At 44.8% G+C, this 60,948-nt stretch overlaps 1 protein-coding gene across 1 annotated transcript; it reads left to right on the top strand.

Moving 5' to 3' along the window:
• The first annotated feature begins 911 nt into the window (after window positions 1–911).
• PDYN (prodynorphin) lies at window positions 912–54,353 on the top strand. The gene is made up of 3 exons (XM_088467135.1): window positions 912–1,011; window positions 25,069–25,217; window positions 51,665–54,353. Exons 2-3 carry the CDS (start codon window positions 25,089–25,091, stop codon window positions 52,367–52,369), a joined length of 834 nt encoding a protein of 277 aa, XP_088323261.1. The 5' UTR covers window positions 912–1,011; window positions 25,069–25,088; the 3' UTR covers window positions 52,370–54,353.
• The last annotated feature ends 6,595 nt before the right edge of the window (window positions 54,354–60,948 follow it).

The raw sequence follows: 60,948 nt of genomic DNA on the forward strand, positions 1-60,948 counted from the left end.
ACTAGTCCCAGGATGAACTGCCCAGCAGTGACAGGAATGGTATGCTGGGAATTATAGTTCCACAACAGCTGAAAAGCCAGGCTGTCTACCTCTGTTCTCGTGACCTACCCATTTTTTCAGTTGTTTTCAGCATTACTTGTCACCGCTCATGCTGGAAAGCTAGTCTATATATCATGCTTTTAGCGAAGCCTTTCCATCTTATGTTATTTGTCGCTCAGCTGAAAATGATACTTGACTTCCCCAGACCCGAGGTGGGTGGATGAGGGTCCCCAGGAAGCCACACACTGCATCTGTAGTTATCATTATAGTATTACTATGAGAGGGAGGAGGAAAGCATTGTGCACTGAACGCTATAGATAAATGCAATGTTGTGCTGTGTTCCTGCATGTATGTTAAATCACTGTGGTAACACATACAAATGTTAAACTGATGCTGGACCATTCTGTTGAATGACAGATGAGTGTAGAGAAAGAATGAGATGGAGCGATATATATGGATAAAACCGAAAAAAACAGAATAAATAGGTAATACTATAAGAATAGCCTTGCGTCTGCATCTAGTCAATAGACATTTACATGCACACATATAGAGTCATAGATTAACTGAGAGCATCTACAGTCTGTGAACATATAAACCCTTAAACCTGATTCTCTTCTGAATTATAATAACATATTTAATTAAAAACAAGTGCTCTATCTCTATATATTCCACTATTTAGAGTGTCGGCTCTTTTGCCACTGACTATGTAGTGTTATGTTGCTTGAACATTTAAATATTGTTCTTTTCCCTAGAAAGGTGAGATTGGCAGATGAATTTGAAGATTACCACCAGCAGAGCCCCTCCCTATGCACCTCCCCTCACATAAGTAGTTGTGAAGTGTCTCATCGCTCATATCAGAGGCAGGAGAACCTGAACGTGATTGTGTGGACTTAACATCACTCTGTGTCCTGCCTGAACCCACAAGAACAGAGGAGCCCCAACTAATATTAGACTGCTTCATCCTATAAAGAGGTAACCAGAAGGAAATTGCACCACTGAATCCTTACCAAAGAGAACAGTAAGACTTTATATCACACAGAATATACAACATGCACACTGCACATATAGACAGTTACAGATAGAAACACGCCAAATGTACAACATTATAATACACAGCACCACAACAAAAACACATGTCAAAATCTGTAACCACACAGTACCTTATAGTTGTATCCCTCAACCTGCAATCATATAGTGTGTGGCAACCCAACATCCCACAATTTCTAGCAACACTATACCCCAATATATAAGTCCACCGTGCCATCTGCACACAAAAAGCTTACCAAGCCCTGTAATTACAGCACATACACACAAAGCTCCCAAAACAATAACACACTCACTGCATTTACAGCATGATATAAACAAATCTTCTAACTTGTATAAGGAGCAGACCCTTCCATATATATACACTAAGAGACCACAGCACACTCAAAACATAATAAAAATAATTGTTTTCCAAAATCTGCAATAAGATATTACCCTAAAAAGAGAGTACACAACACAACTGTCCGGGAGTGGGATCTGCCAGCTTAACACTGTCCTTATTTAAGGATTAGTTGCTGGCACATACTACTGTTTAGTTCTTGTAATCACACATCACATTATATATAACATAGTACAGAGGGTAAGTGGTCACAAAGTAATGTAATGTGGTTATGTTTTCTGCAACTTGTCTCATTGAAATGTTGGTGTCAGATACTAGATGGGGATTGTAGTCATTTAAATGATATGGTTAAAGTACAGCGATGTATGGTAGGGTACACTGTTATTGTAGGAAGTGTATGGATCAACAAACATCATTTTGTACCTTTTAGAACCTACTTGTTCCTCTTATTAGAACTTGAAGTGCCTCTAATTTGTATACTAATAACTTACATACTTTTCATTTGACAACCTTTGTAGATATCTGCAATACATAGTTCTGATCTCCTGATCCATGAACAGGTGCACACTGATATATTCTGCAAAACATCAGACCAGGGAAAGTCCCAGATCTGCCTTCACTCTACCCTGTAAGCTCTGCACATATGTAGGAAATATTATTCCCGCAGATGTTTTATTTACACATAACTGTTCCCACTCATTCCTCCTTACTGGCTCCACTTGCTATGTATTAAGTAACTGCGATCTCTTTTGTACAGTCTAGGCACAGCAGACTTATATGGGCTGTAAAACAGCACCAGTAGTTTAGATATCCCCTGTCATTGTCACTGGCCCCATCATTTCTCATCCACAATAGTTGCGATAAAACCACATCCTCAGCATTTTCATCAACATCACATCTGCAAAACAGAAAAAAACCTGAACCCATCAGTGAGTAAGAGATATACAGACTGTCAATCTGGTGCTGTTTTTTAGTCCAACTGTAAAACGAGGAGCCCATTAATGTACTCCTCACCCCACCCCTGGGTCAGCTGTAATGACGTGAGTGACACTGTGTCTGAGAGGACAGGGAGATGTGAGTTATTAACTTCATTTAAAGCAATTTTTCACCCCATTACAATTCCCAGGAGGGAAATATTTAATGACCTGAATCTTCATTCAGTCACATAATAAATGAATAATGAGGTATGAGGGAAAAAAGGACAGAAATATGAAAATTGAGTTAATGTCAGACAAACGGGGGGTGCGATACACAGACACGCAAAATTGAATTTGATATACCCCATGAAGACTACAGCTTCTTTTACAGCTCTGTCATAGTAGTGCACTGTATTATATAGAAATATCCAGGAAAACCATCTTCTAAAAAGATTAGCTCCAGTGTCTGATTAGATTTTAAGCTCTGTGGGCCAGGATATCATACCTGAAAATTGACTGCACATCTTAATGTGCAATCTAAGCACTGATTGATAATATAATAATTGTTACACTAGGAACTACAACCACCATCACAATTACAAAAACACTGGGAGGTGTAGTCTGCCGCAACCTACCTCTACATCAGAAACTGCTGTAGTATCACAGCATTAGCCTGATCCCCAACCTGAACAGCTTTTATTGGAGAACAAAGTCTTGCAGCCAGAGGAGAGTGTCCAGGGTCACATCACTGTAATAAATCTGACCTTCTGCACAGGACTCTTCTGTTTTCCAATTCATTGATTTCCATAAAAATGCAGTAAAGACAAATAGAATACAACAGTGTATAAGTCATATACAATTTATTTACCAGTGAGAAGAATATACATTTACATAGCCTTTGCAGTTTATAAATCATGGATACATATAATAGTATTATATACTCTAACAATGCACCAGCAATTTAAAATGATAATTTGTTACAGAACGGTAGATATTCAGGTTATTTATAAACAATTGACTATTATATTATTACGTCAGATATGCCACATATGAATTATAAGAGAAAGAATACAATATTATAGACAGAACACATGTTCTAACTAGATCTAGATCACAGAAGGATGGGTGTATTGTTACAGACTGATCAGATGATCTAGATAACAATTACAGGACGATGAATAGATGGTTACAGATAGCACAGAGAATAGACGCATGCACTGTTACGGATGAGGATAGACAATTGTTGTAGGCAGGTCAGATGTTCTATATGTAATAGCATAATTAGATATTGTTATAAGCCTGTCAGTTGTTCTAAATATGTATTAAAGGACGATAACTACAGATGAGGGGGTTGATTCAGAGGCGCACGCAAGTTGGATGCATATGTGGCCGTATTGCATGCTCTGAACTAAATGCAGATCTCCGCTTACATTCAGAGCTGTATGCATCTATGTGGTCACACTGCTCCTATTCATCTGCTTCTGAAAGTAGCCATCATCACTGTCAACACACATTTGTAGCAGTCCTATCCTTGGTGCATGAGATCAGCCTGAAATCAGACAGAACGCTGCGTACGTTCATCTCTGCATCAGGGGTGTATCTAGGGATCCAAGCGCCCCTGGCAATGTAATGGACTGGCGCCCCCCCCATGCAGTGCCCCCAATAGTAACCCTCCAGTAGCAATCCCCCTATGCTGCATTGCCCCCATTAGTAGCCCCCCTATACAGTGCCCTCAGTAGTAGTCCCCCCTATACAGTGCCACCAGTAGCGGGCACCCCCCCCATAAAGTGCCCCAGTCGCGGCTAACCCCTATTTCAGTGCCCCCAGTAGCAGAGCCAGATTAACAATGGGGCGGATGGAGCTACAGCTCCAGGCCTCCACATAAAAATAGGCCCATTGTCATGACAACATGATGTTGACTGGCCATCTGCTCTCCACACGGTCAGCCATAAATCATAAGTAGTAAAATTGTATTTCTATTTACCTCACAAAATGAAGGATTTTTTTTCCTTTACATATTTAGGGAGACACTGGCGCTGAGAGTATAGGGGATACATGCCCACATGGCACTGGACACACCCACAAAGCACTGGTCACGCCTCCTCTGCTTCTCATAATAGGCCCTTGGTCATTTTCAGCTCCAGGCCCATGTGGCCATCAATCCTGCCCTGCCCAGTAGTGGCCACCCCCCTAAATTGTCCCCAGTAGTGGCCACCCATATACAGAGTCCCCAGTAGCAGGCACCCCCCCCATAAAGTGCCCCCAGTAGCTGCCACCCCTTATTTTAGTGCCCCCAGGAGTGGCCACCCCTATAGAGTGCCCCCAGTAGTGGCTTTCCCTATAGAGTGCCCCCAGTAGTGGCCACCCCTATACAGAGCCCCCTGTAGTGGGCATCCCCCCATAAATTGCCCCCAGTAGCGGCCACCCCCTATTACAGTGCCCCCCCCTACACACACACACACACAAAGAAAAAAAAAAAAAACTTACCTGATCCTCGCTCCTGACGCTGTCCGCTCAGTCCCGCCCGCTCTTCTCCTGCATGGGAGAGACCTCATACGTCATGACGTCTCTCCCATCACATGCTACAGAGGGAGCCGGAAGACGGAGCTCATTAGTGAGCTCCAGCCGGCTCCCTCCGCGGACGACGCAGCAGCTAATGAGAGTCAGGCAGACTCTCATTAGCTGGCTGCTATTACAAACACACAGCCGCCGCTGGCAGCTGCGTGTTTGTAAACTGTGTAGGGCAGACCGCTATCACTGCGGTCTGCCCTACACTTGTGGGGCCGAGGGACTTGTCCACCCCTTGGCTACTGGTGGTAACTTTGGTCGGCGCCCCTGACGAGTGCCATCCTGGCCAATGGCTAGATACGCCCCTGCTCTGCATAGCTCACAATTCTGCTTGTACACTCATGACAGGTGTGGTATAAAAGATTGACTGTATAAAGGTCCACAGCCAATGCATAAACACCAAATGGCCCGGCATGCAATAGGTTGAAAGGGATAAAAGGTCAACAGTGTAAAAGGTTGACAGATTCAAATGGTCGACACATTTTTTTTTTTTTATAACCCTAATCCTCACCCTAACCCTCCCCCTAGTAGCTAACCCTAACCTTCCCCCTGGTGCCTAACCCTAACCCTCCCCCTAGTGCCTAAACTTAACCTTCCCCCTTGTGCCTAACCCTAACCGACCCCTCCAGCAGTCTAACTCTAACCTAAACATGTTGAAAAAGCATAAAAAAATGTGTAGACAATTTCTGTGTCGACCATTTGAACCTGTCACCTGTCGACCTTTTAACCCACTGTAATCTGCAGCCACTCAGCCACAAGTAGAAATGTGGCTGTGATGCGTATGACTGAATCCCTGGTAATTGTTCAAAGATCCATTAGCAATATAGACTTGCATGCATCACTGCATCAGCCCCTCTATGTTCTAGACATGGCTTAAAGATGAATGTATACAGACAAGCAGGGGTGCCGAGCAGGGGGGCAGTGGGTACTAATAACTGAGCACGGGCTTGTTGGAGGGGCCCGGGTCTGCCGCCGTCCCCCCTCCCTCTTACCTGTCAGCAGCCTGTGTCTCTCCAGCCCAGCACACGCTACATACAGTACAAGATATTTGCTAGAGGAGAGAGAACACAGTACTGCAATCAGGTTAGCTGCAAATTAAAAGGCGATATTACAGATGTGTTCACATAACAGAAATGTTCTATATATGTCTACAGCATCTTGTTACAGACAGGGAAGGTGTGCTAGATATATATGAAAAATGACAGTTGGAAGTTGACTGGTTGGTACTTTAGCTCTCTCCACTTTAACTCTCTCCAAAGTTTGATACACCTCCTTGAATACTACTAATACATTGGGGTAGATTTAATAAAGCTTCTAAAAATTAAAAGTAGTGGTGTTGCCCATAGCAACTGATCAGATTTTCTCTATCATTTTCTAGGATGCAATAGAGAAATTATAGACATAATCTGATTGGTTGCTATGGGCAACACCACTACTTTTTATATTTAGAAGCTTTACTAACATTTATTTATCTAATTCGTGAGCATGGGCGTATCTATAATGAGTGCAAGGTGTGCGCACCATTTAAAATATACTTACCTCTCCATCGACCCTGGCTGCAGAACTACAGAAATCACCGGGAAAATGGCCACCGCGCCCATTTACCGGTGATTTGCGCATGTGCAGTAGAGATGTCCTGGGAACACAGCACGGGCACTATGTTCCCGAAGACCTGCGCAGTAGACTCTGGAACAATGCCAGAGTCTACTGCACCACCGGAGAGGAGGGGGTCCGATCGGAGCCTCCTCCTCTCTTAAAACGCCTCTCTTCGTGAGAATGGGTACATTCACCAAAATATAGACACTAGTGTAATAAGGACTGCGGGAAGTGCAGTTTTAACTCTTTAATAGTAGACCTGTACTGTTTTTCGTGACCAAAACTTAAATTTTTGTTGCATTTGTTTGACATATATCTCGTTGGATCATACTTACCAAGCTTTCTTCTCTCCTCTCTGGAAGAAGCAGGTGGAAACTGTTTGGGGCAAGGTGAATTGCATCATTGTGGCTCCGTCCACAATAGTGCACCGCTGCAAATCATGACATCACAGATATGGAGTAGTGCCATGATTACGCATTTCACTGATAATTGCATCATCACACCCTACGTGCACCATATCAGGCTCAAGTTGCCCGACAACAATGCCCTTAAGTTATGTGATCAAAGAAAATTCTTCTAAGTGTCGAAACATATGCTTCCCTTATTATGAAAACTTTGTTTCATTTAACTTTAGTTCTTCTAAGCTCCTAAAAATGTTGCATAATAAATTTTGAAAGCCATTAGTAGATCATTTCTAAAATAATGATGATGATGATGATGATAATAATAATAACTTGCATTTTAAGTTTTAGTGATTCCATAAAAATACTTGGTTCCAAGGCATTTAATTGATAATTTCCAGTTGCGTTTTCTGTTTTGACCATTATTTACTAACTTTGGGGAAGGCTTGTAGCATCCTATATCAATCAGTTAATAAGATTTGATCAATCTAATCTTGTGCAAGGTTGACAGCTCAGTTCTGTGCCTTATACCGCATGTTGCAGCTCTAGCAAAATTGTATTATATACTACTGCTACTGTGATCATGATTTGAGCTGCTGCCCGGGACGGTGCATGTATGTGGAGGAGTGTACACACATCTGGAACCCCCCTCCTGCATTTGCCTATGCTATTTGTAAATCACAGTAAGTTAATATACTATATTTATGTTTACAAGAAATATACTTTTTTTACATTATATCATTTTATTTTTGCTTTCAACCAATAAAGTTCAACTCATGTGCAGATAATTCACAGCATCTCATCACTGAGACAAGTGTTGGCACTATGGTTCCATGTGCACCTAGGTGGACTCTGTCATGTTCCCACTGATATCGTGTCTCCACTACTTTAGCAGTAGAAAATAAAGTGATAAAACATCCAAGCTTACAATAGTAACATAGATTTCTGCATTGTATGATCCCCAATGACACCGTTGACAATGATTCACTCTTCAGCATTGAATGTATCCATGGAGATTTATTATAATACATATTTCTAAAACAAATCACACGGATTCCACGAGATATTGGCATGACAACCTGACCTTCTTCTCCAAGTCTGTTTTCCCTACAACTCACATCAAAAAGTTCTGGATATCTACTGTGAAATGGTGCACATTACAAGCAATACCTGAATGACAGTAATAAGGATTTCCCTACTGTTCCTCTCACACAGCAGAAGTAGTATTGTGAGTAGCCTGTGTCACACAGGAAGTGCTGAAGGGAAACAGAGCCCCCCCCCACCCCAGAACTGGTCAGAAGGAGGCAACAAGTGACCACTGTAGACAGCACCAGCTGCCAAGACACCATGATCCCCTTGCTTACAATGACAGCCGTATTATTATATTATAATAGACGGGATGCGCTTATAATCCCGACCGCAGGGATTCCGGCGCACAGAATGCCGACACCGGAATCCCGACACCTGTCAGAATCCCGGCGCGGCATCCCAACCCCCAGAATCCAAAAGGTAAGTAGCAGTGTTAGAGAGAGGGTTAAGGGAGGGTTAGCGTTAGGGGTTAGGGTTAGCCACTAGGGGGAGTGTTAGGTTTAGGGTACGGGGAGGGGGAGGTTAGGTTCAAGCACCAGGGAGGGAAGGTTAGGGAGAGGGTTAGGATACCTACCGCCAGGTGTCGGTATCCTAACCCTGTCAGGATGCCTGCATTGGGACTCTAACCGCCGGGATCCCGAGCACTGGCATCCCGTACCCATCCCCCGTATACATCAAATGAGGACTCGCTGTGTATGTCTGTTACACTGGGAATGGTGGTTTTAGATTGGGAGACATTTTAGCACATCACAGTGAGGTACTTTCATGCATGCAATGTCCTTTTATGTAATGGCCACACCTCTTTGGCAGTCTGTAGAGTACAAGCTGTGCAATGTACATATCTCTGTCATATAGTGTGTGTTAGCATTATATAGTGGCTGTACAGTGTGCCTCCCCTGGCGTCCTATGTGTCTCACTGAACACGTATAGTGGATGCTGTTCCAGGAGGTGGCCTGGGATGACCTGCTCCCAGCTGTGTGAATGTGAAGGGGGAGTTGGATTTAAGAGGCTGGTAGGACAGGACACACTGTCCTCACCATATGCCTCCCTTTGGTCTATAGACAGACAGCATAACCATTCCTATTTTTCAATAATCCAGATGTGAAAAGATGAATAATGGTGTTTGTTGCAGTGATAGCAGAAATTGAATTCACTTGTAAATCTGTAAACAAGAAATAAAGGAATGGAGTTTCAATACACTAATGCAATACAAACATGACAAGACAACATAACCGAACTGTGAGCTGATCTACTGATGGCAGATCTAGGTCAAAGTACTTACCATGGATGCTGTGCTCAGGGTTGAAATTTATATGCATCTGTTTGCTGGGACCATGTGAGAAACTAAGATGGATACCCTCACAATCCTCTACACAGAGTGCATTAGGAACTAACTAAGGAAGCCTGTAAAGTCCAAGCTGCTATCAGACTGACCACTTGTTTGAGCTTACACATAACAAATGCATAGAACAAACATTATGCCAAAGCTATGACGCTCCCTGTCTGGTATCAACTGGTACCACAATTAAATCTTAAAGGGTAACAACAGGTTCAGTTCAGATACTGGTCTAAGAAACAACTTAGTCTATTCCTGCTTGTAGACTTCTTGACCTCGACATTACAGACCTTACTTTCTTTGCTTGGGAATGTTTTAGTGACCAGACCTAAGTTAGGTTTGTCAACTTGCCACTTGGCTGAAAGGTAGAGATATACTGTCTGTTCCACTTGTCCCAAAAGGTGTCTGCAAGACTTTGTACTTGTCTCCATTGCCATTTGAATAAGTCTTTGGTGTTAAACTCTTCAGAAGGAGCATGGATAGTACTTTTTTTTGAGTAAGAAGAGTAGCAGGAGTAAGCAGAAGTGGATCTTCTTGGTTATTAGAAACCAAATTTAAGGGTGTGAAATTGACAATAGCTGAGATTTTGGTATAGAATGTAGACACTTTTGGATAGATTTTGATCTGAGTCTGCAGGGGGTTATGTAATAGGGTGCGATCTGCTGCCTCTGCGGGTTCTCCTGCCAGTCTTCCCGTATTTTTAAAGCTGCAATCATTTTAAAGGCAAAACCAGCTTGGTTTTGGCTTTAAAATAATTTTAAAAAGTGCAGGGAGATTTAGATTTGAGATTTAGATTTGTCCTAGTTCAAATCTATATTGCAGGGTACAAATAAAGCTGTCCTACATTTTTGGGCTGCATGCAGAAGCAGCCTGCATTTGCCCTGCAAACAAAACATATGTATTTGCTCCCCTTGCATTGCAACAGATAGTCCCATAAAAGCCCAAGCCTACGTTGAGCTTGTAGAGAATCAGTTTCCAAGGGGCCTATTCATCAACACTACAATAACGTTTTTAAGGACATTTTCCTTAAATAACGTTATTTTGGTATTCATGAACAGACTTAGCACAGGAGATATCACAGATATCTCCTTACTAAGTTCCCCTGCGTTAATTTCCACACTCCCCATACATTAGTATGGGGATGTGGAAATTGTGGTATTCATCAAATTCCGAAAATTATGAATTTTCGGAATTTGATGCAGTTACTATTCGCCACTGTGAGGTGGCGAATAGCAGAATCGACTTACCTGTATCCACGTGTGCAGGTCCCCCGACGAGTCCCTCCGGCGCTCTGCTCCGTCCTCAGGCTCCGGAGGCTGGTCGGACATGTGTGCTCCCCAGCAGAGCACAAGAAAGTTTAGAAAAAGAAAAAAAAATATATATATTTTTTCTAATCTGTCATGTGGTCTGCTGGGAAACCACATGACAGACCAGCAGGACGGAGCCGGAGGCTGCTGCGCGGACAGGTAAGTCGGGGGGGGGGAAGAGGTGAGCGGAGGGGGGTGGGGGGGTACACAAACTTAACGCATCTGTAGGCAGTGCTGCGCATGCGCTGGTTTTACAGATGTAACAGCGCATGCGCAGCACTGTTTCCAGATGCGATAAGGTAGTGTAGGCAGGGAAAAGTATCTATTTCCTGAAAAGCTGTCATCGCAAAAATGACAGCTTTTCGGAATAGATACTTATGGAGAGGTGGAATGATGAATTCCACCTATAATTAGGTAGAACTCCATGCGAGTTCTAAACCTAATTATCTCCATCAAATTTTTAGGTTTAATGAATAGGCCCCCAAATCCCTAATCACTAGTATGATCTTGGGAAGGAAAAGATTCCATTACTCCTTTGTTGTTGGAAGCTACTTTTGAAGCCTGAGATTTGAACAGGCATTCCTGTGGTCTCTTGAGGTAGCTGATCACGGTCTCATCTGTTGGCAAAGATTTTAAGCAGTCATCCACGTAGAAATCTTTTCTGTGAGTTGTCTAATATCTGTACTCATACTACGAAATGTTTGTTGTTAAGTTGTCTGGTCCTGTCAGGAGAACGTTATTTAGGGAGATAGCTTTGAATTTGGCATTCGACTCAAACATGATTCTAATCTGACTTAGTTTATTTGGGTGCTATACTCCAAATATTATCAGATACCAGCATTCCTCTGTATCTCTGAGGATGAGATCTAGCTTGGCGTGACCATTCTCAAATGTTTTGCCCATGAAAGAAAAGAAGTAATCTCTCATCCCTGGTTTCTTGTGAAAGTTGCATGTAAGCTAAGAGAAACACTTACAGTAAGTACTTGTTTTCTATTGTTAAGTAAGCAATGTCTGTGAGCAGGGCCGTAGCTAGGGTAGTGTGGCTGGTGCCATCGCACAGGGCGCCACAGGTAAGGGGGCGCTGTTTGGGCCTGTCAAATTTCTGTTTATTATCATTCTTGCTTGTAGCTTCCTCTTATTTCATCCCCAGCATCTCCTGGCCTCTCCTATCTCTTCCCTGGCCCTTCCCCATGAAGCCATGGCCCTTATTTGGGTGCATTATGGCCCTTTGAAAAATGAGGGGGGCGCCAATGCTCTTTCTGGCCCAGGGCACCAAAAAGTCTAGTTACGGCTCTGTGAGTTGTACAGGGCAGAGGTGCAACCCAGCTGTTTGCCTCATCTTTGACTAGTCTGTTCTCCATTAGTCACAAGAATAGTTTGTCCTCATGCTTCTTTATTCTTTGGAAGACTGCACAGCCCTAATCATCTTGGTAGCTTCCACAGACGTGGTTGTTACTAGGGGAGTCTATGACAGGACATTGCTGCAGTTCCTTTATGAGGAAGTGATTTTGACATAGCTGGAAAAAAGAATGTCACATTTCTAAAGTACAGGTAGCATGCTGTTAATAGAAACTGGCTTGTGTACATCTCCTAAACATATGTCTCCTATTATGACCCATCCTGGTCTAGTCGTTGAGCATAAGGTGCATTGTGCGGACCATTAATTGGACTTCTGACTTTGTAGACTAACATATCTTTTCCTATGAGCAGAATTATCTAGGCTTGTTCCAGGTCTGATATCAGAGGTGCTATACGGTTGAAATGTTTATGATAGATAGATGCTTTTGGTGTAGGAATTTTAGACCTATTATCTTATCTGGGATCTGGTTGCATTCAGTGATAGTTGGTAGGGGAAGTCATGTCTATACGTCTATGGACTTAATAGCTCTTCTCCCTGTTGTCTCAAAACTCCATGCACAAGTCTTAAAGACGTCAGGAGTGCTGGAGCCTTTGAGACTAAAGATCTCACAAAAGGTTGATATGGCTAGACTTGTTACTTTGATCATCTAGGATTGCATAAAGTTTGAAAGCTTTGTCTGGCTGGCCTTTAGGGTAGACTTATGCTAAACAGATTTTGGAACAAGATCTGCTGCTTATGGCTTCTCTGGAGACTTTAGTACATTGTGAAATGATCTCTGGTGTGACTGCAGTAATGTCCCTTTTCTCTCCACTGTGCTGCCGCCATGCCCAGTGCCACAGTGACTGTGTAGTAAAGTCCATGGGGGAGGCCCAGGGTATAGAATGGGCTGTGACATTCTGTGCAGTTATCACTAACCTCATAATCCTTGGCGAAGTGAAATGTTGAAGAGCAGCACTTGAATATTCAGAGCAAATGACAGGGATTCTTACTGTAATCTTCAATCTGTCACTTGAACAATGCATTGTTCCAAAATGCTTTAAATCAAAAATAATTTTTCCAGTCCCTAAAAATAACAAGGCTTGTGATAGATTATCGTCCATTTTTACGGATGTCTTTATAATGAAGTGTCTTGAGCGACTGGTGATAGGTCATATTAAATCGAATGCAGGCTACTTTTGACCCACGCCAGCTTCCATATAGAGCAAATAGATCTACAGTAGATGCTGCTCTGACTTTATTACATCAGGTCCTGACTCACCTAGACACAAAAGATTCTAATGTAAGGGTCCTTTTTATAGACTATAGTTCAGCATTTAATATTGTTATCCCAGATACTATTGTGTCCAAATGATTACACTTTGGCATAAATAGTTTTATATGTAAATGGATTTTAGACGATTTTCGAGAGCCTCCCAGCAGTTCTGGGGGAGTAGGCAAGTATATGTTGAGGTGGTTGAGTCTTTCAGATTTTTAGGGTTATTTATTATGAATGATCTGTCATGGACACTACATATTAATATAGCGATTATTTTTCCTGAGAAAAATGCAGGCATCGGGTATGAGTAAGGTCAGTACATTTAATTGTTAAAGCTGTGTTGTGGAGAGTGTCTTGACCTATGGCATTGTCGTTTGGTATGGAAATTGCACAGCCACTGAGTGGAGATTCTTGGAAATGGTGGTCAAGACAGCAGGGCGTGTAATTGGTCTACAGTTGCCAAGTGTCCACGCAATCTATGAAAAGAGAATTTTAAGGGGGATACTGAATGATGCATTCCATCCAAGCTATGGTTATTCAGTTTATTACCTCTGAATTGATGGTATAGGTCTATATTATGTTGCACCACTCCATTAAAAAAGTTTTTTTACCAACAGTTAGCAATAGGCTAAATAGTAAATAGTGCACTGTGATGAAGGTTTTAGGTAATGTTTTTTTTCCTTGTTTTTATGATTGTGGATTGTTTTGTTGAAATGGCATATATTGTGAGTTTGTTAATGATAATAGTATTATTAATTGATATTTGTAGCAGATGCCATTTTGTCTCTGAAGGCTCTGCTGTCACATATCGGGGTCTTAGCCTTACTTACCTTGGTCATCAGTGTTGTCTTCCTGTGATCCATACATCCCCTGGATGTCTATAACATGCCTGATCACTGCATTATCAGATGTAAGCAGTCTAGCTGCAAGGCACTATCTGCCCTTGACTTTGCCACCTACTTTACATCTTGAATTGACTCCATACGTCAGGACATCATATCCCACCAGACCCTCGGCACCCCACCCCCTTCTTTGTCAGCCCCTCCCCATCCATCTCACCAACTCTGACTTTTTTCCCTGTATCCGGAGATGAAGTTATGGCCCTCATCCGTTCTTCACCCCACTCCACCCTCTTGATCCTATTCCCCCTGCCTTCTCCACTAGCTCTCTCCTTCTGAATGCTCCCATCTTGCCCACCTCCTCACTCTCTTCCTTTCTTCATGCACTGCCTGACATTCAAGCATGCCCTTGTTTCCCCATTTTTAATAAACCTACTCTTGATCCTAACACTCTCTCCAACTACCGACCCATCTCTCTCCTCCCCTTTGCCTCCAAACTACTTAAGCGTATAGTTTACAACCGCCTTTCTTTCCTTCCACTCCCTGCTTGACCCATTTCAGTCTGGCTTCCGTACTCTCCACTCCACTGGAACTGCCCTGATGAAAGTCACCAATAACCTCCTTGCTGCCATTCCAAGGGCCATTACTCTCTGCTCACTCTTCTTGACCTCTCTGCTGCTTTTGACACTGTGGACCACTCTCTCCTCCTCCAAATCCTTTACTACCTTGATCTACATGATACTGCCGTCTCCTGGCTGTCCTCCTACCTCTCTGTCTCCTTTTATAGCTCTACTTCCCCTGCACTTCCACTAATAGTAGGTGTCCCCCAATGTCCTGTTCTTGGACATCCCCTATTCTCCCTCTATAAGTCCTCTTTAAGTAAGCTCAACAGCTTTTTTGACCTACAATATCATCTCTATGCTGATGATATTCAGATCTACCTATCCTCCCCTGACTTGTCTCCCTGTCTCCCCATTCGTATCTCTAATTGTCTCTCTGCTATGTCTTCCTGGATGTCCCAGCGATTTCTTAAACTTAGTATGTCTAAGACTAAACTGATCATCTTCCCATCCTCCCACATAACTTCACTTCCCACAATTTAATTATCTATGATGGCACAACCATCTCCTCTAGCCCCCAAGTGCGCTGTCTTGGAGTTATCCTTGACTCCTCCCTCACCGTCAAACCTCACATTCAGTACCTTTCGCAGTCCTATCGTTTGTACCTCAAAAATATTTCCAGGATCAGACCCTTTCTCACCCAGGATGCTAAGACCCTCATCCACTCACTGGTCATCTCCAGATTGGACTAATGTAATCTATTTGGCCTCCCTGACTCCCGCCTCTCTCCACTCCAATCTGTCCTAAATGCTGCTGCCAGGCCAAACATTCTACATCTGCCTCCTCTCTCCAAACGTTCTACATCTGCCTCCTCTCTCCTTCAAGCCCTACACAAGCTCCCCATCCCTTTCAGAACACAATTGAATCTTCTCAGACTCATCTACAAAGCCTTCTCCCTTTCCACTCCCAGTTACATCTCTGACCTTATCTCCCTTCACACTCCCGTCCACTAATGTATGCCACCTCTCCTACCAATTGATTATTTCTTCCTAAGACTGCCTCCAAGATTTTGCACGTGCTGCTACCTACCTCTGGAATTCTCTACCCCTCCCCTCACTTAGGACCTGATTCAGACTCCGTCGCTAAGAAGCGTTTGCTCGTAGCTGGCCGATGTTCACATTCTGCGCATGCGTATGCATTGTAGTGCATGTGCATGAACCAGTGTGAACGCTCAGGAAGCATTCGCTTGCTGCGCATAGACAGCCCAGCAGAGTGAGTGACAAGAGAAGCCGTTTGTGGGTGGTGACTGAGGCAGGCCACTAGAAACAGGGGAGTGGGCATGCGAATGCAGGCGTGCCTGAGCGTCTTAACGCCGTTTCAGAGGTGTGCATAATTAAGAGACAGTGTCATTGTACATGTCACCTGGCTGGATTTTACACTGAAGTGATCGCAGTGCTTGCGGCAGGGTATAGTCATCCTCAAGCGCTGCGATCTCGTCCGATGGTCCTCGATGTACCGATGGTTACATACACTTCCAGGAGATGACATGCGCAAGTGAGCATCTTAAGACAGGCTGGTGGGCGTCTGCATACGCAAAGTGATCGCACGCCAAGACATAGTGGGTGTGCTTATACCTTACTGTGCAATCTCCTGCCTTGCTGGGTGTGTTCCAGATTTGATACGCTGGGTGCGAGCGAACGCATCTAGCGAGTGGGTCTGATTGAGCCCCTAAGTTCTCTGGGTCTCTGAGAACCTTTATTAGGTAATCTAGCAAAATTATCAATTATTTTGAATATTGTACATTCTATTATTTCTGGTAAACAGATCATTTTAAGGCCAGGCTCTGGGTGGTTTATAATGACAACTCTTAGGGGCCTATTCATCATCACTTAATTTATACAAAAGCAGGTGAAAAATAAAATTTTCACCTAATTTTGTATAATTTAAGTGTCAGGGTTATTAATCATTCATGTAACGCAGGAGATATCACAGATATCTCCTGGTCACAATTGTGCATCGATAATTTCCACATCCCCATGCTATAGTATGGGGATGTAGAAATTATGAAATTCATCAAGTTCCGAAAAAGCATTTTTTTTTCGGAACTTGACAGTGATGCTGAACGCCATCCTGAGATGGCGTACAGCACCTGCCACAGCAGAGGGATCTGAAAAGATCCCTCCATACTGTGTCCTCTTACCAGTCTGATGCTCCCTCCCGGCTCCCAGATCAGTCCTTCTGTGAGGGGGCGGTCAGCGGTGGCGGGGGTCCTACAGCGGGTCGCTGGTGTGATGGGGGGCGGGCCAAGTCTCTGGCAGCAGCTTAGCTGAGTAGGTCCCCCGCACAGCAGCAGCAAGGGGGAGCCACACAGTCTCCATCGGCTTGAACACGGGCAGTGAAAACTGAAGAGGGACAAGAGAAAAGTCTCTCTCTTCCGAAAAACTGCTTCGTAGAAACAGCAGTTTTTTGAAGTGATAGTTTAGGGCAGCAGTTATGATGAATACCGCCTAAACTGTGTTTGAACTCGCAGCAAGTTCAAACCATAATTATCACAAGTGATAATTATGTTTTGATGAATAGGTCCATCCTCTTACCGTGCTCAGCAGACTCATTTCCAAGCTAATTATTAAGAAGTCTATCTCTTCACTATATGAAAGAGATAGATAGGGGCCTATTCATCATTGAAGGCCATATGGCCTCCGATGATGAAGTATTGAACTTGCTGTGAGGCTTACTTAAGTATCCAACTCGCAGCAGGGGATAGATTACAGCGGAGCAATTCATCATTGCTCCGGTGAGGAGACAATTGCTCCGAAAAGCAGCTGTCCCTTCGGTTAGTATTGCAGCTACAGATGTAGCTGCGTTACTTACCTCCTCCCTGTCGGGCTAGCTACGCATGCATGACTCGAGGTCACGCAAGCGCACATTTGCCGGGGAGGGAGTGAGGAGGCGGTGGAGGGATCCGCTCGGATCCCTCTTCGCATCTCGGGAACTCCTTCCCATAGGAAGGAGCCGGGCTACGAGAGCAAGCGCTGTCTGAAGATGGCGCTAGTTCTTGGCAGCAAACTCTGGAAACTTTCAGTTTTCGGAGTTTGCTGAATACCAAGGGGGTCTTATCGGACCCCTGATGATGAATGGCCCGGTAACTTAAATATGTGGAAACTAGCATTTCCGCATGTTTAACGGGCCATTTATCTTTTGATGAATAGGCCCCTAAGCCTCAGATTGAATTTTGGAAGAAGTATTGCCAAGCTCTGAAGCTCTCAGGATGACCATTGAACTTTGAAAGTCCCTGTTTTACTAGTTCTCTTGGTTGGCTCCAGGATATGCTGTTGGTGTATTACCATAGTGGGTTAGTGGTGTACGTTCATACCCGGTCCCGGTTCATACCCGGCCCGGTAACTAAAATATGCGGAAACTAGCGTGTTACCGGACAATTTAGTTTTGATGAATAGGCCCCTCAAACACTTGGCGTGCAGGAGGGTTGTCTCTTGTGGGTTCATCCTGTGTAGAGTTCTCCTGCTTATAAATTTGGAGTTTGTCGCATGACTGTGTAGGGACTGCTGTATTGCCGTATGCAGGTGTCCTTATCTGTTACCATCCTGTCATGCTTCTTTTACACATGCACAAACCTTAAAATAGCCATGCCTAATAAATGCCATGAGCACATGCAGGTACTGTGGCATTATTTATGCTCAATCTTGGTACTTTGAACAAATTGATTTGAACTGCTTTTAAAAGATTACCCCTATCTCTTTATAATAAGTAATAAAGCATCATTTCTAATTCTACATATTGCACATTGTCATTAAATGAATATAATTTTGGTGATATACGAGAGATAATGATTTAGATATACTGAAAGGCCCACGGTGTCATTTCTGCCCTCCACAATTGTATGTAATAACAGCATCTCTGTATTATTACAAACTGAAGTACGAGTCCTGTGGAAGTTAAGTAATTGACGTTGGCTCAGAACTAGGTCATTTATTCATCAAGGACCACTACTCTCTAATGCTTAAAATATATACTGATATTATTAACCTGTATTTCTGTAAATGCTTATTGCACTCATTGTTCCAGGAAAGTTAGCAAGTTGTTATCATGAGAGATTACTGATCTCTGTGTGACTTTTGAGTTTACTCACATATAGTTTAGAATTCCTTTATGTATCACTGTTTCAAATAGAGTGATGTCACACATAGCGGAAACTGAACCTACCTGCTGAGTGCTCTCCAACAAACAGACCCGGGGTGAATTAAAACTGGAAATAATGAAAGGGCAAAAGCTGTTTATTCTTCTATTGTAGAGTTGCCCGCCTATATTTATTTCTGCAGCTGAATCTACATTCTTTTTTGCCTACTCCCTTTCTCCACAAATTCCAAAATGTCATTACATTTTCTAGGACAAGATGTACTAATGAGAGTGTAGCATGTGCATTTTCTGACGTGTCCACACAGTCTTTTTTTTTAATTATTTGTTCTTATTGATTTCCAAAATGTAAATATGTATACAGAACAATAAGGAAAAGAAACACTATCAAAAATGGGGATGGGAGGAGAAATTGTGATAGGAAAAGGGAAGAGGGGAGTGGGGGACCCCCCATGTGGAACTACAATATACATGCAATTAATTACACGGATATAGAATGTATAGAATACAAAATACCCAAGTATGGGAGTACCAGAACACAAATCTGCCAAACATCACCTGAGACATGCAGAGTGTACTTATGTAATATATGTGTGCCAATGAAACCACTTTATGATAGAAGAGGATGGAGATTTCGACAGTACCTGGAATATGGAGGTAACCAAACATTGAACCCTACTTTCGCTACACCATAAGGTATATGAAGAATGGATTAGGTAGTGGAAGACACTGACACATTCCGCTATCAGTAGGAGAACCCCCACAAGCTTGGTACTAGGTTCCCTGCTCTTCTCTACTTATACTATTTCTCTAATAAGCTCCCAAGTATCAAATGTATGCAAATGCAAATGACAAATGTATCCTCTGTGGATCTCTTACCATCTGTGTTGGCTTACCTTATTAAGGGGCAGGTTCAGTTGTACTTGTACATTTTTTTGCATATTACAGTAGGGTGATCCTGCTCACACCTTCTTGAATTGTTTGTGTTTTTATTGCCTGTACTTTACTAAATCCAATTTAAAAATACTTCTACTAAAATACAAAGCGTCACCAACATACATTTCTTCATTTGTCTCAAAATATCTTCCAACTTGATCGCTTCACTCTCACCTCTCACCCATAGTCATTCCTTGTTACAGCAGGGCCGAAACTAGGATTTTTGTCACCTGGAGAAAGATAGTAATTTGGCGACCCCCCCTCCCCAACAAAAAAACAAAGTGCATTCCCGAAAAGGGTGTGTGGCTTCGTGACACAGAAATCACAGTAATGCCCCTTACACATTATGCCACACAGTAATGTCCTTGCACATTATGCCACACAGTATAATGCCACTTGCACATTATACCACACAGTAATGCCCCTTGCACATTATGCCACACAGTAATGCCCCTTACACATTATGCCACACAGTAATGTCCCTTACACATTATGCCACACAGTAATGTCCCTTACACATTATGCCACACAGTAATGCCCCTTACACATTATTCCACACAGTAATGCCCCTTATAACACATTATGCCCCTCCCCCTCTAGCAACCTCTCACCTTTCCCCTCTATCAGCCTCTTACCCTTCCTTCAGCCCCTCCAGCAGCCTCTTGCCTTGCCCCACAGTGTGACTGTATCAGCAGGTGTTGATTTGGAGCCACAGTGGCAGGCAGCTGTCCGCAGCCCTTGATAGACACAGTGCTGCAGTCACTCTAATGTGGTGCTGGTCGTGAGCCATTCAGAGCTCACAGACCGGCAGACGCTGCTGATAGGTTGCTGGTCCGTGAGCTCCTATTAGCCCGCGATCTGCGCCACCTTAGAATGACTGCAACGCTGTGTCACTCTCTCAAGAGGTACTATGGGCAGCTCCAAATCAACACCTGTAGCCACCTGGACCCCCTGTCTCCTCGGCAGCCCATTCAAGTCCGGCAACCGATGCATGTGCAGCCCTAGCCCCCCCATAGTTGTGGCCCTGGTTACAGACTTCCTTTTAGGCTGCACCTACTATGAGGAATTCCATCTCTTCTAAAACCGGACTTTACCCAGTTTCCAAAACTTCAAAGGCTATTCAACCCGGTAAACAACCCTCTGCCCAGTTCATACAACATTTACACTTTTCCTTCTATACTAAAGCAACCTCACTGAGCACATTTTCCCAAACGCAATCTGGCTGGACCAATATGTATAGTGGGTATTGAGTCATAATAGAAAATGACTCAGAAAAAAGAAATTTCCTTTTTTGATGCACTCTTGTTACCTAATAATTAGTACATTGAATATCAGTACAGTATAAAACTTAACTTTTAATTATTGGACAAACAAACACAACAAAAGACATACATACAAAAAATCAATATGTACCATACTTACCAACTCTCCCTGATTATCAGGGATACTCCCTGAAATAGTAGCAATCTCCCTGAGGAGTCCAGTAAACTCCCTGATTGCACCTTACCCCCATTATGAAGCTGTTATATATAAAAAAAGATATATATATACACATTCAAATGGGATCATCAGTGCCATTTCCCTGCACTGGTTATTAGGTACAATTGGCCCGATTCAGACCTGCTCGCTAGGATGCGTTCGCTCGTAGCCTGCCGATGTTTGCAAACTGCGCATGCTTATAAGTCACAGTGCGCGTGTGCAAACCAGTCCATGCGACAGCAGACAGACGGCCCGCTGGAATGAGTGACAGGACAAGCCGTTTGTGGGTGGTGACAGAGGTTGGTCGATGGAAAGGGGGGGTGGTGGTGCGAACGCAGGCATGTCTGTGCGGCTTAACGCAGTTTCAGAGGTGTGCATAATTGAGCATAATACACGTCACATGGCTGAATTACACACTGAAGCACTCGCAGTGCTTGCGGTAGGGTATTGTCAGCCACAAGTGCTGCGTATGGGTCCGATGTTACCAATTGTTTAACACCCTTCCTGGAGATGACATGTATTACTAATGGAAAGTGGGCGTCTTAAGACAGGCTGGTGGGCATCTAAATACACACCGCGATCGCACGCCAAGACATAGTGGATGTGCTAATGTCTTGCTGTTCGATTGCGGGATTTGCATACTGTGGCAACTGACGGCTGCGAGCGAACGCATCTACCGAGCGGGTCTGAATCAGGCCCAATGATCCCTATGGCTACATGCATTTTTCATATAAGGTTTCTTGTGGCCACTTATATGGAGCCCCTTGTAAAACACAATACATGAGCAAGCCCTAAAAAGTATCAGTGTATTATCATCAACAAGTAGATCTTTCTAACTGCTTTGGGACCCGTTTACAGGGGCATATTTATAATGGGTGCAGGGTGTGTGGTACACGGGCCCCTGGGTCCACACCCTGCACCCATACTTTTTTCATACTTACCATGGCCATTTTTCCGGTGTTTTGCGCATACACAGTAGGAAATCACTGGGAAAATGGCTGCCATGCCATTTTCCAGGTAAACTGCATATATGCAGTAGACTCCTGGCACACTCTAGTTCCTGGAGTCTACTGCTGCTATCAGTTCACTGACGGCAGCCGGGGAGACAGGAGGGAGCCCTGGATGGGGAGTGAACACGGGACCCCTCCTCTCTTAATACGCCCCTGCCCGTTTACTTTTGGAAGTAAAATTTATGACTCACCTCTCAGATATTGCAGCACAAGTCCACTTCAATGCCATGCTCATACAGTAGGTTTTACTTTCACAGTCTCCATTAAATGCTTTTCCAAAGTAGGCAAGTATGATATGTACTATGCAGCACTTAACATCTTGCATTAAACTCCTATTTTTCTATAAAACACCAATACAAATCCAATTTTGTGGCGATGTTTTGGAATAATCAAAATCTCATCTGGTGAGATTAATGAGCCACAGAACAAGGTATAATATGCAAGGTAAATCTGTCACAGGGGAGAGGTGGGGGCAAGAAATGTGTCATGTACAAGGGCTGGGAAATATGTTACAGAGAGAAGGAGCCGGGAAGAAATGTGTTACTACAGAGAGGGAGGGAAATGTGTTACTAGAGCATAAAGGGGTGTGTTACTGCAAAGGTAAGGGAGGAATGGGAAACAGTCGGGAAGCCGATGGACGGAATCCCGACCGCTGTCTTCCCGACTGTATAATCCCGGCAAGGGATCCCGACACCAGGCTTACCGATCAAATGTAAGCCGGGCGACTGGCGCGGACAGCCGTGGGGTGGGGGAGGGTTAGGTCATACTTGCCGACATTTCGGCAGGGGAATCCGGGAGGGGGCTGGCAGGTCCGTCCAGCAGGGAGGATGGGGGCGGGTCAAATAGGCGGAGCGAGGGCGTGCCGACGCGATCGCGTCATAGTGGCCCCGCCCCCCGCTTTATAATGCCAATATTACTGGCATTATAAGGCAGGGGGCGGGGTTACGAAGACGTGATTCAGCACGAATCGCGTCATCAAACCGCCCGATTTTGCAGCTGGTGCGGGGATTTCCGGGGGACTTGCCTAGTCTTGCGGGGTGTCGGGAGCGGCACCCGATTTTCGGGAGGCTCCCGACAGTCCCGGGAGAGTAGGCAAGTATGGGTTAGGTTTAGGCACTTAGAGGGGGGATTAGGGTTAGGCACTTAGGGGGGAGGTTAGGCTTAGGCACCCCTAATGGAGGGTTAGGGTTGGGGGGGGAATTAGGTTAGTTTATACGTACCTTAAGACGATCAGGATTTCCTCCTCTGCCGGGATGCCTCTGTCGGGATAAGAACCGCCGGCCATATCATACTGAATCCGGGAGGAATGTGTCAAAAGGGAAGAAAGATGTAAGGGGGTTGTTACATACAGAATCAGACTGACTCTCTGGGTATCCCGGGACAATGCTTAAGGACAACCAGGAGATACGGCGATGCATTGTAACAATATTTTGCATCACCGCACACACTGCACGATCCGCTGTACAACGGTGCAATATATTGTTACATGTGTAATGTAACCTATACCGCATTGTCCGTGGCATCGTCCCATTTGAAGTGCAGCACATCCGATGGGAAGATGTGAAGACCCAATTCATTACAATAATTTGGTGGTTTTCAGGGTACACACTATACAATAGTCATTCCACTCTCCAGCTGCTCCTGCACATACTATCGGCATAGCTGACGTCACAATCAGCTACAAGTGCAGAGAGTCAGGAGCCTGTAATCATTGTCCCAGAATGCTCAGACTCAACAGCTCCCAGAAATACCTCAGTGATCCAGTTCGATTCTGACAAGTAATTGTGTTACAGGGGAGGATAGTGGAAGCAATGTATTACGTTAAAGGTGAGGTGGTGGGGGGGGGGGGTATATTGGGCAGGGAAATGTTCTACAGGTGAAGAAGTGGAAAGATATGTGTTATTATAGTAGAATGTGGGGGAGTGTTAAAGTTGAAGAATGGGGAAGAAATATATTATTACAGAGGTGACATGGGGAAGTACTACAGGTAAGTAATGGGGTACAAATGTGTTACAGGGAAGGTATGGGGCCAAATATATTACATAGGTAAGAAGTGGGCCAAAATTTGTTATAGGGAAGGGACTTGTGACTCTGCCCCCGAAGTTGCTACGGCATGCCCACACAATTCAATTACTGAGGGGGCAATGCTGACCGGTATGGCAGGACTACAAAGAGTGTCCTCTTTAGCCGAAAAACATTCAACATATTTGGAGCCCTCTTCGTTGTCTATTTGCTAATACCCAGTCTTGTTTGATTATTGTGTTTGGTCACAATTATAAAGTGCTGCAGAGTATACTGGTGTTATATTAATAAACCTTATAATAATAGTACAAATGTCTTGTATTCTCATAATTTGGAATATATGAAAATTTACTTTTTTATGAACGTTAATAATGGACCTATATTGCCCAACCTGCATCATAAGTTTAGTAATGTGTTGTTTACCTTACTAGAGTTTAACCAATTAGTAAATGGTTCCTACCAAGAAGTTATGAGCAGGAACTGCACATAATCAATGAAATAACTTGTGGACATAATATTGTCTCAGTTTTGGGAGGGCAGCTCAAATTGAAGGGTTCTGTCTGCCAGCCTGGTTCCAGACTGCATTGTCTTCATAGGCCTAGCAGTACCATTCTGCACTGCACATGCTTTGAAAGGATAGGGTATTTTAGGCTGGGCATGTCCGTATAACATGGAACTGTGCTCCTTTTCATTCTATCATGTGACACTACACATTGCTTTTCCCTCTCCAGCCACTAGAGATGTTAGCTATGTATTTTTAAGCAATGATCCTTACCATCAATAATAATTGCTTTGTTTCCTTATCTGTGTGACTACAGAAAATCTTTGTTTTGACACAATGGGTTTGCTGGTTCTGATCATGCTGCTGAGTTTCTCTGCTCCACAAGCCACCTGTGCAGACTGTGTGTCCTGGTGCTTCTCCTGTGCCCTGCAGACCCAACTCGCCAGCACTCCCTTCAATCCTCTGGTAAGTTTCCTATAGGTAGGTAGCTGTATGCTGAAAGACTGAGCACAAGTAGGGGAGTTTTAATTCATAAGCGATCTTTCTTTGTTGTTGTTATTCATTGGAGCAAAAGATAAAATAAAAGACAAACAGAAGGCTATATCACAATAAAACTGAATACAGAACAGAATGATAACAAAAGATATTTAGGTACAAAGTAGCACCTTCAACCCAGACACGGTCGACAATCCACTTCAATTGTTTCAGGAATACCTCTTGGTATGAAGCACGATTATTGTTGGAGGACCCCCTGGTTCTGCTGCTCTCTGCCACACAAGTTTACTGTTTGGTGACTCTGATGGTTGAAGTTCAACCATCAGAGTCACCAAACAGTAAACTAAACACTTTGTGTGGCAGAGAGCACAAATCTGTTGTCTAAGAGACAATAAATCCATCCCACAATTTGGATGTAAGTAGGCAATCTTTGCCTCTTTATGTAATGATGTTTCAAGCCTTTGGTGTACCTATAATGGATGCAGGGTGTGTGGTGCACATGGGCCGCTGAGTCCAGGGGGGGGGCCCACACAGCACACCCTACACCCATATCATGATACTTTTCTCTCCGGAGTCCCACGTCAGCCGGCGCTGCAGCAGAAACCCTCTACTCTCTTAAACCGCCTCTGTTCCAAGCCAATCCATTCGGATAGAGGATCCCCACTAGTTCAAATATGCAGTATACATTTATGGGCTACCACCAAGTCATTCATAACAATTTTATACCCCCACCTAACAATTGAAAATTAACATGAGGCATGCCCGATGTTGCCTATTCCGCAGAGGTATGGGGCTCCATAGCAAACTTTCCGCAGGGGCCCCATAGGTCTAGCTATGCTCCCCGTCATCCCCCCCACCCTTCAGTCCCACACTCTTTACCTCTTGAGCCAGGTGCGCTGCTCCATCTCTCCTCACTGAAGATGGGAGGAGGTGTGGCCGTGGTCCGAGGATCCACGCGTCCTCCCAGCATCTGTGAGTGAGAGATGTATCAGAGGGATGGGGCCCGCTGCGCTGATGATCCGTACAACTGTTTCCTAGTCATAGGCTGCAGAGTGCCTGTGACTAAAAAGCAGTTTACTGCACGGAGCATCAGTGGCTTCTCTTTTTGTAATGCTGCTGATGTGAGTTGGGTTCAGTGGGAGGCGAGCCCTGGAGGTGCTGCGGGCATCATAGCAACCACACGCCCTGCACCCACGGTAGTTACCAGTGGCGTAACTAGGGTATTTGGAGCCCAGGGCAACTGTAAAAATTCCCCCCCCCCCCCCCTATGTGCGCGCGCCGAAAAATGGGCGTGGTAACTTAAAAATGGGGCGTGTTAACATGACACACCCCTTTATCATCACATCTTGCTTAGAATCAGCTGCGTTGTTTCACACTTCTCAGCTTCTCGGCGCTGCACATGACTCTCACATCCAATCCTGCTAGCGCTCCCTATCTAAACTGCTCACTGCCACCTGTCCTTTGCTAGTACAAGTCTCCTAGGACTCCTGGGGCCAAATGTAATAGGGTAAAAGTTTAGAAAATGTGAGAATTTAGCAGTAAACTCTCACAATGGTCAAGTTTTATCTTCAAAATTTGAAAACATCTGGACGGGAGTTTAAATCATGACAGTTTTTTTAGTCTAAAAATGTATGAGTTTGCAGGTTCTCGGACTGTATTACTTTGGCCAAGTTTAAAAAGTGTCAGAGTTTACTGCTAAACTCTCACATTTTCTAAACGATCACCCTATTACATTTGGCCCCTGGTCTCCTGTGACAGAAGCAGTTCCCAGCTCCTGAGTTCCAGCATCTGTACTACTCTCTTCGTTACTGCTTTAACTTTCAGTAGATTCAGACCTTCAGCTGCGCTTACCATTCTGCAACAAAAGGCCCCCATACATCAGAGATGGATTGCAGCAATCGTGCAATTTGCAATCGATTGTGTATAAAAATCTGCAATGTATGGGCTTCACAAATCGCAGATTGCAACCAAAAAATGATTGGAATTGTTTAATCAGATTGTCCAACATGTTGGATTTCACAGATCGATTGGGGCTGTAGATTGCTAGTGTATGGACATGATCAGCAGATTTGCAGACCGTTAATAGTAAAATTATGGGCCTTTCAAGATTGTCCGATCTGTGTTTGCTGCAATCGATCTGCAAATCACTGAAAAAGATCTGTAGTGTATGGGCGCAGATTGCTAGATTGGGAAATCCTAAGATCGGGCAATAAATCTTCAAATTGTTCAATTGTGGTTTTCAGATTGCTGATATATGGGGGCCTTAAGAGTTACCATCTGCTCACCTATTGTAATTAGTGCTACCTTTTACCAGTGGGCAGTCTGTCTTCAGCAGCAAGAATGTAATCATCACTACAGTCTGATATACCTAGCCTCCTGCATGTAGTCTGTCCCACCTATACCACCTGTATTCAAGAGCTGCTACAGACTGTTTATTCCTTCAGCTGTTATCTGCAGACAAACATACAAATAGATTGTCACAGACTGATCCATCCAGTACTCCATTGTACTCTCATGTACTAAGCTGTTAAAGGTATAGCTACCTCTGCCAGATAGCATACTTACAGCAGACCTAGATTTGCTCTGTTCTCCTATATCATACGAGAACAGGTGCAGGTATACTCGTACAGGTATACTGAATGAGAAGTGTTATTCAACCACCTTGTTTCAATCACTCTGAATCTAGTCAGTCATGCCCTGCGGGCCCAGTTTTAGGTATTATACAAACTCTGAATCTGACAGAGTCAATGGAAGGAACAGTGAATGATTACAATTAAGATTACAATATTAACGCGTGTAGTGGAACACCTGTCACAGACATTAGCAAAAGATTTTGTACAACTTCATCTGCATTCTCATGTATATAATAATGTATATTGACAACAAATGCTGATCTGGCAAAAATGACTGGTCAATAAGGGAATTTGTGTAGAGATCAATCCCAATCAACCAATCATGCAAAATGCCAGCATGGCTACATGACTTCATATTGGGGAGGTTAATGCCACCATTAGCCAGAGTCTGCTTAAGTTCCCACAACCCAATTCTCAGGCGTTTAACACGCCTTCTAAAATTTTATATTTCTAAAGGCCCCATTTAACAATTTCTTATCCACAAGAGGATCGGTAGCATCTGCATCTGATCTAAAAGCTTAGGAAATACAAATTTTAAGCAAATGTATTCTTCCTAGATATGAAAGCATTAAACGCTTCCATCGGGACAATTCCCCGACCACATCTCGGATAAGTCGCCTCATATTGAGGTCATAAAGGTCATGAATAGTTGTTGACAAAGCGACCCCCAAATATTTAAGTGATCTCATAACCCATGAGTTAGGGAGGGAGCGGCTCCAGGGGGGCATAGCCTTGGGGCTCAAGTGATTAATCTTAAACCCCAAGACTGTACCCAAACCGAGTCTGCGCATTAGGCAACAGAATGCTTTGACAGTGCAGCTTGTAATATTTAAAGTGTCAGGGGTCTATTTATCAAGCAGTGAAAAGTGTGGAGAAGTGGACCAGTGGACAAGTTGCCCATAGCAACCAATCAGCTTTAAAGTAGCATTTATCAAGTACAGTCTATAAAATAATAGGTAGGAGCCGATTGGTTGCTATGAGAAACGTCTCCACTGGTTCACTTCTCCACGCTTTTCACTGCTTAATAAATAGACCCCTTAGTCAGGTCCGATTCATAAACTCTATAAGAATTGTGCATAGCCATAGCCAGATGCAAGTTGTCCCATTTACACTAGTATCCTGCCCAAGTAGATGATATGTCCTCTTAGCACTACTTTGGAAGTTCCCCAATAGAGGATCGGATCTTTCCAGGGCTCTAAATTGACATCTGCAAATTCCATCTATTTAGAGATGAGAAACTGATGGAACTGTTTATACTGACCAAGAGAAGACGGTAATCTCCAAATCTCTAGAGACGCACCTGGAGATCGAGTATGGGGGACAAATGAAATGAGGACATGCAGGGTTATGTAATAGATGCCGATTTCACAGAGCCTTCTGTTTTTCTGCGAGATTGAGGCTAAATTTAAAGAAGCAATCAGTTAAAAGGCTGGTTCAGCCTTTCAACTAGCGATGTGCGCTGACCCCCGTGTTTTGGTTTTGGATCTGTATCTCCTTCGAGGTTTTGGATCTGGATTTGGTTTTGCAAAACCGCCCTTTCGTGTTTTGGTTTTAGATCTGTATTTTCTTCAAAAATTGATAAAAACAGCTAAAATCACATAATTTGGGCCTTTTTTTTGTTCCTACAGTATTATTAACCTCAATAACATTAATTTCCAGTAATTTCCAGTCAATTTTTACTACCTCACAGCTCATAATATTGTTCACCAACATAGGCCAAAGGCTGGCTGGCTAAACTAAGCAACCAACAGAGCAGCGGCACAAACACACAGCAGTTATTTCTGTTTACAAATGTTTTCCAAATTATTAATGTATTAGCAATAATCAATCAAACTAACTCGCAAATATGTTCAATAAAAAACAATACAACACAGCAATTTACTATAAATCGTGCGTGGAATATCCATGCTCAAAACAAGTAGTCTTAGTTAACGAGCAGCAACAAAAAATCCTAAACCATGTGTAAATAGCAACAGCAGACATGAATGCCCTCTACACAAGTGCACATGCCCCCAGCACATGCCTATTCTCAGTGCCCAATCTGTATTTCCCTCCTGGGGGTGCTGGTCCACTGAAGACTGGCACTCTGTACCCATGTAAAGCCCAGATGAACCGGCCTTTTTGTTGAGCATTCCCCCAAATCTCCCCAACCATAAAAAACAGTGCAGGGTACAGTGCGGGTCAGATACAGTACAGGGTACAGTGTGGGTCAGATACAGCGCGGGTCAGTTACAGTACAGCAGCGTTTTTCAACCACTGTGGCACTGCACAGAGTGGTTGTCAAATGTGCCGCGGCTGTCAGCTCAGAGCAGTTTAACTGTAGTGTGTTTTATTCCTGAGGAGGCCAATGTAGTGTGTTTTATTCCTTTGGAGGCCAATGTGTGTGTATTTTTTATATGTGGGAGCCCATGTTTGTGTTTTCATCACGCACACCGCATCGCCGGATAGCGTGCCTTGGCAATTTTACAATATGGTGTAGTGTGCCTCGAGTTGAAAATTTTGAAAATCACTACAGTACAGGTTGGATACAGTACGGGTTGGATACAGTGCACGATATAGTGCGGGTCTGATATATGCGGGATACAGTGTGGGTTGGATACAGTGCAGGCCGAAATACAGGGCCCGATTCAGACACAGATACTACGCCGCGATCACACGCTATGGCCAATTGTTGCCTGTCTGCGCATGCGCGAGCCAGTCTATGCGATCGGGAAGCGATCGCATGGAGTACACAGACGGCCCGTTACTTTGAGTGACAGAATCTGCCGTTTGTGGGTGGTAACAGGGGAAGGTGCTGCGAATGCAGGCGTGTCTGAGCGTCAAAACGGCGTTTACAGGGCATACATAATGAATGTGGAGTGTCATTGTACACGTCACCTGGCTCTTTTTTTGGCTAAAGCACTCTCAGTGTTTGCGGTAGGAAAGGGTCTACCTCAATCACTGCGTTTGCCTTCGATGGTCCTCGATGTTCCCGAAGATTATGTGCGCTGCGAAGGTAAAGGGGGCGGCATTAGATCAGATTACGATCGCTTTGCTGCTGCACGCTAAGACATTAAGGGCGTTTCTTAAGTCAAGCCGTGCGATCGTGGAATTTGCATACCAGGCCCCTGATGGCTGCGTGTGATTGCGGCTTAGTGTCCAGGTCTGAAGTGGGCCCACAGTGCGGTATACTGTACAGTGTGGGTTGGATACAGTGCGGGTCTGATATAGTGTGGTATATATTGTGGGTTGGATACAGTGCAGGTCGGAAACAATGCGGGGTACAGTACATGACTGCTACAGTGCAATCTATACTGCAGGTCGGACACAGTGTGGGTTGGATACAGTGCAGGTCGGATGTTGGATACAGTGCTGGATACATTGTAGGTTAGATACAATGCAGGTTGGATATAGTGCAGTATACAGTGTGGGTTGGATACAGTGCAGGTCGGATACAGTGTGGGTTGGATACAGTGCAAGTCGGATACAGTGTGGATTAGATATACCAATAGTGCATTTACTGTGACAATGGTGTCGGTAGTGCGGGGGTGCTGACGGTGTCCTCAGCTAGAATGCCAGTAGTGTCCTAAGTGCGTGGGTGCTGGAGATGTCGGCAGTGTAGGGGTGTTGGTGGTGTCCTCAGTCTGGGAGTGCCGGCAGTGTCGGCAGTGCAGGGGGGGGGGCTTACAGTGTCCTCATTATGGGGGGCAGCAGGCCGGGGGTGCTGGCAGTGTCCTAAGTGCAGTGTGCTGGCAGTGTCAGCAAAGCGGGGGTGCCAGCGATGTCCTCAGTGCAGGGTGCCGGCAGTGTCCTCAGTGCAGGGGGTGCCGGCACCCTGCACTGAGTGTGAGGGTACCAGCAGTGTCGGCAGTGCGGAGATGCCGGCGGTGTCCTCCATGTGAGGGTACCGGCAGTATGTGGGGGACAGTGTCCTCAGTGCAGGGTGCCACCGGTGTCGGCAGAGCGGGGATGCCAGCGGTGTCCTCAGTTCAGGGGTGCTGGCGGTGTCAGTAGTGCAGGGGTGTCGGCAGTATCCTAAGTGCGTGTTTGCAGGCAGTGTCGGCAGTGTGAGGGTGCTGATGGTGTCCTCTGTACGGGGGCAGCAGTGCAGGGTGCTGGCAGTGTCCCCAGTGCAGGGTGCCGGCGGTGTCGGCAATGCGGGGGTGCAGGCAGCTGGGGGGAGCGGTGTCAGTGCGGGGGGATGGGTGACATCTTTCTTCCTCTTCATGTGGCCATTGAAATCTATGGGCAAGCGCTTATTGGCTGAGAGCTGTTACAGACAGCTCTCTTAGCCAATCAGCGGCAAGCCCATAGACTTCGATGGGACTTTGAAAATGGCTGCTCAAGGCAAAACTCCGAGATCCGACAGCGGTATCTCAAGGTTTTGCATCGATTAAGGATCCGGGGAGGACGGGGAGATCCGAGCTGTGTCTCGGATCCCCGAGGTTCAGGTGGGCTCGGTTCCCTGCGAATCTGGCCCGCTCATCTCTACTTTTAACGGATTGCTTCTTTAAATTTAGAATTTAGCTGCAATCTCGCAGAAAAACAACGGCTCCGTGAAATCGGCACCTATTACATAACCCCCATGGCTATAGATTACTATGCTACGTGTATCAGTACTACTGTAGGGATCAGATGATAAGCTATCAGCAGAAACTTCATTCTCGAAAAAGATCTGTGAATCAGGGAGTGGAAAGATCGTGTTCTACCAGTCAGGGTAAAGAGCCTTCAGGCATCACATAGGGCATGTATCTCAGGGGCCTATTCATCAACACTAACATAACGGTTTTAAGGTACATTTTCCTTAAATACCGTTGTTTTAGTATTCATTAAGTATCTTAACACAGGAGATATCACAGGAGGGGGAACGGGGGGTTGGAGGGGGTCACACAAAATTACCGCAGGTGTAGGCAGTGCTGCACATGCGCTGATTTTACAGATGTAAAAGCGCATGCGCAGCACAGAGGGACAACTATCTATTTCCTGAAAAGCTGTCATCACAAAAATGAGCACTGCACATGGGAGCAACTGCAGGAGCACTGCACATGGGAACAACTGCAGGAGCACTGCACATGGGAACAACTGCAGGAGCACTGCACATGGGAACAACTGCAGGAGCACTGCACATGGGAACAACTGCAGGAGCACTGCACATGGGAACAACTGCAGGAGCACTGCACATGGGAACAACTGCAGGGGCACTGCACATGGGAACAACTGCAGGGGCACTGCACATGGGAACAACTGCAGGAGCACTGCACATGGGAACAACTGCAGGAGCACTGCACATGGGAACAACTGCAGGAGCACTGCACATGGGAACAACTGCAGGGGCACTGCACATGGGAACAACTGCAGGAGCACTGCACATGGGAACAACTGCAGGAGCACTGCACATGGGAACAACTGCAGGAGCACTGCACATGGGAACAACTGCAGGAGCACTGCACATGGGAACAACTGCAGGAGCACTGCACATGGGAACAACTGCAGGGGCACTGCACATGGGAACAACTGCAGGAGCACTGCACATGGGAACAACTGCAGGAGCACTGCACATGGGAACAACTGCAGGAGCACTGCACATGGGAACAACTGCAGGAGCACTGCACATGGGAACAACTGCAGGAGCACTGCACATGGGAACAACTGCAGGAGCACTGCACATGGGAACAACTGCAGGAGCACTGCACATGGGAACAACTGCAGGAGCACTGCACATGGGAACAACTGCAGGGGCACTGCACATGGGAACAACTGCAGGGCCACTGCATATGGGCACAACTACAGGGGTACTGCACATGGGCACAACTACAGGGGCACTGCACATGGGAACAACTGCAGGGGCACTGCACATGGGAACAACTGCAGGGGCACTGCACATGGGAACAACTGCAGGAGCACTGCACATGGGAACAACTGCAGGAGCACTGCACATGGGAACAACTGCAGGAGCACTGCACATGGGAGCAACTGCAGGAGCACTGCACATGGGAACAACTGCAGGAGCACTGCACATGGGAACAACTGCAGGAGCACTGCACATGGGAACAACTGCAGGAGCACTGCACATGGGAACAACTGCAGGAGCACTGCACATGGGAACAACTGCAGGAGCACTGCACATGGGAACAACTGCAGGGGCACTGCACATGGGAACAACTGCAGGAGCACTGCACATGGGAACAACTGCAGGAGCACTGCACATGGGAACAACTGCAGGAGCACTGCACATGGGAACAACTACAGGGGTACTGCACATGGGCACAACTGCAGGGGCACTGCACATGGGAACAACTGCAGGGGCACTGCACATGGGAACAACTGCAGGGGCACTGCACATGGGAACAACTGCAGGGGCACTGCACATGGGAACAACTGCAGGAGCACTGCACATGGGAACAACTGCAGGGGCACTGCACATGGGAACAACTGCAGGGCCACTGCATATGGGCACAACTACAGGGGTACTGCACATGGGCACAACTACAGGGGCACTGCACATGGGAACAACTGCAGGGGCACTGCACATGGGAACAACTGCAGGGGCACTGCACATGGGAGCAACTGCAGGAGCACTGCACATGGGAACAACTGCAGGAGCACTGCACATGGGAACAACTGCAGGAGCACTGCACATGGGAACAACTGCAGGAGCACTGCACATGGGAACAACTGCAGGAGCACTGCACATGGGAACAACTGCAGGGGCACTGCACATGGGAACAACTGCAGGGGCACTGCACATGGGAACAACTGCAGGAGCACTGCACATGGGAACAACTGCAGGAGCACTGCACATGGGAACAACTGCAGGAGCACTGCACATGGGAACAACTGCAGGGGCACTGCACATGGGAACAACTGCAGGGCCACTGCATATGGGCACAACTACAGGGGTACTGCACATGGGCACAACTGCAGGGGCACTGCACATGGGAACAACTGCAGGGGCACTGCACATGGGAACAACTGCAGGGGCACTGCACATGGGAACAACTGCAGGGGCACTGCACATGGGAACAACTGCAGGGGCACTGCACATGGGAACAACTGCAGGAGCACTGCACATGGGAACAACTGCAGGAGCACTGCACATGGGAACAACTGCAGGAGCACTGCACATGGGAACAACTGCAGGGGCACTGCACATGGGAACAACTGCAGGGGCACTGCACATGGGAACAACTGCAGGAGCACTGCACATGGGAACAACTGCAGGAGCACTGCACATGGGAACAACTGCAGGAGCACTGCACATGGGAACAACTGCAGGGGCACTGCACATGGGAACAACTGCAGGGCCACTGCATATGGGCACAACTTCAGGGGTACTGCACATGGGCACAACTACAGGGGCACTGCACATGGGAACAACTGCAGGGGCACTGCACATGGGAACAACTGCAGGGGCACTGCACATGGGAACAACTGCAGGGGCACTGCACATGGGAACAACTGCAGGAGCACTGCACATAGGAACAACTGCAGGAGCACTGCACATGGGAACAACTGCAGGAGCACTGCACATGGGAACAACTGCAGGAGCCCTGCACATGGGAACAACTGCAGGAGCCCTGCACATGGGAACAACTGCAGGAGCCCTGCACATGGGAACAACTGCAGGGCCACTGCATATGGGCACAACTGTAAGGGGGCACTGCATATGGGCACAGCTACAGGGGCACTGCACATGGGCACATCTACAGAGGCACTGCACATGGGCACAACTACAGAGGCACTGCACATGGGCACAGCTACAGAGGCACTGCACATGGGCACAGCTACAGGGGCAATGCATATGGGCATAGCTACAGGGGCACTGCATATGGGCTGTCGAAGCTGGAAAATTGGCTGAGACAATATTAGTTTAAAATTGAATCCCGCCCAAGCGCCATTTTAGATAAACTCACATTTAAGTACATATGGCGATATTACTATTAGCAGAATCTTTCATCATTTCTCATATACACAGTAATACGCACAATTGCGCTGTTAACTAGTCGCATATTAGCGAATGCATAAATTCCAATATGAAAACACAGTTTTTTAACTAAATGCGCACGCTCCCGCACCAAGTTAACTAGCGCCTTTATATCAAACCCCGCATACTCACACATTACATATTCACATACAAGGTTTCATAAGCTTTAAGGTATAAGAATTAAGTTGTTTATTTAGTATGAAATAAAGATTGTTTGGTAACTAAGGTTTTATACATGCTAAGTAAGCCGTGTTTGGTTTTGTACTGATGCGTACTCTTTCCACAGTATTCCGATGATATCGGTGGGGAGATCGCATCATGCATTCTCGAGTTATGGACCGCAGAGACTTCAAGCAACAAAATGCATATGATATAAATAACTGTTAGGATGTTGCATGTGGCGGGAGGGCAGAGACCCCCAGTTGTTAGAGGCTGGGTGAGTCTATTTGAACCAGCCTGTTAAATTCTCTGTAACAGATGCTTCCTCCCTGGGAACCAATGACATCAGCAACAAGCTTCTCTATTGTCAGGTCTATACTGGGGGGGTATAAATATGTGTGCTCAAACACTGGGTCTTTAGTCTTCGTGCTGAATGCTGATAGACGAGGGGTTTCTTGCTGATGCCTAAAATCTGGTCCGGAAGCGCTGCATATGTATACTGTACTTGGATCTGTATAATTCCTTTGCGCCGACTTGTGTCTGGATCAATAGCGTGTAACTGACTGTACTTTTACTTGAATAATACTTGTGCTTTGGAACCACAGATTCCAGGTCTTAAGTCTTTATTTACTGTATGACTGCGTACGCAAATTAGCGTCATCTTTAGAAGGTATAGGCAGGATATTAGAAGGTATAGGAAGGAGTGTATAGAGGTTCTGATCCAGTATCGTTAGTTGGGGACTCGTAGTGAAGTCACTTACCTGCTCACACGGTACATACGTCTATCGATATTTCAGCAAAGGATGGAGTGGCCACATGCAGGGTTTACCTGCAACCGCTTTGTGCTGAAAGATCGCTATCCGTCTCCGTGTGACTCAAGGAAGCTGACTAGAATCCAGGGACAAGAGAGGAAAAAGTTTGTTTTCCTCTGTTGATAGAACCTTACATTTAAAGGGGTGCCGCAGTACTGAGTACGTGGCTGAGTCACAGGATTGCGCACAGCAAAGACGCACTTTTGTGTACGCAGCTAAAGGTTGTCATACGGTTGTGTGATAGTCGCATTATTCTGTATGCGACTGGTCGCACAATAGCGTATACGTACTTCCGGTTGTGCTGCCACGTGTTTTAGATAAAGCCGTTGAGATTTACATTTTTCAGTTATTATCAATATCTGGGTTAACGTGTATTTTTCTGCGCAGGAAAAAAAAAGTGTGTAACAGTGAGTGTTTGTTGGTAGGGGTAACTTGTTCCCTACAGTTAAAAGGTACCGTATGACCTTTAAGGGCTAAGTGCTAGTCGCTCGGTAAGCAGCTTTACCGTTCTATACACAGTAGCAGGTGTACATGTTGTCTTTGTTGTAGAGAGGTGCGTGCAAGTGGCCGACATACAAACTTCCATAGGTGTGGAAGTTGCCTTACTAAATCTTATCCGGGTGTGGAAGTTGCCTTTTTCAAATCTTATCCAGGTGTGTGGGCGCCGCCGACTTAAATCGTCCACAGGTAAGTGAAAGTATCTTGATTGTCTTTCATCAGTTTAAATCTTCATTGAAAAGCGTAGGATTTTGTCTCAGAATGGGAGCCGCGCAAACAGTAAAGATGTTAGACAATGGTGTGCTGCTAATGGAGGCGCCGATCGGATCAGCTCGTCGTATTATGCATACTAAGTACGGTACTTATGCGATAAGGTATTGTGATGTATGGTTTAAGATGACGATGAAGAGTGTTAGACTGTTTCCCAGAATTGGTAGTTTTGATAAAAATGTATTAGATAATGTCCGGGATCACATCAGTCTGATGCGCTCCCGAGAGAAAAAGGTTAAATATTATGAATGTTTAAAACTGTGGCAGCATGAAGGGGATGCGTGGCTTAAAAATGTGCAAACGACGCAAACTAGCATCGCGAGCACTTTGCCAGAGAATACATCCATGACGCTAAATTGCAATACGGGCGAGCCGCAAAATGGCGCGCACGTGCGGCAAGGTAGCGTTGTGGAGAGTATTGTCAGCAGTTCACGCTCACCTCCCCCACCTTATGTGGATTGAGGTGCAAGTACAGTTACCAAACATTCTCATAAAAATGTAACAAGCAATTTGTACCCTCTCTTAAGCAACCATAAAGAAAATGTTTATGATGTGGATGATGAGCCTATTGTAATGTCTGCCATTTCCCATGCTGTGCAGATAATAGATGCTGCATCACCACAATCACGAGTGGTGCCGCCATCTCCATCGGTAACAGCAAGGGAAGTGTTAACACCCTCTGCACCCGTAGAGGAAGTTGTTCATGCCATACGTAGCAGCAGCAGACTAAACTCCCAGCCAGGTAACCAGGTCAAAGGTAGCAGCGCTACTGGTCTGCATCCCATTCGGACAATAACCGTTCCAAATGGAAATGCAGATGCGAACGGTATAGTGCCCACAAGGGAAGTAGTAATGCATTGTCCTTGGACAAGAGCAGAACTAAATTCCATCATAAATGATTTCCCCAATCCCAAAAAGGAACTAGCCAAATGTCAAAGAGTTTTGAGAAATTCGGGTAGTTCACATGAGCCCACTAATAAAGATTGGTGTGTGATGTTAAGGGCCTGTATACCACGCAATACCGACGTGACAAAATTTATCACGGATTGTGTATTGGATGGTGACGTTCGCTTAACCGACCAAGTAAACCAAGGTAACATTTCCCGGATTGTAACTCAGTTGGGTATATATTTTCCAGTAGTAGTTAACTGGAACAAAATTTTCACCATTAAGTAAAAGGAGAGTGAATCTGCAGAAGATTATTGCGACCGGGCACTGCAGGCTATCACCCAGTACACTGGGATAGAGGATATTAAAGATAGCACTCACCACAGGGGAATGATAGTCACGGTACTCGTGGATGGTCTGAAAGAGAGTTTAAAAACCTGGGTTCAGACCTCACAGCCTGGCTGGCAGGGACTCACAATAGATACCCTCATAGAAACCGCCATCGAACATGATAAAAACATCTGAAAGAAGAGAGAAGTCCAGAGCGAAAAACTAATGGCTGTCAGTATCCAAGCTCTGGAGGGAATGACGGTAACATCACAGCCAACCGACACACTTGCACTTGCACACACACTTACAAGTATGTGCCCTCAGTAACCCCACGCATCAACAAACACAACTCTATCCCACTAACCCGACACAACCACAGGTCCCATACTACTCAGAAACTTCTTATCCCCCACAATACCCTTACCCTCCCTATCCTTACCCATATCCACCACCTTTACCCTCTGCTCAAACCTCACAACAGCACATGTCTTCACCCGATACACAAACATGTTTTAACTGTAAACAAACAGGACACTTAAGTAGAAACTGTACAGTAAAAAGAGTAGGAACCCCAAGTCAGGGAAGACCTGGATATCCCCATAAGGGATATGCACAGAGACCAGCAAATGTCCAACAGGCACCAGCTCCAATTGTGGCCGTAAATGCTTTATTGGAGAATGGTAGCCAACGCTAGGGGTCAGGTCATACCTGTAGTCTACAGATAGTCAGGTTAACGGGAAGTACTAGGGAAGAACCGGTCATGATGGTTGATGTAGCTGGTACTGAATATCCTTTTCTTGTAGACACAGGGGCGACCAGGTCAGTGATAAAATCTCCCGTTAATTTACAGGTGACCAACGAGACAGTACCAACAATGGGTGTAACAGGTAAAGTGGAACATTATCCTTTAACAAAGTCCACAGAGGTTACTATTGGGCCGTTGCATACCAGGCATTCTTTCCTCCTGGCTGCTGCGGCTCCTACTAACTTGCTGGGAAGAGACTTGTTATGTAAGACAAGTGTTATGTGTTATATACTGCACCCCTGATGGTGTATTTTTAGATATCCCAGAGAGAGTTGCACACGAGGTGCGGGATATGTTGGACATTCCCCAAAGGATAATGTATCACTCTACAAGTTTAAATGAAAATCCATCCCAGGTAGATGAAATGTTGTCCCAGATTCCAGATTCCCTTTGGACTAAGGATGGACAGGACACTGGATTAATGGCAAACGTAAGTCCTGTAATGCTAAATTTAAAAGGCGGTAGGCAAGCTCCAAAAATTCCCCAGTACCCATTAAAACAGGAGGTAGAATTAGGGTTTTTTCCAATAATTGAGCGATTATTGCAACAGGGAATTTTAGTTCGTACAGCTAGTATAGCCAACAGTCCCATTTTTCCAGTGAAAAAGAGTGGTGGGAGGGGTTATAGGCTGGTACAAGACCTTAGAGGTGTTAATAAGGTGGTAGAGAGCCAATTCCCTGTAGTCCCAAATCCAGCTGTCATTCTGATGCAGATCCCACCAAACGCAACCCATTTCACTGTCATTGACCTCTGTTCTGCTTTCTTCTCTGTGCCTCTCCACCCTGACTGTCAGTATCTATTCGCATTTACATACAGAGGTTTACAATACACATGGACACGGTTACCCCAAGGTTTCATAGATAGCCCCAGTATATTCTCCCAGGCATTGCACGACTGTTCCAACCTGCCAATGGATCTGTTCTAATTCAATATGTGGACGATTTATTGCTATGTTCTGACTCATTTATGTCATGTTTAAATGATACTAAACTTTTGTTGCTTCATCTCTCGCATACAGGACACAAGGTGGCTAAGGACAAACTACAGCCGTGCCAATCCAGAGTAAAATATTTGGGACACTGCCTAACCCAGGGTTTACAACATCTTACAACGGATAGAATCCAGGCCATACAAAACATGACACTGCCGCAGAATCAACAGCAAATTCGTACCTTCTTGGGAATGTTTGGATACTGTAGAATGTGGATCCCAGGTTTTTCTATTTTGGCCTTACCTTTACAGGAATTAGTCTCTTCCTCAAAGCCCGAACGTGTCGTACACACAGAGGAATCAGAGCAGGCTTTTCTTATCTAAGGATAGTCTGACAAATGCTCCTGCATTGGGAATACCTGATTATGAAAAACCTTTTGATTTGTATTGTACGGAAGCCGATGGTTGTGCTGCAGGTGTCCTTACACAAAAATATGGTGATGCCAGTAGGCCCGTAGCATACTACAGTGCCCAATTGGACACTGTGGCAAGATCACTCCCCACCTGTTTGATAAGTGTAGCAGCTACCGCTCTATTGGTGAGTAAAAGTGAGGACGTAGTATTGGGTCATGATATGATTGTCTACACTCCCCATGCTGTATCTGCTCTGTTGAACTCAGCTCAAACCAGACATGTCTCTTCAGCTAGGTTTACCAAATGGGAACTAGCTCTAATAGCACCCGCAAACATTACTGTTAAAAGTTGCAGCACGCTGAATCCAGCACCATATTTACCATATGTACAACATGATGTACAAAGGGTGGAAGGAGAGGAGTTGCTGGTGGGAGGTGAGTTCAGCAGACATAATGATACGCACGATTGTATGACATATCTGAATCAGACCTTTACTGCTAGACCTGACATACATGACACACCTTTAGAGAATGTGGATGTGACCTTTTATACAGATGGGAGTTGTCATAGACAAACAGACACAGGTGAATTATGTACAGGTTATGCTGTTGTAAATGACACAGACATCATAGAAGCTAAGCCTCCTGGTCCTCCTCACTCAGCCCAGGTGGCAGAGTTAGTAGCACTGACTAGAGCGTGTGAACTGGCAGCAGGCAAATCTGCTAACATTTACACTGACTCGAGGTATGCGTTCGGGGTGATGCACGATTTTGGGGCTCTATGGCGTCTGAGAAATTTTATGACAGCAGCAGGCACACCAGTTGCACATTCCCGACACATAAAACATCTTATAGAAGCAATCCAACTGCCCAAAGCAGTGGCAGTAATTAAATGTAAAGCCCATACATGTGAGGATGATCCGGTGTCACTGGGCAACAACAGAGCCGATGAAGCTGCAAAATGGGCAGCAGGGTTAAAAATGTTTTCTCCAACTGAAAAAATTATGTCTTTCCAAACAATTGATATGTTGAAATTAATTGAGATGCAAAATTTGTGTTCAATTCAGGAAAAATCCATTTGGAAGTCCAAGGGATGTGGGCAAGAGTCTTCTGGGCTCTGGAGGGACGGACAAGGTAAGCCAGTAGCCCCCAAGGCATATTACCCCAGCCTGGCTGAGGCAGCACACGGTCTGACTCATCTGGGTAAACAAGGTATGTGCAAGTTGGTGAGTGCATTCTGGTGCACACCAGGTTTTTCTTCACAAGCAGAAAAGATAGCAATGTCCTGTCTGACCTGCTTGAGGAAGAACATAGGGAAAGCGTTCCCTACCGAACCGTCCCACATTCCACCGACTGATGGACCTTTCCAGGTGATACAAATTGATTTCATCCAATTACCACCCTGCAGGAACCTTAAGTATGTATTAGTGTGCACAGACGTATTTTCTAACTGGGTTGAGGCCTACCCAGCGGCCACTAATACTGCTGCGTTTACTGCCAAGAAAATAGTTCAGGAATTTGTATGCAGGTACGGTATCCCTAAAATCATCGAGAGTGACAGGGGTACTCATTTCACAGGTGATGTTTTTCAAAATATGTGTAAGCTGATGGGTATTAATAGCCAACTTCACACCCTCTACCGACCGCAAGCCAGTGCCAAGGTAAAGAGGATGAACGGGACTATTAAAATTAAGTTAAGTAAAATCATGGCAGAGACTGGACTAGGATGGCCAGAAGCGTTACCTTTGGTCCTACATAGCATAAGGACCACTCCTAGACCTCCTCTGAATCTGTCCCCATTTGAAATATTGTTCGGTAGACAACCTCATTTGATCATAAGTCCACAGGAAGACCTGAAGGGTAACAACGAGGTAACTGTAAAGTATCTTACGTCAATGAGTAAGCAGTTAAAGCAACAGCAGCAGAAACTGAAATTGTTGTCTAATGATATGCCTGAAACTAACTGTCATGATGTTGAACCAGGAGAATATGTAATGATCAGAAATTTCTTGCATTCAGGTTGTTTGACTGATCGGTGGGATGGTCCGTACCAGGTGCTGCTGACGAGTACTACATCTTTGAAGGTGGCCGAGAGAGATACCTGGATCCATTCCACTCACTGCAAAAAGGTCAATCAACAGGTGGAGAAACAAGTCGGAAACAAGGCTGATAATGTGGACCTGTCGCTCACGAACTTGTTCAGGGAGGATTGAAAAGGTTGTAGTGAGATACCTGAACTAAAAGAAATTTGCAGGTTTTGTGGTGACAATGGACTGGCCTGCTGTGTTCATTTTCATATTCTCTTTTAGAGTGTTCACCATCTTGGTCGGTCTGGGAATATCCAGTTTCTGTGATGGGAGACCAATCGAGGAAATGGGAGCTGATGGCAGTGCTGATGGAGTGGAGTCAGGAGGAGTGCAATGCCAATCAGGGGAGTGTCTGACCAACCTTAGTACTGTTATTGTTAAGAGAGCTGTCATTCCAGATACTCGGGGACGGTGTGGAGGTTTATCGTCTGAAGATTCCTGTATTTGTGAGCTATGGGGGTCCCTAGTTGATGAGAACTGTATCCAACGGTGCCAACCTAAATATAACCCGTACTGGGGTGGGTATCCTTTAGAGGATTATCATAGCATGGTAGGCAAAGTGATAAATGAAACTGCCACAGGGACAGCATAACGTAGGGTTGGTGCCATTTCCGCTGAATACAACGGAAATTTTATCAATTCCAAGTAGATAGATCACTTTTGTGTTTAAACATAACCAACCCCAATAAACCCGGGAGTTGGGAAGTGACGGGGAATAATCAGACGATGTCCTTCTCACAAAGAGCTGATAATGAGTCCATAAACCATGATCTGTTACGCTCAATTAAATCTGGTGGGAAACATTTTAGGTATAGGTATACATTGAGTTCCATCAAAGAAATTATTGGTAAGGTGCCAAATGGTTATTGTGCTAAAATAATACAGCCAGAAACTTGCGTGTACCAGATGGAAGACCCAGAAATAGGATTGTTTGCAAGGGAAATGTGCTTAATGATAATGATGCATACCATTCCTTATGTTCTCCCTGATAATGTATATTTCATATGTAGAAGAAAAGCGTATAAATGGCTCTCCCTGAGTTCCAAAGGTTTGTGTTACCTGGGAAGAGTAGTCCCAGAAGTTATGACCCTCACACATGTTGAAATGCTTGGTATACATAAAAACACACCGTCACCATATCTTCACACACAATATGAACACAGAGGCAAAAGAAATATGATACCTGGTGATGTGCATAAAGCCAGTTAATCAGTGAGACAACTGGCTTTCAAGTTTCAGTCGCATTGGATCCCACCAAGATTGCTCGGGGTACATTAAATTTTAGGTATATTCAGGAACTTGCTAAATTGATAATATCACCGAGATGTACGATGACACATTCAGGTATACAGGGAAAGAATTGCAAGCGTACAAGAAAGAACTGGTGCAACACAGGCTTGTGTTGAATTATTTAACTGCTGTTACTGGAGGGTATTGCATAACGTTAGCAACCCAGTTTGGAGTAAAATGTTGCACCTATGTCACCAATGATACCAGCGACCCCAAGGATGTGATAGACCGAAAGATGAATGAAATTCTGCAGCTAAAATGGGAGTTTCGTAAGAACCATAATGCTTCAGTGGCTGAAGTAGGGGAAGAGATAGAAGGATGGGTTTCATGGCTGAACCCAGTAAAATGGTTCTCAGGTCTAGGGGAATGGGTCCAGGAAGTGATCACTAGCATAGACAAATTCTTATACTAATTGTCATCATAATAATTGGCATATGTGTCCGGTGTGTTCCTATTGTATTGAAGTGTGGAAAATGTAAAAATAGAATAAAACTCAAGAACGAAACCATGATGGTGGTCAGTAATGAGAATATGAATACCGAGGTAAATAAAGAACTGCATTACAACCCTGAACTAGGAAATACCATCATTTGATGTATTATATTTAGACGTGCATAGAATGTATTATTGAAATGTTATTTTTTAGAACACCTCAGAAAATGTAAAGTCTCAATTCCCCTTCAAGACTGCTTTTATAAGACTGGTGCATTCCCACACCTTTCACATGATCTTCCAAGATCCGCGGTGTGCGTATAATAGTAGTTTTATGTCCCCACCCAGAGACACATTATTGATGGATTAAGAACCACCTTGTGCCATCCCATTATAACACTAAATAATATGTAAATGTAAGCCTAAATTAAAACTCAGAGAATAGATTGTGATAGAATGTTGTTTGCTATCAAAGAGTGGACTGTCAAAGCTGGAAAATTGTCTGAGACAATATCAGTTTAAAATTGAATCGTGGCGACGCCATCTTGCGACTGGCCGCAAGACGCCATCTTGGAAATGAGATCGTAAGATGCCATTTTGCGAATGGCCGCCCAAGCGCCATTTTAGATAAACTCACATTTAAGTACATATGGCGATATTACTATTAGCACCATGCGGTTGCATCTTTCATCATTTCTCATATACACAGTAATACGCACAATTGCGCTGTTAACTAGTTGCATATTAGCGAATGCATAAATTCCAATATGACAACACCGTTTAGTAGCTAAATGCGCACGCTCCCGCACCAAGTTAACTAGCGCCTTTATATCAAACCCCGAATACTCACACATTACATATTCACATACAAGGTTTCATAAGCTTTAAGGTATAAGAATTAAGTTGTTCATTTAGTATAAATGCTATGAAATAAAGATTGTTTGGTAACTAAGGTTTTATACATGCTAAGTAAGCTGTGTTTGGTTTTGTACTGATGCGTACTCTTTCCACAGTATTCCGGTGATATCGGTGGGGAGATCGCATCATGCATTCTCGAGTTATGGACCGCAGAGACTTCAAGCAACAAAATGCATATGATATAAATAACTGTTAGGATGTTGCATGTGGCGGGAGGGCAGAGACCCCCAGTTGTTAGAGGCTGGGTGAGTCTATTTGAACCAGCCTGTTAAATTCTCTGTAACAGATGCTTCCTCCCTGGGAACCAATGACATCAGCAACAAGCTTCTCTATTGTCAGGTCTATACTGGGGGGGTATAAATATGTGTGCTCAAACACTGGGTCTTTAGTCTTCATGCTGAATGCTGATAGACGAGGGGTTTCTTGCTGATGCCTAACATCTGGTCCGGAAGCGCTGTGTATGTATACTGTACTTGGGTCTGTATAATTCCTTTGCGCCGAATTGTGTCTGGATCAATAGCGTGTAACTGACTGTACTTTTATTTGAATAATACTTGTGCTTTGGAACCACAGATTCCAGGTCTTAAGTCTTTATTTACTGTATGACTGCGTACGCAAATTAGCGTAATTTTTAGAAGGTATAGGCAGGATATTAGAAGGTATAGGAAGGAGTGTATAGAGGTTCTGATCCAGTATCGTTAGTTGGGGACTCGTAGTGAAATCACTTACCTGCTCACACGGTACATACGTCTATCGATATTTCAGCAAAGGGTGGAGTGGCCACATGCAGGGTTTACCTGCAACCGCTTTGTGCTGAAAGATCGCTATCCGTCTCCGTGTGACTCAAGGAAGCTGACTAGAATCCAGGGACAAGAGAGGAAAAAGTTTGTTTTCCTCTGATAGAACCTTACGTTTAAAGGGGTGCCGCAGTACTGAGTACGTGGCTGAGTCACAGGTTTGCGCACAGCAAAGACGCACTTTTGTGTACGCAGCTAAAGGTTGTCATACGGTTGTGTGGTAGTCGCATTATTCTGTATGCGACTGGTCGCACAATAGCGTATACGTACTTCCGGTTCTGCTGCCACGTGTTTTAGATAAAGCCGTTGAGATTTACATTTTTCAATTATTATCAATATCTGGGTTAACGTGTATTTTTATTTTTAGAAGGTATAGGCAGGTTATCAGAAGGTATAGGCAGGATATTAGAAGGTATAGGAAGGAGTGTATAGAGGTTCTGATCCAGTATCGTTAGGGCACATCTACAGGAGCACTGCACATGGGAACAACTGCAGGAGCACTGCACATGGTAATAACTGCAGGGCCACTGCATATGGGCACAACTACAGGGGCACTGCATATAGGAACATCTACAGGAGCACTGCACATGGGAACAACTGCAGGGCCACTGCACATGGGAATAACTGCAGGGCCACTGCATACGGGCACAACTACAGGGGCACTGCATATGGGCACATCTACAGGAGCACTGCACATGGGAACAACTGCAGGAGCACTGCACATGGGAACAATTGCAGGGCCACTGCATATGGGCACAACTACAAGGGCACTGCATATAGGCACAGCTACAGGGGCACTGCATATGGGAACAACTTCAGGAGCACTGTACATGGGCACAACTGCAGGGGCACTGCATATGGGAACAACTGCAGGAGCACTGCACATGGGAACAACTGCAGGGCCACTGCATATGGGCACAACTACAGGGGCACTGCATATAGGCACATCTACAGGAGCACTGCACATGGGAACAACTGCAGGGCCACTGCACATGGGAACAACTGCAGGAGCACTGCACATGGGAACAACTGCAGGGCCACTGCATATGTGCACAACTACAGGGGCACAGCATATAGGTACATCTACAGGAGCACTGCACATGGGAACAACTGCAGGAGCACTGCACATGGGAACAACTGCAGGAGCACTGCACATGGGAACAACTGCAGGGCCACTGCATATGGGCACAACTACAGGGGCACTGCATATAGGCACAGTTGCAGGGGCACTGCATATGGGAACAACTTCAGGAGCACTGTACATGGGCACAACTGCAGGGGCACTGCATATGGGCACAACTACAGGGGCACTGCATATGGGCACAACTACAGGGGCACTGCACATGAGAACAACTACAGGGGCACTGCATATGGGCACAACTACAGGGACACTACATATGGGCACAACTACAGGGGAACTGCATATGGGCACAACTACAGAGGCACTGCATATGGGCACAACTACAGGGGCACTGCATATAGGCACAACTACAGGGGCACTGCATATGGGAACAATTTCAGAAGCACTGTACATGGGCACAACTGCAGGGGCACTGCATATGGGCACAACTACAGGGGCACTGCACATGAGAACAACTGCAGGAGCATTGTACATGGGAACAACTGCAGGGCAGTGTACATGGGAACAACTGCAGGGCACTGTACATGGGAACAACTTCAGGAGCACTGTACATGGGAACAACTGCAGGGGCACTGCATATGGGCACAACTACAGGGGCACTGCAATATAGGCACAACTACAGGGGCACTGCATATGGGAACAACTTCAGGAGCACTGTACATGGGAACAACTGCAGGGGCACTGCATATGGGAACAACTACAGGGGCACTGCATATGGGCACAACTACAGGGGCACAGCATATGGGCACAACTACAGGGGGGCCTACATAAGGGGTACAACTACAAGGAGTACTGCATAATGAGCACTACTACTGGGGGCATTGCATAAGGGGCACTACTACAGGAAGCACTGCATTATGGGCACTACTACAGGGGGCACTGCATAAGGGGCACTAACTTGATACACGCAGTTTACAGGCTATAAGCTATGTTCCTAATAATCTGGTTCTCCACGGACACAGAAACTGTGCACCGTGTCTTGAGCAAAGGTGACAGACTGGCAGGAGTGGAGAGGAGGGATGGTGAGGTAGGTCTTTCAGGGTGGTATGTAGTGGGCATTACTGTGTGGCATAATGTGTAAGGGTCATTGCTGCGTGGCATGTGTTATAAGGGGCATTATTGTGAGGCATAATGTGTAAGGGGCATTACTGTGTGGCATAATGTGTAAGGGGCATTCCGGTGTGGCATAATGCGTTATAGGGGCATTACTGTGTGGCATAATTAGTTATACGGGCTTGGCTGTCGTTATCCGGGTCTCGCGCGAATGCGCACGACGGAGCCGCCTCCGTCGTGCGCGTGCGCACTTGGGCACCATCGACCCGCTTGCGAGCGCTCAGCGCTCGCAAGCAGGTCAGAATCAGGCCCAGAGTGAAAAGTGGTCTGTGATAAGGTGCCAACCAATCAGCTCCCAACTGTCATCTCACAGGCTGTGTTTGAAAAATGACAGTTGGGAGCTGATTGGCTGGCACCTTATCACTTTCTTATCACTTTTCACTCTGTCTCCTAACACTGCTTAGTAACTAGACCCCCCAATCTAGTAAGGAGGCAGTGGTAATAGAATCACAAATGTAAACAATAAACATCTGGATCACAAGTCCAAGTGTGTAGTAAAGGTCAAAAATAACTGTGTTAAAGAAAATACATATGAATAAATATGGTCTACTTACATTTTAACTCAGAAGCGGTCCAGTGAACATTACAGAAACATAATGGTACATACAGTTTATCATCTGCCCATGATGTACAGTACTACACCGAGGGCCTGATTCAGAGCCGCTCGTAAGCGGCCGCTTGTTCGCACTGAGCGATGTTCGCACAACTGCGCATACGTATGGGTCATAATGCGCATGCGCAAACCAGTCATTGCGGCCGGAAATCGTCTTCTCGCAAAACAGCGAGGGGCTGCTAATGTGATTGACAGAATGTACCGTTTGTGGGTGGTAACAGGGAAAGGTGCTTGAAAACGGGGGAGTGGAGATCCGAACGCAGGCGTGCCAAACGGTCAAAAGGGCGTTTAATAGGAGTGCATAATTAGTAAAGGAGCGTCATCGACCACGTCACTTGGTTGTCTTTTAGCCTGAAGTGCTCGCAGTGATAGCGGTAAGAAAAACCTACCACAAGCACTGCGAGCAGTTCAGATGCCTTTCGATGTACCCGATTAATCTAATAAATACCGGAGATGACGTGTGTTGCGAACGGCAAAGGGGCGTCTTTACAAAATAGCGAGCGCATTTTTTGTTCGCTCGTTCAGACATAGAGGCGTCAACAAACCGCAAAGAGCGAGCGATCAATTTAAATAACCGGCCCCTTTTTTGGAACGACCGTCCGCAAATAGCGTCCGGCTCTGAATCAGGCCCTGAGTTTGATTCAACAGATGCTAATGAGTATATAAGTCATTAAAAAAGAGCACTGAAGTTTAAAAGCATGTTTACCTATCAAATGTTTATTTCTGCTGAATAAGGTAGAGACTCAGACTATCTATATGGTTATTGACTAGAAACATTCAGAGCCAAATATATATGCTATTCACCTGCAGGGGTTGGACAAGACATATGATATGTACCTATATTGCTCCTTATTTTACAATCAAATGTTAGATTATTGCTTTGTGTTATTCAAGGCTGTTGCCTACATGTACAGTATGTACTGATCCCGGATCATTCTGAGGAGACAGAGAAATTCTTCTGTTATTTGAACCTAGGGGTCAATCCAATTAGGTGCGAGTTGCTATTTTCTCTTAGAATTCGCATAGCGAATTCATTTTGCAATCCAATTAGCAACTCACACTGAATCAGTCAGACTGAATTTGCATCTTTCCACTTGCACCTCCCTGAGGGTGATAAATGGAAAGGAAAGTCTTTATTTTAAGGTTAAAACGCCTGTCATTTTCACTACGCGGGAGACTAGCGCCCGGCATCCCAGTCGCAGGGATGCCGGGCGCCAGCTGGGGACAGCCGCGGGGGGGCGAGGGGGGTTAGGGTAGGGGCTCCCGGGGGGGACTTAGGGTTTGGCACCCCCTCGGGGGGTTAGGGTTAGTCTAGGGGGAGGGAGGGTTAGGGTTAGGCACCCCTGGGGGGAGGTTAGGCTTAGGCACCCCCCGGGGGAATTAGGTTTAGGCAGCGGGGAAGAGGGGGTTATGTTTAGGCACTTAGAGTGGGGATTAGGGTTAGGCACAGGGGGGAGGTTAGGGTTAGGGGGTAGAATTAGATTAGTTTATAGTATACTTACCTTTAGGACGATCAGGATTTCCTCCTCTGTCGGGCTGGCGTTGCCGGTAAATCATACCAAATGCGTGCTGAACACCTTGGACACCCCCTCTAACGACTAATTATGCATTTGGAAGTTTCCAATTAGCTCAATTAGTCCAGTCATTACATGTCATGTTTTGGGGTAAAAAAAAATTGTCCTCAAATTACCCCAAAATAAACTTTTTTGTTAGTTTAGGCACCCCAAATTTAATTACAATATTGTTTTATTTGCAAAATAATTGGTTTTATTTATTTTATTTTACTTTTTACATTTTTCGTATAATTCGTTTGAGATTAAACAAAACGTTTGTTTTTTTATCATTCTCTTGTATTTAAAAAAAAACACAAATCAGCCATTTGACACAATTTAAAAACCTACAGTACCTTCCTAATGCCCACAAACAGCCTTCTATAGAGTCCTGCTAACGAAATTATATATTTTGGGGGGTCCAGGATGGTCTCCCCACTTTTTCATGCTGTTCTCTCAAATCTCATTTGGAAGTCAATTCACTCCGCTGCGAGTAGTGCCTAATAGGCATTTTTAATTGGATTGGAGAATTCTCGTGAGTGCGCTTCCATGCGAAGTCTGCGAGTTTCAAGAAACAAACTCGGTACTCGCAATTCGCATGTAATTGGATTGACCCCCTAGATTCAGCATTGTTGTCCATGAGAAGCATTTGTGTTGCTCTTTCTCTACAGCATGTGCACATCTCAGGTCACCATGGTTCAACAGATGATGATGACAATGTTAGTAAAGTTGGTGTACATGTAATTTTCACTGACTGCAAAATCTATTTGTACAGGTTTGCTCTTTGCAGTGTGAAGGATCATTATCTTCTATGGCAGAATGGGAGCGATGTGAGAAGATCCTGTCTCCTTTAGGAACTGTACTAGAAGTCTCCAAAAGGGAGCAGGAAAGAGTACCCATTTCCTCAGATCTGCTGGATATCCCAGTCAAACGTTATGGAGGATTTATGAAAAAATTGGATAAGAATAAATTCTTATTTAACTACCCTAAGCGAGTGAATAGTGTCTACGATGGAGAAACCAGTAAGACATATGGTGGGGTCTTACAGAAGTTTGGAGAGAGAGACCTTCAGGAAATACCCAACTCAGAGAAATCTGAAATCACTGCTGAAACAGAGGAACAAGACAAGCCTTGGAGCGCTAGAGATGAGAGGAAACGCTATGGAGGGTTCCTGCGCAAGTACCCCAAAAGAAGTCTGGAGAATTTACAGGGAATGGAGTTAGATAGGAGGATGGTGCTGAGCCCAGAGATGGAGCCAGGACAGGGGGTGGAGGAAGTGGAGACAGAACAGGGGGTGGAGACAGAACATGGGGTGGCTGATCTTCAAAAACGCTATGGGGGATTTATGCGCAGGATCCAGCCCAAACTAAAGTGGGACAACCAGAAACGATATGGGGGATTCCTCAGGCGTCAGTTTAAGGTCAGTGCAAGGTCAGAAGAGGAGCCCAGCACCTTTTCAGGCGAGCTTTCTGACCTTTAAGAAACTTTAGTGTCAGCAGATGGTGGCAAGGAGGTGGTGGAACGATCAGAGACAACTCATATACCTAAACACTACTCTTCATTTTCTCTGTTTAGTCTTTGATCCAACCATCCCAGAGACCAAAAATGTTTTTATTTTTTATTTATGAGAACAGTCACTTCTCACAGATTGAAAATATTGCTCTCAACTATTGTAGTCTGTGAGGAAGCTAGACCACATAACAAGTAGCAAAAAAACAGCACCATCTACAGACTATGAGAATGTACTGCACTTTATTAATGAATTTCTGCAAAATGCAGGTTTTCCAATTACCTTGAATGTATGGTATATTATATATGTACAGTGCACAAATGTACTTAGCACCTTACAGTACACATGTTACACAACAAAGGAGCTGATGCAGAATGAGTACTAGGCCAGTTGGCATAGCAAATTTTTGGTGAATTCTCACTATGTATGCCCAGAAGAGAGGGTATATGTATATATACGCCCCTGCAGATGCTCATACTTATACGTGCCTGAACACAATTTGGCATGAGGGGATGAGATGTGGGCTTTTGAACATGTGCCAAGTACAGTATAGGTGTATTCACACAAAACCATGAAAATAAAAATGCATATATGCCTGAAAAAGCAATATTATTTGCTGGTGGTCAGGTGCAAGTAGCAAACGATGATGGCCGTCGGCACTAGCGACCTGCTTGTGATTGGCTGTTTGTGAACACTCAGCTGACAGTAATTGGGGCTTTCTTTGTTGCCTAAAACTAGATTATGCTTTTATGAGCCTGTTAAAAACTTTTTTTTTTTCTATTTTGCATACATGAGCGGGGAGATGTTTCTGCTGCATTAGAAGGTTTTATTTGTAGTTTGTGTTTAGTGCACATAAAATATGAGTGCAAAGGACATATGTCTGAGACACGTCTGACGCAAAGCAGACACAGTTACTACTGTTGCTGAATGGAACACATTTAGAGCTCTGCAGGTTGGTGAAAATAAGCTGTTATTCAGTCGGATATTATGCTTATTTTGCGGCCAACTGCACATCAGCCTATAGTGTCTACGGAATTGGTGCAGTACATTACTAAGATAATATACATAATAATATTACATATACATCAGAGTATTCATATAATATACATAAGTAGTATCCTATAATGTTGCATATATATATATATATATATATATATATATATATAGCAGCATAGACGGTGCAATGGTTAGCATTACTGCCTCACTGCACTGAGGTCGAGGGTTCAATTCCCACCATGGCCCTAACTGTGCGGAGTTTGTATATTTTCCCTGTGCTTGCGATAATAAATAATAATAAATAAATATAGAGCCGCCTAGATATAATGCATTTCTCAGAGAAGAAATGAATACCAGAAAATAAGTTTTTTTCCTTTCTTTTAAAAACAACTTGTCCTAAAAACCACATCATAATAATATAAGGAGATTGGCACGATAATATATTTCTCACAAACCTTTTACCACACCTATAAACGATTTGTTAATTTAAGTGAATAAATAAATAATAGTGTCATTGGCTGTGAAAACTGAGATACCTGCAAAGGATTATAGAAGAAGCAGTGCTTGAAATTATGAAGGAGAGAAAAAAAAAATATTTTTTGTTTTGTTTGTCTCTATCTATCACCATTTCTTCCACTGGATTTAGTAAATAGTTTGATAAAATGATGGAGGACCTCCCATTAAAGAGCTGGTCAGTTCAACCCATTGGCTCACCTTTCCACCACCTCCCACCCACCTAGTCTCCTCCCCTTCATTTATATCCCCCTTTCCTCTGATGGATGAAAATGTACAGCTGTTTTTTTGCTGTCATATTACCGCTATATAAATACAAGATGCCATCTTACTTTCTCCATCTCTGCCGTACAGTTAATGAATTAATGATGTTACTACTGTTTTTGTACCCAACTTCCAATATCTACAGTCTGCAAATAAATCCTAATACACATTGTACACCTCAATCCTACTGCTTGTTGTTATATATGTGAAGAAATAAATTAATTTATGCTCTTAATCTATTTTGTGTCGAGTTCATTGTCAGTGGTTTTCTGTAACCAATCACTTGTTCAGGGTGGCATAAGGAACCATGTTTTCTTGAACTGAATGGTTTAATGGTGGCGGGATGGGGGCACAAATGTCAACTTGAAAAAGTTGAAAATATGTTCTATATAAGCTACCGCTACAAGTGCACTGAAACCCTTTATAATGATATCTACTTGCTCTAGTGAATTACTGGTCTTTTAAGAAAAAGACAGAGGTGGTCAGTGCTTCTCTCCAACTGTTGTGGGACTACAATTACCAGCAAGCTGGCAGATTTTGTTTGATCTAGTAGCTCTTGGGACCTGTAATGCAACAGGCTCTCTCACCCCAAAGTAAATATTGTAAAGCCACGTTCAGTGTCACACAGTTTCCAAAATAGTTTCACCAAACTCGCCTACTGACTCCCGTGACTTGAACTTGTCTCTTTATTTTGATTATTTTTCATCTACAGTAGCAGCTGGCATGAGCCAGTATTTGCTAAAACAACTACCAGAATTCTTAATTAATCGGTCTAATTTACATACAGAAACAGAAGAGTGGACAAAGTTTTTGTTAGGTATGATGGAATAACAAAATGTAAGAATATGAAAGGTTTATTTTCACATACTGCATTTATATCTTATATCAAGTGATGTACAAATGTATTGAGACCACCACCCAGGGCCGGATTAACGGCAGGGCGACAGGGGCGATCGTCCCTGGGCCCCCACACCTGAAGGGCCCCCACACCTGAAGGGGTTAAAGTGAACCGGAGGAGACGGAACCAGTTCCGCCTCCTCCGGCCAACCTAACCCCGCCGCCGCAGGGAGGCACCATTTGCCAGACGCCCGCTGAGATTGTAACCAGCGGGCGACTAGCTTTCTCCCTGCAGCGGCAGCCAGAGCTCACTCGTGAGCTCCGGCTCACGCAGCGCACTATGGGACAGACATCACGTCATGACGTCTCTCCCATGGTGCAGAGGAGCAGCCGAGCGGCCTGGACGTGGACGGCAGCGGGTGCGGGGCTTAAGGCAAGTAATAGCTCTTTTTTTTTGTGTGCAAGCGGCTATTGTACCGGGGGAAGGGGAGTATTACTACTGGGGGCATTACTCCGGGGGAAGGGGAGCATTACTACTGGGGGCATTACTATTGGGGGCATTACTCGGGGGCATTACTATTGGGGGCCCCACTTCTGGGGGCATTACTATTGGGGGCACCACTTCTGGGGGCATTACTTTTGAGGGCTATACTACTTGAAAGCGGGGCATTACTACTGTGGCACTACTACAGAGGGAGCATTACTATTAGGGGCACTAATACAGGGGCATTACTACTGGGGGCATTTATACAGAGGGTACTACTATAGGGGGCATGACTACTGGGGCCACTACCACAGGGGCCATGACTACTGGGGGCATTACTACTGGGGGCACAACTACAGGGGTATTACTACTGAGGGCATTTAGACAGGGGGCATTACTATTGAGCACACACAGGGGGCATGAGTACTGGAAACATTACTATTGGGGGCACAACTACAGTGGTATTACTACTGAGGGTATTTATACAGGGGGCATTACTATTGGGGACACTACCACAGGGGGCATTACTACTTGGGGCATAATTAGAGGAAGCTGGTGACTGGGTGAAATGAGCAGCTGAGGACAGGAGGGGATGAAAGAAGATGCCACGGGGAGAGGGGTAGCACGCCACAACACCAAGCACATGGCCAGCCCCTCATCATGGAGAGCAGCGCAGGTGAGCACCTATTATTGCTGGGATATGGGGACACAGATGTTGGGGTTCAGCAGAGGTGGTAAAGGGGCAGCATTGCATGGGTCACTGTGTATCAGGTGTGTGACTACTCTCCTAGGTGGCTACTACTATAGAACTAAAGGCCCAGACATGCCTGCTAGTTGGGGAGCCATGGGCTGCCATCACCAGTACTGACAAACCAAAAGGAATGTACAAGAAAAGAAACAGGGATTTTTGAGATTTTGACCGGGAAAGACCAGGTGGCACCGGGGAATTCCGAGATTCCAAAGTGGAAACACTGAAATCATGGTTTCCCACCAATGGCATAATGACATCTACAGTAGCAGCTGGCATGAGCCTGTATTTGCTACTGTACGGTGTAGCGGGGGTAACCACCAATGAGGGTCTGTGCCATGGATTCTTTGTGGAATGTGACTTGCAAAGGGGGGTCTGTGCAATAAGGGTGGCAATGTGGATGGCCCCACCAGCTTGTGCAATGAGTTCTCTACATTATGGGGCAACTACCATTATATTATTGTAGCCCTAGTATAATGGGCTAAGTACCTGTTGGGATTTAATACCCAATAGATGCATTGAGAGTGCTGTCTGGCACCTTGATGTTTTTATTTATGCCTATTACATGTCTGTGTATATATATATATATATGTATATATATATATATATATCTGTGTATGTGTATATATAAATATATATATATGGGGGTAGACTATGTACTGATGATATTGTATTGTAGGACTTGTATTTGATGCTGTGAATAAGTGTTGCTCAGATTGTGAGGGGTTGGATAGAGCCAAAGCAGGGGCAGTGTAGGATTGTTTATACATGCAGGGCTGAAGAGAAACAGGGAGCGCGAGGAGCAGAAGCTGCTGGAAGCAGCACGAGGAGGAGAGGGAGCTCGCGCTGTGAGCGGGAAGGGAGATAGGTTGCGCGGCGCGAGTTAGCTATATAAGTCCTGCGCTAGCGCCCAGGGCCAGACTGCTGTTCCCCCCTCCAGTGACCGCACCACACTGACCTGCAGGAGCTCGGAGCTGGGAGCTCTGGTCAGCGGAAGCGGGGCCAGTGAGGGGCGCCTGTAGAGGAGCCAAGGACAGTCGCTATCACCGCTATCGCGGGCGGGAGAAGTCCGGCGCTGGAAGACGGGGGAGGGTCAGGAGGACCTCCCACCACTGCTACCCGCTCTGAGAGGCGGCAGGAGAAAGTATTGGAGCGCTCCACAGGCCGGGGGTAAGGGATTTGCCGGCAACCAATCAGAGCCGGGGGCGGGGCTCTGATGTGTCAGTGTACAGCAGCAGCAGCAGCATTCATGAGTTACAGTTGCTCAATGAGAGTCAAAGGCGAAAAGAACAGCACTGAAGCGGCTATGTGAGTAGATCATCATTACACACTCACTCAACGATTATAACAGCAGTACAGTGTGATTTTCTAGCTTTAAGGATAAATAAGGCAAGGCACATTTAGTAGTCTGCCATTCAAGCTAATGTAACTCCTATTAGGATTTAACTGAGGAAAATCCTTTATATATGAAACTGACTATTACGGAGATAATCCATCTTACAGCTACACAAGGAAGGAACTATAAAAGAGTGCATAGCTGGTTAAGATATTTGTCCCTGAGACTGCAGTAATTTGGTTAAATACCAAATCTATCAGCCTTGTACTTAGGGACTGCTCCTGCTAGAATTCTATAGAATACCCTAACAGCCTGTACCTGTAGAAGTAATAAAAGAGCACATAGCCAGCTACTTTGGCTCTATACTACAAACCACAGGAGGGAATTATTGGTTACAGGAAAAGAATTTACCATAGAACCCACAGGTTCTGGAACAAGTTTGCTTGGAATTTATAATTATTCATTCGAGACTGTATTGCAGTTAATTGGAACAATTCCGAGACTTAATATATATATATTTCTTTGTTCCCATAAGAACACCACAGGAGGGACACAATAAAGGGAAGACTTTATATACATCCTATTCATTGGGTGTGAAAAGAGGAAAAGGACCCTATATGTTTGTGTGGTGATAGCCATACTAATAGATACCATATGACATTGTATTGTGCATGTTTATCACTGGTATAAGTTATCTAGTGTGCTATGTATAAAAAATTACATAAAAGTTTATGTTATTGTTGAGTTATATTTACCAAGCTTATATGCGCTGAGAAGTTACTGGAAAGTGAACACCTGTAAAGAAAAGAAGAACGGAGTCGGGTGGTAACAATTGTACAGTTGTAAGCTTTGGATCTATCTCATATCTACTCACTGATAGTGCATACACACTAATCGCATAAGTACAAGTGTAATACCCATATAGTGGAGTCAGGTTTCCCAGACAACCTTTAATTATCTGGGTGGAGGCACACATATTGCAGATAACAATATAATCTAGATCCTATAAATAATCATAGGGTTACATTTGGAGGCGTACTGCTGAGATTCGAGGGTTACCTAGTAAGCAGTAAAAGAAAAAAATGGAATGTTTTAGTGGGGATGAACTGTATTTATGGTGTGAGAGTAAAGGGGTAGACCCAAAAAGGTGTTTTGCAGTGGGAGGAAATTTCTCAGAATTCACAGATGACTACGTAATTAAGCAAGTTAGAACATTATGTGGGATAATACAACCTCAAATAGTGGATAAATGGAGAGGAGAATTAGGGCTGGTATGCGCCATGCTTATAGAAACGGAAAGGGAGTTAGACCCTAACCTGATCCCTGTAATGATGATTGCAGATTACAATACAGGGAGGAGATGGAGCATAATATGGCCAAGAACAAGAGAAGCGGAGAATACCGGTCTGCCGACACAAAAAGTTAGCTCTACTAAAGAAAGTAATGGGGGAGAGAGTAGAGGAGACCCGGATAATAGTGAGGAAAAATGTGGGAGTCAGTTTGAAAACATTATGGAACGAGTAGTCACTCAATTAGAGAGATGGCATTACGAGGGAAGCTACAGGAGATTAAGAATTTTTTCTGGTATACAACCAGTACCTGCTGGGGCAGAACAATATGATGCATGGAAAGAGGCGGCAGTGCAGCAGACTGAAGAGTGGAAATGCCCTGATCCCATAAAAAAACAAAGGGTAGTCGAAAGCTTGAGGGGACCTGCCATGGGGGTCATCCAGGCTACTAGAAGGAGCAACCCTGATGCCACATTAGATATTTATTTGGAAGCATTAGACTATGCGTACGGGACACTGGAAGATGTAGGAGACTTAATCTCTAGGCTCCATCATACATTCCAGGAGCCAAGGGAGAAATTAAGTACATATTTATTTAGATTGGACAAACTTCTATATAAAATAGTGGAGAAGGATGGGATAAAAAAAGAAGATGTTGATGAAAGTAGAATGAGGCAGTTACTGAGGGGTGCTTTAACATCCGACCCTGTTGCCCAAAAAATTAGGTGTTCAGAGATACGGAAACCACCCCCGACATTTAATGAACTGATGAAAGATGTCAAGCTGGAGGAAACTATGATAGAATTGCGGGAAAACACTGTGAAAAAAGTAAAAGTGGTAGTACCTGCCGTAGAACCTACGTCTTTTGAGGAAAAAATACTTAAAATGATGGAGGAGCAGAACGCCAAAATAGATAGGTTCATCGCTTCCCAAAGTGCCAATACCACACGGCAAGGAGTGAATACTCCTATCACTTCCAGTAGAGGAATAGGCCGAGGAGTCAGGCCTATAAATAGGGGGTGCTATAGATGCGGGAGAAGGGGACATTTGTCATATGAATGCCCCCTGAATGTTGTACATGATGACAATTTTCATGAAAACCCTGAACAAGGTAGAGACCTCAGGGAGCCGGGAAACGGACAGGGGAGGTCTGTGACCCCCTCACAGGCCCCCTAGAAATTAGTATATGCGCTATGGGGAACACTTGGTGGAATGGCGCTCTACCAGAAGGTTTATTGGGACCCACCCCAATTGTGTCTGCAAAGGTGAATGGGAGCCCATGTAATGTATTATTAGACAGTGGCTCACAGGTTTCTATAATATTTGAATCATGGTATCGTGAACATTTGTGTGAAGTCTCCATACAGCCTCTAACCGGGCTTGTTATTTGGGGGTTAAGTACAGAAAAGTACCCTTATCTAGGGTATGTGCAAGCAATATTGGAAGTGATAAGTGCTGATGGCCAAGAAGTTCAGATACCTTTTATTGCTCTTATATGCCCAGAAATTCCAGGGGGGAGAAGTGAACTTCCCATTATAATTGGAACTAACACCAACATATACCACATGCTTGCTGAATGGTGTCAAAAAAATGAGACCACACCTTCAGTTAACACATGGAACGTGCAGACAGGGGTGGGAGGTGTAGGATGTGATGTACAGAGGGGGTTTGCTGAGTGTTTCCGAAATAGCGATATTTCCTTTCAAGATATGGAATATTTAATACTTGAGTTAGAAAGACGAAAATCAGTTTTCTCTCTAAGGGAATGGGACTTGGGAGTAGCCAAAGGGGCAGAACATCAAATAAAGATGACGGATGAAACACCTTTCCGAGAACGTTCCCGCCGAATTCCGCCTGCAGATTTTGATGATGTCAGATTACATTTAAAGGGGTTGCTAGAGAACCAAATAATAATAGAGTCACGAAGCCCATATGCCTCTCCGATTGTGATCGCACGGAAGAAGAATGGTGATGTCCGCATGTGCGTTGACTACAGGACGTTAAATCAGAGGACGGTGCCAGACCAATATGTGGTGCCAAGGATTGACGAGGCCCTAGATTGCTTACAAGGGAGTGCTTGGT

This window comes from Taudactylus pleione, unplaced genomic scaffold, assembly GCF_031769625.1.
Source record: "Taudactylus pleione unplaced genomic scaffold, aTauple2 ptg000069l, whole genome shotgun sequence".
NCBI lineage: Eukaryota > Metazoa > Chordata > Amphibia > Anura > Myobatrachidae > Taudactylus > Taudactylus pleione.

Coding starts and splice junctions, on each gene's coding strand:
- PDYN (XM_088467135.1), top strand. CDS start 25,089: ATGGGTTTGCTGGTTCTGATCATGCTGCTGAGTTTCTCTGCTCCACAA. Junction 25,218..51,664: donor GCACTCCCTTCAATCCTCTG/GTAAGTTTCCTA, acceptor CTATTTGTACAG/GTTTGCTCTTTGCAGTGTGA.